Source organism: Musca domestica, unplaced genomic scaffold, assembly GCF_030504385.1.
Source record: "Musca domestica strain aabys unplaced genomic scaffold, Musca_domestica.polishedcontigs.V.1.1 3, whole genome shotgun sequence".
Classification (NCBI taxonomy): Eukaryota; Metazoa; Arthropoda; class Insecta; order Diptera; family Muscidae; genus Musca; species Musca domestica.
In genome coordinates this window covers 26,575,913-26,648,001 of record NW_026712299.1, presented here as the reverse complement: position 1 = coordinate 26,648,001, position 72,089 = coordinate 26,575,913, and the positions used below count along the sequence as shown (strand labels likewise).

At 35.3% G+C, this 72,089-nt stretch overlaps 1 long non-coding RNA gene across 1 annotated transcript; it reads left to right on the top strand.

Moving 5' to 3' along the window:
• The first annotated feature begins 31,049 nt into the window (after window positions 1-31,049).
• Window positions 31,050-45,969, top strand: LOC109613453 (uncharacterized). The gene is made up of 2 exons (XR_009342552.1): window positions 31,050-31,385; window positions 45,826-45,969. It is a non-coding gene; the product is annotated as an uncharacterized LOC109613453 (long non-coding RNA).
• The last annotated feature ends 26,120 nt before the right edge of the window (window positions 45,970-72,089 follow it).

Genomic DNA, 72,089 nt, shown 5'->3' with positions numbered 1-72,089 from the left:
TTTTTTAAAGATATTTTTCAAGGACTATCAGAGCTATAAACTTGGATTTTTTAAAGATATTTTTCAAGGACTATCAGAGCTATAAACGTGGATTTTTTAAAGATATTTTTTCAAGGCCTATCAGAGCTATAAACGTGGATTTTTTAAAGATATTTTTTCAAGGACTTTCAGAGCTATAAACGTGGATTTTTTAAAGATATTTTTTCAAGGACTATCAGAGCTATAAACCTGTATTTTTTAAAGATATTTTTTCAAGGTCTATCAGAGCTATAATCGTGCATTTTTTAAAGATACTTTTTCAAGGACTATTAGAGCTATAAAGTGTATTTTTTAAAGATATTTTTTCAAGGACTATCAGATCTATAAACGTGGATTTTTTAAAGATATTTTTTCAAGGACTATCAGAGCTATAAACGTGGATTTTTTAAAGATATTTTTTCAAAAACTATCAGAGCTATAAACGTGTATTTTTTAAAGATTTTTTTTCAAAAACTATCAGAGCTATAAACGTGGATTTTTTAAAGATATTTTTTCAAAAACTATCAGAGCTATAAACGTGTATTTTTTAAAGATATTTTTTCAAAAACTATCAGAGCTATAAACGTGGATTTTTTAAAGATATTTTTTCAAGGACTATCAGAGCTATAAACTTGGATTTTTTAAAGATATTTTTCAAGGACTATCAGAGCTATAAACGTGGATTTTTTAAAGATATTTTTTCAAGGACTATCAGAGCTATAAACGTGGATTTTTTAAAGATATTTTTTCAAGGACTATCCGAGCTATAAACGTGGATTTTTTAAAGATATTTTTTCAAGGACTATCAGAGCTATAAACGTTGATTTTTTCAATATATTTTTTCAAGGACTATCAGAGCTATAAACGTGGATTTTTTCAATATATTCTTTCAAGGACTATCCGAGCTATAAACGTGGATATTTTAAAGATATATTTTCATTTTTTTTTTTTTTTCAAGGATTATCAGAGGTATAAACGTGGATATTTTAAAGATATTTTTTCATTTTTTTTTCAAGGATTATCAGAGGTATAAACGTGGATTTTTCAAATATATTTTTTTAAGGGTCTTCTGCAATATGGCGTTTACGGCACACTGCTGTTCCGCAGGGGCTTTCGGCTTGCTGCTCCACACGAGCTTTGGCTCGTTGTACCGTATCATAACTCCAAAAATTGATAGTGAATTAGAGGTAGCAATAAATCGTAGGGCTAGCTAGAATAGTTTCCTAGCCATTGTGGACGTCTCAAATAGCTAAACCCGATCATACATCCCGTCGTATACCGACACCGAACGAGCCCCACACACAATGAGCACAATGAGTTGCCAAACCCGAATAAATCTAGATCCACTATAGAAGACCTGACATCTTCCCCCCTTGACATCTTCCCCCAGTAGCTCTACATTGAACTGCCGTCCAGTATCAGGTATAACACGAGTCCCAACCCATCTCCAAAGGCTTGACATCAAGATCTCTACCATCTACATTGTAAACCCCGATTATCCACCACTCGTTAAATTCCGCAGATCTCTCGCATCAATCAATACATGGCGACCAACAAAAAATTAAAATCATTCCTGATCTTTCCTCACTTGTCAACATCTGACGGTCACCCGCGAATCGGCGACTCTTCACACTTCACATGAACCACCCAAGTATCAATCGTCAAAAATTAGCCATCGCTAGAGCATAGTTCCCGATTGCCCAAGATTTGTTCACCCTCTTTCCTACCAGACTTCGTAAACGACGAATTCCCGATCATCAATTGAACAACTCTATACAACATATTTTTCTTATCGTATTTAAAGACTAGTAGATTGTAATTTAGTATTTAAATATGAATATGGGTCCTTACGGAGACAATAAAACCACATGGCATATAAACGAATCTTCAATTATACACTTTTGAAGACATTTTTGATGAAATAAATATTTAAGGAAATTAGAGCAGTCCATCATTTAACACTCCCAAATGCAACATATTCTAGAACAAATCTAAAAATAAATACGATTTTTATTACCCTGAATTAAAGTTTCAGTTGCGTTGACATAGACATATTTATCCCCAACATCCCCTATTTCTTCACCCACTACCTACGAAACTTACTCCAATGGCTACATCCAAATAAAATGTTTTTATTCAAAATGCTTAATTTTGTGATCATCCGAAACTGTGGTTGTGTGTGTGAGTGCTTATGTGTTTGGAAAAAACAATTTTGGAAAATATTTACAACTTCAAAGACATCATCCAAAAAATAGTGTTGTATGTTTGGGAAATTTATTAAATAATTTCTACGAAAAAAAATTGGTCGGAATTTTTGTATTGGCCGAATTTTAAAATAATTTATATTTCTCACTAAGAGATTTTAATATTTTGTTAGGCTTTACTCCTTTTAAGGCTATTATTAAATTTGGGTCTTTTTTTTGGATTTTAACATTTTGGTCGGAAATGGAAATATGCGTGTAAGTTTTTAACGGCAACACCGTATTTATTTTCCTCCTGATGCATCGGCATTTGTTCTGTGACAAGTGATTTCGTTGATGTCGATAAAGACACCTAAGTTCGTGTACCGGAAAAAGGGTATCGACGGCGACAAATGCCACCAAATTATTGAACATATGGAGATGGAGATGGAGACGGGGAGACAATACAATAACAAATGTGATAATCATTGGGGTAACATTTGTCAAATGCATTTGCGATGAATGAAAGAGAGAATGGAATGGAAATACATTTGTTATTTGGAGGTATTATTCATAGAAACATTTTTGTTACTATGAGAAGATCGAGTTACATCAGCATCTCAATAATGAAGATGGAAATGGTAGAATAATGTAAGAGTAAATATTGATTAACTTAGCCAAACTTAATAGAAATTGTCAAATACTGTCGTAATAAATGACTGTGGTGATAAACTTTTTTTATTTTTAAGGAAAGGTAATAACATGTTCATTATTTTATTAAAGTGACCGGAAGTAAGACGACATGTGGTATGTCAAGTTTAGAGATTCTACGAAACCCCTAAGTCAAAACAAATTCAGCGGCACAAAATGAAGTCGAAGTCGAAACAATATTTTCGATAAGGAAATGCCTTCATAGCTTAATAGCTTCTTTAGAAAAGCTATGTGTTATACAAGGATAAGACAAGACAAAATTGTTATTTTTTATACCCTCCACCATTTCATGGAATATATATTAGTTTGAAACTCCTCGAAATATTCATAATAGACCCTGTCTGTTATAATCACGCTTTCTTTCGAACGAATTGAGATAGAAGGCAAAAATTTTGCATATATGCATAGTTTACCAGTTGGCAGGTTAAGTTCGTAAATGGGCCACGTTTTTGTATAGTACCCATATAACAGTATCTCCCGATATTCGGTATTTTCATAATTTTATTTTATTTACCGGAATTATTTCAAATTTAAAGTTCGTGACGGGTACTACAGCATATAACAAAAATTTGTGTATGCAGGTCCACGTATTCGTATAGCCTCGGTACTTTCCGATGGTCGGTATTTTGATGATTTCAGCAACATTATTCACCGGAATCGTTTAAAATTTGGAAGACCCTAATGGGTACTATAACTTATGGTAAAAAAATTCGTATGTAGGTTTACGTTTTCGTATATCCCCCATATAACGATTTTCATTAAGTGGTAGTTTTCGATTTTTTACCCTCCACCATACGAAGTATGGAGGGTATATTAACTTTGTCATTCCGTTTGTAACTCATCGAAATAATAATTTTAGACCAAAAAAAGTATATATATTCCTGATCAGAGTAAAATCCTAAGACGCATTAGCCCTGTCCGTTGGTTTGTTGAAATCACGCTACAGTCAAAACGAATTAAGATATGAAGCTAAAATTTTGCACAGATCTATATTTTATCTGCAGGCAGGTCAAGTTCGAAGATGGGCTATATCGGTTCACGATATCGTATAGCCCCCATATAACGGTACCCCCAGATATTCGGTATGTTAATGATTTTAGCCACATTTTTCAATGGAATTGTCTGAAATTGCACACAAGGAGTTCTTTGCGAGTATTTTAAGACCTGACAGAGAATTGTCTATATAGATCCACTATATCGTATAACCCCCATACAACGGTACCCTCCGATATTCGGTATTTTTATAATTTTAGCCACATTTTTCAACGGAATTCTCTGAAAATTCACACAAGGAGTTCTTTGTGAGTACTTTATCCCCTGGAAGAGAATTGTCTATATAGGTCCACGATATCGTATAGCCCCCATGTAACGGTACCCCCCCCCCCCATATTCGGTATTTTGATGATATTAGCCACATGTTTAAATGGAATTGTCTGAAATTCTACAGAAGGAGTTCTTTGTGAGTGCTTTTCCCCCTGAAAGAGAATTGTCTATATAAGTCCACAAAATCGTATATCCCCCAATATATCGGCACCTTCCTATATTCGGTATTTTTAAGATTTTAACTGATTTTTTTAACTGAATGGATTATATTTGCTTAAAAATTTCCTAATTCGATCGAAATGGTGGATGGTAGCCAAAGTTCGTCCCGGCCGATCTTACTACTATTTTACTTTTTTTTTATTTTTTTTTATTTTTCAAGTTCCTTCCAAATGTTGGAGGATGTTAAAAGTTCGCCCCGTCCGAACTTAGCTGTTTTTTTACTTGTTACGCGTTGTTCACAATTTTTGGTCTGTATATTCTTCAAAAATATTTCTAAAATTTACTAACCAAGATTTGTGGACAGAAAATATTCGAAAAATTCTTAAAAATCCACAATTTCATTGCATGAAGTCGTTAACAATTGTTTGGGAAAACTCCACAATTTATATGGCCTAGAAGTCCTTTAAAAATATCACATATAAAAGAAAGTCGTAATTGTTACACTATTTATATTTCCAAAACAGCCGATATGGCTGAAAATTTAGTGAGAAGTTATCTTTGAACCAGATGACGGACATATTTTTTATTCCATAAGTGTACTAAAAGTACTAACATATACTAAATATTTAATGTATTGTATAGGTTAAACGGATAAGGGTGGAAATCTGAAATTTGGGATGTAGATCGCTGATGGGGTTTAAGATAGATGCACTATATTTTTTTATTGAAATTTGAAAAAATACCAAAAAGGCACTATATTTGGTACCATTTGGTGTTATATGCGAGGTAAAATGTAGACATTAGTTATAAGAAATAAGTTGGGCAACTAGGGTTGGTATAAGGAGGCGCTTTTTGAAATGTGTACTAAATGTAAAAACTGTACTAAATGGTACTAAATTTAGTACAATTAGAAATTTGGTGAACGGATGGAACTACAAAACTTCCAAGTTTAAAGTTAGAGTCATTCTCATTACATAGGTTTGAGATTTGAAGATGGTTTTGGTGGTGGTTGATATATGGAGATGAATTTTTAAAAATGTACAAAAAAGTACGAGATGTTATAAATAGTATTAAATTTAGTATAAATGGAAGGGGTAGAGTTGGAAATCGGAAATTTGGAATGAGGATCTTTGGAATGGTGTAGCAAAAGTACTAGAATTTATTAAATTTGCATAAATATAGGGTTAAGAAAAATGCCACCAAAAGCCAGTTAAGTAAGTAGGGTTTATGTAAGGAGGTGGGTTTTGAAATATGTATTTAGTGTACCGAAATGGCCAACATTATTGAAAATATGTACAGTAAGTGTACGAAAAGTACTTAATTCTCGTGGAATTGGAATAAAAGTAGAAGTGGTATTATGAATTTTGGTCTTAGGAAAATGGTGAATGCAATGCCTTTAGATAAGGAGTCAAATTTTCAAATTCCTAGAGAGTGTAGGAAAAGAACTAAAACTTTAAATATTGGCTATGTAGCATTTAGAGATGGCGAATTTAGAAGTCATTAATATAACATCGACGAAAGGTACTAAATTTGAATCAACTGCATTAGGATTACGGTGAGTGTGTAGCTTTTATATAAAGTTTGCGAAAAGTACCAAATGGTACTAAAATAGGTACGTAGAGCAGAAAAATAGCTAAAATTTTTCAATATTGAAAAATCCAACATTCAAATTTTAAAAAGCCAAGATTTAAAAAAACAAGATTTATTTATATCGCAGAATTTTACAAAAACTATTTAAAAAATTCGAAGCCCTCCAAAAATGTGTTTAAAATATTTGAGATTATTTACATAATCTTCTACTCCCAGCCAGAAAGTCCATAAAAAATTGTTCAAAAAACACAAATCTGAAGGAGAAGATTGTTAAAAATTCAGTCGAAGATTTCTAAAAATTCAGCGGGGGATATAATTATATCCCATCATCGTTCGTTATCTAATTTCGGTAAAAAAAGAATCGGGACCTAAGCGTGATACAAATATTTCTATGAGCAATTGTTCGATATATTGTAAACACCGTTTCAATTCATTTATGAGTTTTTATACCCTCCACCATACATAGTATGGAGGGTATATTAAGTTCGTCATTCCGTTTGTAACTCATCGAAATAATCATTTTAGACCCAACAAAGTATATATATTCTTGATCAGCGTAAAATTCTAAGACGATTTAGCCCTGTCCGTCTGTCTGTCCGTCTGTTGTAATAACGCTACAGTCTAAACGAATTAAGATAGGAAGCTAAAATTTTGCACAGATCTCTCTTTTGTCTGCAGGCAGGTCAAGTTCGAAAATGGGCTATATAGGTCCACGATATCGTATAGCCCCCATATAACGGTACCCTCCGACATTCGGTATTTTGAAGATGTTAGCCACATTTTTCAATGGAATTGTCTGAAAATTCACACAAGTAGTTCCTTGTGAATACTATACCCCCTGAGAGAGAATTGTCTATATAGGTCCACGATATCGTATATCCCCCATATAACGATACCCTCCGATATTCGGTATTTTGATGATTTTACCTTCATTTTTCAACGGAATTGTCTGAAAATCCACACAAGGAGTTCCTTGTGGGTACTTAATATCTCGGCAGAGAATTATCTACATAGGTCCATGATACCGTACAGCCCCCATATAACGGTACCCTCGATATTCGGTATTTTGATGATGTTAGCCACATTTTTCAACGGAAATTGTACACAAGGGGTTTTTTGTGAGCACTTTACCCCCTGAAAGGGAATTGTCTATATAGGTCCGCAATATCGTATATCCCCCATATAACGGTAACCCCCGATATTCAGTAGTTTGATAATTTTAGCCACTTTTTCCAATGGAATTATCTGAAAATCCACACAAGGAGTTCCCTGTGAGTACTTTATACACAGACATAGATTTGTCTTAATAGGTCCACAATATCATATATACCCCCATATATCGGCACCTTCCTATATTAGATATTGTAAAGATTAAAAAAAAAATTAATGGATTTTATTTTTTTGAACATTTTCTAATTCTTTCCAAATGGTGGAGGGTATTCAAAGTTCGGCCCGGCCGAACTTACTGCTTTTTTACTTGTTAAATTTTGGTTGCTTATTTGGGAGGTATGAATAAAGAGTTAACCGAGATTTTTCATCTTCACCCAAAATATAACATTGGCAAAAATAATCAAAATCAAATCGATTTCGTATTAATGTGGTACTACGAAATGTGGGCCAATATTTAACTTTTTCGGTCCTGGCTCAAGCCTGACATGAGTTTTCACTATATCTGGTAGCCTCCTCGTTTCATATGTGATATAATTATTATTATTATTTTTTTTATAAAAATGTTAATCTTTTTCAAATCTGTTGTGTTTTGTTAAAGCGCCGAACACTCAATATTTAAGGAGTTATGGCCATTTTAAAGTTTTCATTAATTCACTGTGTAAAGGTTGTAAGTCGTCTGCAACGACTTATTCAAACCCCTTCATTACAACATCCGTACCTTGCTATCAACAAAATGACACGTGACATGTCTACCGCACGCTACGAAGAAATTCCGGAAATAGACAAAAGTGATTGAAAACACTAATACCCCATAATATCAAAATTAAGTGATGAAATGTGTTGAAATTATCCCAACAATGATTTCTGAGTACACCGAAATAAAAATGGGAGATTCAATAAAATGACGCCATTAAAGTGAAAATTCTGAAAAGAAGAAAAAGAAATTGTGGGTGGTGCTTGTGATTGCTGCATGAAAATCAACTTGAATACAAAACACTTGGGGGAGACTGTTTAAAAATCAAAAACAAAAAACATGGAGAGAGAATGTACAACTGCTATCAATATAAATGCAATAAGTCTCTGAGCAATGTTTATATGAAATGATCTCCTAAATTGTGGACAGTGCACCTAAGAAAAAATATATGCATCAACATATTTTTAGATAGACATTAAATAAGAACAACAAATAAAACTTATTATATAATACGGAAAATTCTCAACTTTGCGAAATGTAACAGTACAGCTATGCTAGTCAATTGGTAGTCGTTCGCTCATCCGTAGATCAAAGATATCCTGTCGAGTGCATCAATAGCTCACAATTAACTTTGCAATAGCTCATTGATCGTTCATCGATATTTCAGCGAGAGCTTGCCATCCGACAACAAGTCAATAGTTTATTAATATGTCATCGGGAGCTCGATTATATTGAGTCGATAGGTCGATCACCTATACAAAGGCTCTAAAGACCTCCTTAAGGAAGTTATAAAGACTCTTTGAATACGTCTATAATTTCTAGCGTATTTCCATTCCTAACGTTCATACAGACCCTTTCAAGACCTCATAAAGACCTCTCTAAAAGCGTTTATAAAGATCTTTAAGGGATCTTAAAGTCCTCTTTTAAAGATCTCAAAAATACCACTTTAAGGCCTCTAGACCCCATTTTTAAACGCATATAAATATGTTTATAGATGACCCTTCAAGGGCGTCTATAACGACGCCTTTTTGGGACGTCTAAAAATATTCCTTTAAAGGCCTTTCTAGACACATTTAAGGGCGCTTAAAATACCTGTTTACCATGTGTGAAGACATCTTGAAAGGCTTTAAAGAACCCTTAAGAACAACTTTATAGAACCCTTTAAGGTGGCCTATAGGGACCCCTTAAGGGACGACTTTAAAGGGCGCTTTACGGATGGTAAAAAAAGGCTACCTTGAAGACGTATCAAAATATCACCCTTGGAAACTTTAAAATCCTTCCTTCCTTCCCTCTATAGCAAAGAAATGGGACATTCTGCTATTCTGTACAAGAGGGATGGGACCTTCTGTTATTCTATAGCAGAGAGATGGAACTTTCTGCTGTTCGATGGCAGAGAGATGGAACTTTCTGCTATTCGATAGCAGAGAGATGGGACCTTCTGCTATTCGATAGCATATAGATGGGACCTTCTGCTGTTCGATAGCATATAGATGGGACCCTCTGCTATTCTATAGCAGAGGGATGGGACCCTCTGCTATTCTATAGCAGAGGGATGGGACCTTCTGCTATTCTATAGCAGAGGGATGGGACCTTCTGCTATTCTATATCTTTTCTTTTAAAGATCGCTTGTCGGAAGCTGATCGATATAAAATCTATAGCCAGCTGATAACATGTCGTAGAAATAACTTGCAGACTTGTTATTACCTCGTTAGCTCGTCGATGATTCACAAATTGTCTGTCGATAGTGAAACCATAGGTTGCCGATTACTCTTTAATTCATTGACTTTTGACATTGACTCTTTAGTTCATTGACAGTTCGCCTTCAGCTTGCCATAGCTCGTCGGTAACTAGTTACCGAAATAGCAATGTCGTAGTAAGTTAAAGGCTCATCGATGGCTAGTCTATATCTCATTAATTTCTAGCCGGTAGCTAATCAATAGCTTGTCGTTAACAGGTCTATAACTCATAGACACATCGTCGGTATCATGCCGATAGCTGGTGTATCGCCAATATATTGTCGTAGCTCTATAGCTTGTCAATAATCCATCAATAGCTGGCCGAAAATATATCGCTAGCTTGCCTAAAACTCGTGGATATCGAGACATCGATGGCTCGTCTGTATCTATATTGGTGTCTCTGTAGCTTAACAATAGCTAGTCGGTAGCAGGTTTATAACTCATCGAACGCTCGTCGATGTCATGTCGATCACTGATCTGTAGTTAATAATTCATCGCAAAACTCGTAGATGGCTCGTCTGTACCTATTCGATGTCTTGCCGGTTCCTTATCAATAGTTCGTCGGTACCAGGTCCATATTTGACCAAGAGACCGTCGATATCATATCTATAGCCATTGGAAAGGTAGTCGACAGCAAGTGATTATTTCCTCGTTGATAGCACATCAGTAACAAACTATATACCGTCAATAGCACTTCGATATCTTATCGACAGATCAGTAGATAATTAAGTGAAGTATGTAGATACTTCGTCGTTATTTTCGATAAATTGCACATTAAAAAAAAACTATAATTAAATAAAAACTGTTGTTAATTATTCTCATTACTTATTAAAAATAAAACGAAAATTTATTTAACATTTTTAAATAACATTGACTAGTTCCGCAACTAGTAATCAGCCGACATACGACACTTTCCACATACAATCAGCTATTGGCCAAATGTGTGAGTACTTATGGCTGGCATTTCAATCTCTTATAGACCGAACTAAGTCGATGTGATTCTCTATTCAATTTGTTTTATTAGTGAGAGAAAAAAAAACAAATACCATGATCAATGGTCTCCACTGACCGATGGTCTACTCCCCCTTTGGTAGACTCTCATTACACAATGATTTGCCATCAATTAAAAAATGCTCCATCATCTGCGTTATATTTATCAAAATGCTATCAAAGAGAGAGATCTACATTATGATCTACGGTGACGGTGATGATGATGAACATGATGATTATCATTGATCAACATTATGATAGCCAACTTTTCTTGAGGATCACTTTTGTCCAAATGGTCAATATTATTTGTTGATTATTGCGTGCGTGTTCTATAAATACGATCAACATCCAAATAAACATTCATACACATACATACACATACATATATACAAATTGTATTTTGGATATAAAACAAAGAAACTAAAAACAACTAAAAAATAGTATTTTTTATTGTTTTTTTATTTGATTTGATCACAATACAGGTTTTGTTCGAATTATTGACTGGCCCACCTCTCTGGCACATGAGGTTGCTTGTCGCACCGAATACATAAAATCATACATATGTAGTTATACATACATATGTAGTTATGCTCTCGATATTGGTAACATTAATATGATATTGTTTTCAATACAACTTGGCTCAAAATTTCGATATATTTGATAATTATTGTCCGAATCTAAATTTGGCTGACAACATCGATGCTCGTGTAGCAGATAGTCACTCGCAACAACAATTTAATAACAAATAAAACACACAGCATGGTTAATTATAAAATAATTTTATATGAATTTTGATTTGGTATTGTATTGCTTCGGATTTCATTTTCAAGTTTTATTGGATGTAGGCTTAGATATCCATTTAGGTGTAATAAATCTAGTCAGCGAATTAGGCTTATAAAAATAATATTTATTATTGACTAAAAGAACATCATCTAAAATATTTACTGCCATAGTTTTTTTTTTTAATTAAAGCGTATAGAGAACTGGTTTATTTTTACACCCTCCACTATTCTATGGAGGGAATATTAGCTTTGTCAGTCCGTTTGTATTCCGAAATATTCATAATAGACCCTAAAAAGTATATAAATTTTAGATCAGCGTAAAATTCTTAGACGATCTAGCGATGTGGTAATCACGCTATTTTTCGAACGAATGGAGATAGAAGGCTAAAATTATGCATATATGCATAGTTTACAAGTAGGCAGGTTAAGTTCGTAAATGGGCCATGTTTCGCATAGCCCCCATATAACGAGACCTTCCGATTAGCGACATTATTTACCGAAATTATTTCAATTTTCATATTTAAAGTTCGTAATAGATACTACAGCCTATGACCAAGATTTTTGTATGCAGGTCCACGTCTTCGTATAGCCTCCCGATATTCGATATTTTAATGATTTTAGCGACATTATTCACTGAAAGTGTTTCAAATTTCGCATTTGAAGTTCGTACGTACAGCCTAAGACAAAAAATTTCGTAAGCAGGTCCACGTCTTCGTATAGTCCCATATAACGATTTTCATTCAAGTTGTAGTTTTCGGATTTTTTATACCCTACACCACAAGGTGGTCAGGGTATTATGTCTTTGTGCATTTGTTTGTAACAGGCAAAAGGAAACGAAATAGACCCATAGTTCCTTTTGATGATCTGCATAGAATCACATTTTGAGTCGATTTATGCATGTCCGTCCGTCCGTCTGTCCATGTATTTTTGTAAACAAAGTACAGTTCGCATTTATTGTCCTATCCGGATGAAATTTTGCACAAATCATTTGTTTGACCCAAGGACGAACTCTATTGAAATTGGAGATAATCGGTCAAAATTTAGATATAGCTCCCACATATATCTTCGTCCGATTTGCCTTTTATTGTGTAATATCAGTCCGAATAGTATAGAATCTTGCAAGTACGATCAGATTGGACCTGAAAATAAGTATGCCAAATTTGATCAAAATCGGTTCAGATATAGCTATAGCTCCCATATATATTGTTCATCCGATTTGTTATTTTTGTCCTCCGCAGCCGTAATATGCACTCAATAACAACAATATTTGGGGAAATATATCAAATGCAGCTCAGAAATACCTTTGCTAAATTTTATCGAGATCGGTTCAGATTTGGATATAGCTCCCATATATAACTTCTCCGATTTACCTTTTATTGTGCTCCAAACGTCCAATATTTGCCCAAATGGGATGGAATTTGGCACATACGACAGAATTGAGTCTAGAAGGTAGTATGCCAAATTTGGTGAAGATCGGTTCAGATATAGCTATAGCTTCCATATATATTGTTCATCCGATTTGTTGTATTTGTTACCCACAGCCGTAATATGCACTCCGTAACAACGATATTCAGGGAAATATATCAAATACAGCTCAGAAATATCTTTACCAAATTTTATCGAGATCAGTTCCGATTTGGATATAGCTCCCATATATATTTTTATCTGATTTCAAATTAATTGTGCACCAAATGGGCAATACAAGTCCGAATTTAAAAGATACAAATGCTTCGGCATATTTAGTCCTTTGAATTTTAAATTATAATTATAATCATAGCGTGTATGATTGTATTCTCCCATAAAAAACTTTTAATTGTAATGTGGAGCTCAACTAAATTAGCAAAGTGGTGTAGTGGTGTATCATAAAATCGGCCCCGCCCGACTTTAGGACTTTCTTTACTGGTTTAATATTTTATATTTTTCCTAATTCATAGCTCGCTAATTTTTAAAATTTCTAAGAATTTTTTTAGAATATTTAAGCTGATCAGACTGAATCGGCTTTAATATCGGTTCGAATTGTATGTAATATATTGGTAAATAAGGCCTTTCTTTACCAACCTTCCATGTATGACTGCAATTATAAGTTTAATTGTTTTAATGATTTATGTCTCTTCTTCTGGCACGTGCACTCACTATAATATCATATGCGTCATTTTAAGAAAAAAATACACTCCAAGAAAATAAAAATATCCATATCCATATCGCATAAATAATTTCAAAATTTTGCACGGGAATTAAAAATAAAAAGAATTTTATATTTTTTATTTATTATTGGCGTTTGTTGTTTAGTTGACCATCATTATTTCTTTTTCATTGATCTTTCGAATTTTGTTGCTGTGTTAATTTGGTACATTCGGGAATAAAATTAGAAAAACAAATACGAAAATCCAACTAAATTTTTTGAACGCAGTATTTTTTAATTTATGTTTTTTTTTATTTTTTGTTGGACACCAACAAACAATCAACAATATTATTAAATAAAATTGAAATGCCCGCATTGTATGTGGGTGTTTCAAGAATATTTTTTTAAGTAAATTTTATTTTAATGTTCATCGCTCCCTCCCTCCGCGCAACAATCGACGCCGTTCGATTGTTGCCATGATGTGTTGTTGTCTTCTTCTTAAAAATACGACAAAAAAGAAACATTAAATTATATTTTGTTGTTGTTGTGATTATATTCTGTGTACAAGCATACGTGAGATTTGTTTGTCGTATTGTATTTAAATAGATATTCCAATATAATAAATAGAAATTATTGTTGTTGCTCTTCTTGTCTTGGGTGTGTGTGTGTGTATGTGTTTTAATAATTCTATTTTCTTTTCAAATTAAATAATAATGATGTCAACTGAAATACATTTTTCTTATTTTTTCTCATTTTTATAACCTTGTTATTGTTTTTGGTTGCTGTTATTATCAAAGTTTTATTGTGAATTAATTTTGGCATTGCTGAAGGAGGGGGCAGGAGATGAAAAAACATGCGCGTATAATGGATTTGAAATAGATTGAATATTGGACACACTTTTCCTAAAGTGATACCAGCATAGAAAAATGCGCGACCAAGTAATTGATAGTGTGCAACATACGTGGAAAAAATTTCGAATCCCAACTATTTTTCAAAACTTCAGCAGTACACAGATACACAAAATGGACCCCAGAAAATATCCCTTACGACGATATATCACAGAGAAGTCTTCTTTAAGTCCACAAATAAGTTTATGTTGAGCAAGACTTGCCTATTCAATATTTCCCTGCAAAAAAGGTCTTAACTTCATTCTACGGCTGAAATCACTGTATTTTAGTATTTTCATGCTTATACCAGTAAAGAAAGCCTTAAAGTCGGGCGGGGCCGACTTTATGATGCCCTACACCACTTTACATGTTTAGTAGAGCTTCACATGACAAATAAAAGTTTTTATGGGGAATTTGTGGGAATTAAATCATGCCAACTATGATTATAGTTATAATTTAAAGTCCAAAGGACTTAATTTGTCGTGGCATTTGTACCTTTTAAATTCGGGCTTGTATTACCCTTTTGGTGCACAATTAACTTGAAATCGGGTAAAGATCTATGTGGGAGCTATATCCAAATCTGAACCGATCTCGATAATATTTCGCAAAGGTATTTCTGCGCTGCATTTGATACATTTCCCCGAATATTATTATATTGCATATTGCGGCTGAGCAGAACAAATTCAACAAATCGGATGAACAATATGTATGGGAGCTATAGCTATATCTGAGCCCATTTTCACCAAATTTGACATACTAGTTTCTAGACTCAATTTGGTTGTAAGTGCCAAATTCAGTCCTATTGGGGCCAATATTACACGTTTGGTGCAGAATAAAAGGCAAATCGGACGAAGGTAATGAAATATATATTTCATCCGACTGTTATTTATATATATATATATATATATATATATATATATATATATAAATTAAAAAAAATTATTCGTGATAGAATTCAAGTGGCTATTGTTGGTTACCGTGATACTATTAGCGTAGACCGACGTCAAGAAAGCGGACGGAAGAAAACAGCAACATCAGCAGAAATGGTTCGAAAAGTAAAGAAGGGACTTGATCGAAACCCGCGTCGCAGTGGCCGAAAAATGGCTCGTGAGCTGAACATATCGCATTATTCCATTCGGCAAAAATTGAAAAATGAGCTCGGGGTAAAGCCATTTTAATTCAAAAAAATGCAAGTAACATTGGCTGTTTGAAGGCCATTATTCGTGCCAAAGGTGACCAATTCGAACAAATCTAAACTTATTCTAAAATTTGATGCTATTTCCGGAATTTTTTGCTTTCGTTCAATAAAATTTAAATAAAAAATGTAAAAATTATGGCGTTTGACTTTGTTGCGGTTTTTTTATCTCACCCTGTATATATTTTATCCGATTTGGGGTTATAAGTCCCTCACTTGCGTAATAAGCACTCCACAACAGTAATCTTTGGTACCAGATATCTTATGGACACCAAAAATACCTCTGCCAATTTTAAACGAGATCGGTTCAAATTTTTATATTGCTTCGATGTACATGTTCATCTGACTTTACGGTTATTGCTTACCATATTTTTTAGCCAAATTGAATACAGGGTTGCCCATATTCGACGGACCCATGTTTTTTTTTTTTTTTTTTAAATCAAAGAAAAAAATAAAAATTTGGCGGTCGGCAATGTTAATCATTTGTTCCAAGTAGATTTGTTTACATCAATTTTTGAATATGATATCTCTCAAATGGCCCCCTCTGGCGTTGATGACGTATTGTGCTCTTTTTGCTGAATTTTCCATCGTTTTTGCCAACATTTCGGCCGGAATAGCGGCCATTTCTTCACGAATGTTGTCCTTGAGCTCTTCTACGGTCCTTGGCTTGTTAACGTAAACCTTTGACTTCAAATATCCCCACAAGAAGAAGTCAGGTGGCGCCAAATCGGGCGAACGCGGTGGCCAGTCCAAATCACCACTTTTCGACATCAAACAGTCCGGAAACAAATTCTTCAGAAAATCGATTGTTATGCGACTTGTGTGCGGTGGAACGCCGTCTTGTTGAAACCAGAACTGCCTCATACGCTTTCGACGAATAATTGGCATCACAAAATTGGTCATCATATCGCGATAACGCTCCTGATTGATGGTAACAGCATGGCCATTTTCATTTTGGAAGATAAACGGCCCAATGACCGTTTTCGCACTAACACCGCACCAAACTGTGACTTTTTCGTCATGAAGAGGCATTCAATGTGAAATGGGCTTCATCGGACATGATAATTTTGTTCCAAAATTGCTCGTCATCTTCGGCCATTTCGATGACTCTTTGGGCCCATTCCAATCGACGAGGCTTATCCGCAGGCAACATTCTTTGCGTCAATTGAATTTTGTACGGGAACAAATGCAAATCAATGCGAATAATCCGTTGTAAAGTGGACCGAGCCATGCCCAATTGCTGAGAACGGCGTTTTTGGGATATTCTTGGGGACCTCTCAACACTGGCTCGTACGGCAGCGATATTCTCGGCCGATCGCCTTGGTCGACTTTTATATTGCTTCTTCGGATTAGAAAGAGCCTTACCAGTCGAAAATTTCGTATAAACGCTTAATGGTGTTCTTAGAAGGCGCACTTCTCACATTTTTTTAATGTTTTAAAAGCACGTTGAGTTTTCACAATTGACTTCTTCTGTTCAATGTAAATTTCAACTATTTCAGAGCGCTCGCGTGGCTTGTATTGGTTCATGGAAAAAATCAGCTTGGACTGACGCTTCAAACGCGGTATGTTATTAAGCGATGTGACATCTCTGTCAAAAGTAATGGCGTTGCCAGATGGGTCCGTCGAATATGGGCAACCCTGTAGATTTTTTCATATTCCACCGAATTTGGTGAAACTCGGTCCGCTATATCTTTTGCTCAAATAAATATTTTTTTTAATAATCGTCATCGACGTCATACCATGCACTATACAGCTTTGTTATTTGGTTCATAGTTGGTATGAGCTACTTCACATACATTTCCCATATAATCTTTTATGTTACGGGAGCTCTACAAATACGCATAGTGGTGTAGTGTATTATATAGTCACCCCAGCCGACTTTTGGTCTTTCCTTAGTGGTTTTTATTTAAAAATCCAATTTTCCCATATATATCAGAGGCGGCCCTGCTCCAAAATAAATGTATGTTTACCTTGCTGTTGTAGGTTATAATACAGGCGACTTCGACCTACTTGAACTATTCCCTCTGGTTTTAATATAGTGGAAGAATTTCAACATCATAATTTGCAAACACTATTCACCAATAAAAAATGACAATTAAAACAAAAAAATCTTAAATTCAAATCGAAATGAATGCTGTATCATCATCATCACCACACGACACCTTTGTGAAATAAATTGTTCGGGTGTATGTGTCAGTACGTAAAAGAGCTCGAAACTCACATCAACACCATCTCTAGTCATCGCCAATTGATGTGCTTTGATACCGGCCATGATACGCACATCGGTTGATAAAAATTATGTTTTTTTTTTTTTTTTTGGATTTGTCAAAAACAACAACAATAGAATACTACACCTATGATGTTATATTCATTCGTTTGAATCTATCTAAATACTCGCATGATTTCATTTGAAATCTAAAACGAAATAATTTTGAGATTTGAAATTCAGAAAAAAAAAATTAAATCAAACTACTCTCCAAATATCATAAACAAGTCAGAGAAGAATAAAGACAGCCGATATGATCATCACCGCTGTGCATCAGAAAAAGGGGGAGGGTGTAGGGGGGCAAACATCTCTGTGGATGCAACAGAAATTGGTGTTTAAAATAAAAATAGTAAAAATGTCGCGCCACAAAAGTCTTAAACTCACATACCTCCACCTCCTCCTGCGGCTGCTGCCATCAATGGAGACCCATTATGATGTTTCCAATTGTGTTGTTGTTAGTTTCAATCTGATGGTATTATAAATTAAATACAACAAAAACAATAGCCAGGCGTTTTAATGAAAATTGTAGGTATTGATTGTACTAGAGACACTGTCGTCTTCAAAGGTTGATTTGTCTCTCCCACTCCCCATTCTCCTGGTCTCTTTGTTGGTAATTAGAAAGACACGAACAAATTTTCATGGCGTTTTATTATCATCGATTCGTATGGCTGCTATATAGGTGTCTGTCTGCCTGTCTTCGTTTAGTACACCCATACATGCAGAGCATCATCATCATCATCATCCTCTTCAACGCCACATAAAATGGAGCCACCACCATTGATGCGTAAGTGATCTTGGATGCTTTGCCTCCAACCAAACGCAGCGACACACGCACACACACACACAGCCGCCCCTCCATACAACACTTCGTAGCCCATAAAGTATTCAATATTTTTGGTCTGGCATTCGGTTTTTGGTAACAAAACATTAGCTCGTCCCTAGCTTCGTGCCGTTTTTATGAATAGCATCAGTACTTGTTGTCTTTGTTGTTGTTTCTGTTCTGTATTTTCGATATTTCTATTTTAAAAGTTTTTCAAGTTTAAGTTTTCTTGTTAATTGAACATTAACTTGGAGACATTCATTCCCGGTGTTGTTGTTGTTGTGTCTTTCAACAGCAAATTTATGACATTTTTTGTTTACTTGAACATTGAAAGCATGTGGCAGCGAATACAAATGTCATTTGGGATATGTACCTATTGGATAAGGGAAGCTCATGCGTCTTAAGGAGAATTTCGAAAAGTCCATTGCATGTAGTAGGTATAAATGTATGAGGCCTTATAAAACCGAAATAGCTGAAAAATATTGTTTACTCTAAGATTCTAAAATTTCAAATTGCAGTCAATTCAGATGGAAAACAAACTGCTGTGCAATAAAAAATATAATTCGAAAAAAATTAAGTAGATTACGTGAATTGACCTCCTAGAAAATCGCAAAGTAACCTAAAATGGGTGAGTCTTCAGGAAATTCTTACTAAAAAGGTACAAAAAGTACTAAACTGTACTAAAAATTTAATACTTTGTTGTGGACAAACGGAATGAGTTACAATTCCAAAAACTTGGAACGAAAATCACTGATGGAGTGAAGATAAATTCAAACTGAATGTATACAAAAAGTTCAAAAATGGTACTAAACTTCTGAAATGGTACCATTTAATATAATGTGAACAGGTAGAGCTTAAAATTGAGATTTGGCATGAGAATCGAGGTTGGAAAAGTGACGACCACCTCAAGCAAGCGCTTCGCTGGGAATGGGCCAAAATACCGCAGAGCGACATTCGAGCTGAATGTGACGGTTTAATTGGCCATTTTGAGGCCATAATTCGTGCCAAAGGTGACCAATTCGAACAAATCTAAACTTGTTCTAAAATTTGATGCTATTTCCGACATTTTTTGCTTTCATTCAATAAAATTTATAAAATATATATAAAAATTATGGCGTTTGACTTTATTGCAGTTTTTTTTATCTCACCCTGTACTTTGTGGGGTCTAAAATGTATATTTTGAGGTGTTACAAACGGAATGACATACATACTATGGGGGGAGGATGTAAAAATGTTCCATTATATTAAGACTATGCCTAAATGTAGCGGGAACTTGCTGGTATTATATAAAAATACTTTGGAAAAATTATATGTTAAACGCTATTGAGGGTATATATCATTGATACGACCAAAACGTGCCTTTGATACGACCAAAACGTGTCAAAAAACAGTTTTAGACCCTACGTCGCTTTTACGAAATCCGTTTCGGGGCATTTGTAGTCGATTTAAGGCTGGCCATCCGTCGTGCACACGAAAACTCTCGAAGTGCTCCGACATTGCCAAAAATGGGCGCATCCCAATATTTTTACCGAACTTAGATCGAGACAAGTAAAAAAGTTGTAATACCCTCCACCACATGGTACAAATTTGGCAATTTCCAAAAAAAAAAAAATAAAATCCGTGAAAAATTCTATTAAAATCTTAAAAATACCGAATGCCTATACGACGACGTGGAACTGCATAGGCAACTTTTGTCATAAGTTATTACAATATTAAAATGCGAAACTTGAAGAAAAATCTGTTTATGATGTAGCTTAAATCATCAAAATACCGAATATAGGGGGTACCGTTATATGCGGAAGACGTGGACCTGCACAGACAATTTTCGGGCATGGGCTGAAATATCCGTTACGAACTTCACAAGCGAAATTTGAAACCATCCCTGTAAACAATGTCGCTAAAATCGTCAAAAACCCGAATATCGAATTTCAAATACCAAATTTGGAACGATTCCGTTAAATAATGTCGCTAAAATCATTAAAATACCGAATATCGGGGGTACCGTTATATGGCGGCTATATGAAGACGTGGACCTACATGGCTCATTTTTTGACTTATGATGTAGCATCCATTACGAACTTCAAATACCAAATTTGAAACGATTCCGGTAAATAATGTCGCTAAAATCATCAAAATACCGAATATAGGGAGGTTCCGTTATATCGGAGCTGTGCGAAGACCTGGACCAGCATAGACAATTTTCTGTTTCAGGCTGTAACATCTGTTACGAACTTCAAATACGCCATATCAAACAACTTCGGTGAGTATTGTACCTAAAATCGTCAAAATACCGAATATAGGGAGGTGCTGGTATATGGGGCCTATACGAAGACCTGGACCTGCATAGACAATTTTCTGTCACAGACTGTAGTTCCCATTACGAACTCTAAATGCGTAATTTGAAAAAATTCCGGTTAATAATGATGCTAAAATCACCAAAATACCGAATATAGGGAGGTACCGTTATATGGGGGCTAAAATATAACTTGGACCTACATGGCCCATTTACGAACTTAACCTGCCTACTGACAAAATATACATGTGTGCAAAATTTTAGCCTTCTATTTCTAAATGCTAAATCGTCTTAGAATTTTACGCTGATCAAGAATATATATACTTTGTTGGGTCTGACATGAGTATTTCGAGGAGTTACAAACGGAATGACAAAATTAATATACCCTCCATGGTATGGTGGAGGGTATAAAAATAATTTACCTTACATAACAACAAAGGGTAATCCAATCATTTAAAAACATTGCAAATCTTAATATATTTATCATTGCTAGGTTAGGTGCGAAAAGGGACAATATCGGTCCACTCTAGAAGTACCTTCCCCAATAAGGGTAGAAATTTACAATAAATATAGACCTCATTTGAGTTCAAATTTTACACATCGCTATATTTTTTTTATTTACAAAGGATCTGGTGTTGAGATGGTAGATTTCGGCCTACCCCTTCAGGATCTCCCCCATAAAGGGCCACAATGTTAAATATTTATATCCCCCATAACTTGCGAAACAACTCAGATATTCTATTCAAATTTGGTATATCTAAATATTTCTCTTAAAAAATTTTGATTTGAATATGAAATGTATCAAGCCATTCCCTCTGGTTACTCCCCCACAATATATTAAAAATTTGACACATATTTATATCAGTATTAGATTAAGTGGAATACTTCAATCCACTATATCTGGTGCCTCTCACACATTTCAAAATGTTACCAAAAATTATCATATATCTCATATAAAATGATGGAAGTAGTCGATAGAGCCGAAATCTGGCACGTCGGGTCAGATGTAAAATTGACAATGTTGTCCTACTCCATCGGAACCTGCCCCATAAACAGTATACAATTTTAATACAAATTAGCAAAATATATTAAAATAAACGGACATTTGCTGACAAAAGCGATTGATACTTTTTATTTATTAATTTTTTTTTGTAGTGTGTTGAAATATTTTCTTTCTATATAATATAAATAAAGATTAATGCTTCTGTAACAGCAATATAAGAAGATGTTGATTTCTTCCAAAAAATTCCAGAAGTTTGGGTAAGTTTTATTGACGTAAATAAATAGATTGTGGACAGATGTTCTACATATTCTTTCCCGATTCGAATTAATACGATTACATCATTCTGAATGTAGTCACAACTACCATGCTTCGCCTAGGACTCCGAGGACTGTTTTAATATTGTAATGTTTGACAACATCGTTGACTGCATCAGTCAGAATGCTATTCAGACCTGCCGGCTTCTTAATCTCTCTTATATCGTTGAATTTTGCAATCTACATCGTGAAGTTCCTTCCTGACATGTCTGGGTAAGAGAGTACACCACTATCCAATATGTAATGATTTTAAGGGCTCTAACTCTGGTTTCATGAGTAAGCATCCTATATTCGCCCATTGGTCTATTGATGTTCGAACATAATATTTTGGCGTGCATGAGCGAATTCGGCTTAGAAACAAGTACGAAAAATTGGGGGAATATTGGTTCAGATGTAGCCATATGTGTTTCATCCGACTTGATATTTAAGTGTTTGAAAGCGGTATATGGATAACAACGATGTTTGGATATCAGCCCAAAAATACATTTGTCAAATTGGATCAAAATCCGTTCAGATTTACATATAGGTCCCATATATACAGGGTGAGATGAACCCATTGAACCCATGAACCGCAACCCATTTCGGACTGCTGTTTCCAGTTATAGTTCATTATATTGTTTACAAACGTAAAAAGGCATTTTGGTGAGAATTTTTCCAGAAAAAAAGTTATTTGTGATGGAATTCAAGCGTGATAGTGTGATTTCTTTATATTTGTCTGGAAAACCACAAGTGGCTATCTTTAGAGCACTCCAGCATTTAAATGTGAATAAATCTTCATGCGTCTCGTACCATCTCTCGTTACCGTGATACTGGTAGCGTAGCCCGACGTTAAAGAAGTGGACGGAAAAAACAGCAGCATCAGCAGAAATGGTTCGAAAAGTAAAGCAGCGGCTTAATCTAAACCCGCGTCACAGTGGCCGTATTGAAAAATGAGCTCGGGGTAAAGCCATTGAAATTCCAAAAAGTACAAGAACTTACACCGCAACGCTACAGAAAGAAAATATACTCAAAAGAGATAAAGAGTTGCTTCGCTTGGCCGAAAGTGGTGAACTGCCATGAGAAAATATTCGTTGTTCAGCAGTTTGTAAACAAACAAAATGATCGTGTTTACTAGCCAAAGAGGTCAGCTGAAAATGTGCACCTTCGGTTGGCCACCAGAACTCAAGAGGCGGTCATGGTGATTCTGTCGCTCTCCGCTCGTGTTAATCGACCGTGGCATCAGAATAAATACCGAATATTATCGCGAAAATATTCTGAAGGGTGTATTAAGGGCTTGGGCACGCAAACATTTTGGCCGCAGACCTTGGACATTCCAACAGGACTCAGCATCATCGCACTCAGCATGCGCCACCCAAGAATGGTTACAAAATGAGGTTCCTCGCTTCATCTCCAGCGACAATGGCCACCAAAATCTCCGGATACCAATCCGTTGGAATATTGTGTCTGGAGTGTTTTGGAAAGCAATGTTGGCACTTAAAAATACCAAAGTGACGATTAATTCAAGAAAGAAATACCGCAGAGCAACATTCGGGCAGCGTGTGACGGTTTCATTGGCCTTTTGAATGCCATAATTCGCGCCAAAGGTGACCAATTCAAAAAAATCTAAACTTATTCTAAAATTTGATGCTATTTTCGACATTTTTTGCTTTCATTCAATAAAATTTAAAAAAAAATGTAAAATTACTGCGTTTGACTTTGGAGAAAACCAAATTCGGCAGTTCACCACTTTCGACCAAGCAAAGCAACTCTTTAGCTCTTTGAGTTTATTTCCTTTCTGTTGCGTTGCGGTGTAAGTTGTTGCACTTTTTGGAATTTTAATGGCTTTACCCCTAGCTCATTTTTTAATGTTTGCCAAATGGACTTGGTTTCGATCAAGTCTCTTCTTTACTTTTCGAACCTTTTCTGTTGATGTTGTTGTTTTCTTCCCTCCACTTCCTTGACGTCGGGCTACGCTACCAGTATCACGGTAACGAGGGATGGTACGAGACGCATAAAGATTTATTCACATTTAAATGCTGGGTTGCTCTAGAGCAGGGCAAGGCAGAGAGCCTCAAAAATTTTTTGTGATTGTATGTGTTTTAAAATAACAAAATATTGCAAGTGTTTATTTGACTCTCTTTACAGAGTGAGAAATAATTTATTATCTTTAAATTATCAATTTAAAATTTTCTGTTTTCAAAATAACTTCGTTGGTAAAAAATTAATATTTTACAAACAATTCGGAGATATATTTGTAGAATTGTTTCAATTATGATTCATTTTAAAATTAAAAAATATATAATTTGACATTTTCAGAAATTTTATATAATTTTTATGTTATTTTTGTTGAATAATTTCGGACATAACATGCTAACCATCTATGTTGCCCCTTTAAAAATCCAATTCCGATTTCTACAGGCTGGCATACGCAAATAGTCGTAGAATTTTATGCTGATTAGAAACTCATATCCTGCGTTGGGTCCTAAAATATTATGTCTATTAATTACAAACAGAATGACAAACATCACATCCTGTTATTTTCCCTAATATTGACTAAGAACGTACATATAATTTCAGAGAAATCAAGGGATATGAAAATGTCCATTAATTTGGAAGGACAATAAATTTGTCTAACAATATGAAATAAATTCCTATTCCTGAATTCGTATGTAAATTTCGTCAAATAAAATACAATTAAAAAAAGAAAAATCTTAAAATTTATAATTTTTACAAATTTGGAAATATTTGTTCCGAATATGTAGTAAGATATATTTGTGCTCCAATATTTCTTACGGTGTATTCATAAAAATATCCGACAGCACCTTCCTCAACGACTGCTCGAACAAAACTAAATATTCTCCCAAAACAATTTTGACAGAAAATTCAAAACAATTTATTTTTTACAATTGTGTTGGTGAACACACAGATATCCCAAGGGATACTCTTTGCCTAGCCTTGCTCTAGAGATAGCCACTTGCGGTTTTCCAGCCAAATATAAAAAAATCACTCTATCAAACTTGAATTCCATCACGAAAAATTCTTTCTGGAAAATTCTGACCACAATGCCTTTGTACGCTTGTAAACAATATAGTAAACAATATAGTAATGTTAACAGCTGTCGGACGAGTGGCTTAGAAATGACTGGTTGCAGTTTTGTCATCTCACCCTGCACCTATACTATTGTGTAAAAATGCCTACTAATGGGACACGTCGACTTTAAGTTAATACAAAATAGCACAGATAGTGATTTGGCCTCGTAATACCTAGGGACCTATATCAAAAAACTCTTATACACATACAAATTGGCAAATAAATAGATATCTATTTTCACCATATATATTTTTAAATTTGATATTATGAAAAATATTTATAAACACTAAACTAACTTAATCTACGGCGGATGTCAAGTCCTATATTGACGCTATATTTTATGATTTTAATAAAAACATCAAATACTTATTCCCAATAAAACATATTTTAAAATTCCCAAAAATATACATATAATTCCATATAGATATATCCTAATTCGCTATTTTCAATGATATCCTTCACTATCATCAAACTGCAATAAAAAAACAAAAACAACATCTCTGTGCTATGCGACAAAACAACCACATGTTCGTTTCAAACTCACCCACATTTATTATTTAGTCGTTGTTTAACATATTTTTGGCAGACATTTTTCTAAATAAAAACAAAAATAAGAAAAACATTCGCAACTACAAGAATGCATCAAACCAAAAAATGCACCAGCACAACAAACAGAGAAAACGCAAATCAAAGAGACAACAACATCAACTCGATTATTGTTAACATCATTAGTATGACAATCATCTTTATGTTTAAGCTTCATAATGAAGAATACTGGCGAACCCAACAAATAAACTTAAGAGAGTGAAATTGGTATGGTTGTTAAGAGAAACATTGAGCTGAGAGTTGTAACGGTGTTGGAGGTCGTAGGTTGTATTATTGTTGTGTGAAATGGTTTGATTGTTCGGTCGTTGTTGGGTTGTAAGAAAAAAAAACAACACAGCCTTTTGAAGAGAGTCAATTTCATAGTAATCAATAAGAGGATAATCACACCAAAAATATTGCAATTTTTTTGCTGTTGGCAAAGCTCACGAGTAAGCCGTTAGAACTATGAATAGGGTTGCCATCGCCATTTGAAAGGAATACGAATTAAACTTGGGGGTCTTCATAATTTAGAATGCCTTTTTGGTGGCTTATTTCTTATAGGGATGAAACAACATATTTTGAATGTATCTCATTCTACACTATGCTTTTTAAACGAGAAAAAAATTTGTTTGAAAGAAAACTTATTGTAAGTGATAGAAGGCAGATTATATATACATTTGGACAAATAAAAGTAAGCATGGTTTCTTGCAAGAAACTTTTTAAAAATTAAGAAAATGAGAAAGTTTTTCTGGTTTTAAATTAGGTTCTTTATTCACTTTTTAAAAACCTAAAACATAAAACCAAAATTCATTTTTATATAAAAAATTATGTTTGGTAAAGTCAATTAACCCGATTTTGGCTTGGACAAAACAAAAGCAACTCTGTTGTACATTCATATAACCGCTGCAATTTCAGTTGTTTTTACTGTGATATTTATCGCTTTTTGCTTCCTTCGACAATTTCGCTTGTCATAAATCCATTTTGAGAAGTTTTTTACAACAGTATGTGTTTTTCTTTTCGTTTTTTAAGTACTGCCCAAAAAAAATTTAAAATTGGCTAAAAACCATAATTATTTCTGTATACTAAGTCGGTTTTTTGAAACTGGATCAGTAGTAACAGTCTATAACGGATGAAGGCCGTGAAAAACTTCAGCCCGTACTGATCCACAAATTGTGAGAGAAATAAAAAACAACTATTTAATAGTTCAACTGGATTGGTGAGAGAGCAATCATTGGATATAAGCTCGAGATCAGTGCGAAGACGAGTAGTGGTAGCAGATCTGCATGCTCGTAAGACATCAAAAAACCATTTATATCTGAAAAAATCAAAAAGGCTTTCGGAAACGATAATATTAAGAGGAATCAAGCTCAATGGAAAAAACATTATTTCTGGGATGAGTCTACGTTTAATATTAAAGGCTCAGACGTGAAAAATTTTACGGTGAGAAGACCAAAAAATGAAGGACTCAAGCCACAGTGTTGCAAAGGTACAGTGAAGCTTGAGGGAGGGTCAAAAATGGCGTGGCGCTGTTTTTCTTTCTTTGGGCTTGGGCCTATCCATAAAATAAAGGAAGTTGTGGATCGGTTTGTTTACAAAGATGTGTTGGACATCACGTTGTTCCCTTACGCTGAGTAAAATATTCGGCTGATTTGGGTGTTTCAGCATGACAATGATCCCAAACTTGTATCAAAACTTGTCAAATATTGGTTGCGGGAGTCAAAAATTCATGTTTTGTTATGGCCGGCACAATCACCTGACCTAAACTCCTTAGAAAACCTTTGGAGTATCGTAGATAGGAAGATCAAGAGAGATTCGGAAATAAATAAGCACAACATTTTCTAAAGAATTCGGGGTGCCTGGGAAAGCACACCCAAGGATCAAATTGAGCGTGTTATAGATTCAATGCCTCGTAGGTGTGCAGCTGCTATCAAAAGTAATGGATGCTATCGACTACTAGCCAAAATTTAATTATTTTAAAATAAAAAATCAAAAGTTGCTTTAGTTTTGACCAAGCAAAAATTGGGTCATTTTAGTTTTCCACACATTATTTTTCGTTCAAAATTATTTTTGTATTTTTATTTTTAGTTTCTTAAAAGTGAATTAAACCCCTCATTTAGAACTGGAAAAATAATTACGATTTGTTTATTTTTGTAAAAGTTACAGGACATTTATTGTCTTTGCGATTTAAGTTGCTTTAGTTTTAGCCACCAGTGTATATCGGAGCTATAGCTAAATCATCAAATTTCACATACTTGCTTCTAGGCGAAAATGCATCCTATTACACGTTCGCTGAACAATATACTTGAAATCGAACGAACATATATATGGGAGCTATATCCAAATCTGAACCGATTTCGTCAAAATTAGTCAGATGTATTTCTCGGCTGTACAGCTAGAATTCGACGTACTCAGTCAAGTTTTTCACCACACAGGTATTTATATGAAAGCGGCCTGGCGGATTTGAGTAACACGAACGTACAAAAAATTTTATTATGCTAGAGAAGTTGAATATTTGTGTATGCTACGTTGAATTTTAGGTAACGCTGTTAAGTGAAACACTGATTATAATTATTTTTTCATTCATGAGTGGCAATCAAAATTACATCAAACTTATATATTTTTTTGTATTTTATATTCGAATGTCATAATTTATAAATGCTCTCATTTGTTAGTTAGTAAATTTTATCCGTGTTCTTGGAAATTTCTTCGGCGTTCCTTGGCATTTAAGAGCAGTTCCATATGTTAGCCCTTCATCTTCAGGAAACATTCTCAGTTCTGTTAGCTCTTGAATAGTCTTCAAATTATGTTTAATTTTAGTCAGTCTTTGAGGATAATAACCCCAAAATAACGAACGAACGATATTGCCAAAATTTTCACAATACCTGCAGTATTGATTCTGTACTTAAACGACAGTGAATTTAATATCAATTCGACAAAAAATGCGGAATGACAATCTCCTATCTCCCCCAGTATTATAGCAAAACAAACCGCGATATTGTCGATCTCCATCAGCACAGCTCAAAACCGTGTGCTAGCACATGATTTGTAAAAAACTTATAAATTTAACTGGTAAGCGACCTTCCGAAAAATGATATTTTGAAACAAAATTCCACCATTCCATAATCAAGACTTACATGACTTATGGGGCTAATATTTAAATTTCATATTGTTTGTTTACTTTTATACCCTCTAAAAGATGTGAGAGTGACTTAATATTTGATCGGAAATAAATCGTAATCTCTTGCCAGCTGTACATTCATATTTAAGGAAGAACTACAAAATTTAAATTGGGCTGGGCCGAACTCTGAATGCCCTCCACCATTTGAAACGATTTTGGCAATTCTCAAAAACAATAAAATCCGTTAAAAATTCTGTTAAATTCTTAAAAATGCCGAATGTGGCTGTTCTATTAAGGTCTATACGACGACATGGACATGGTAATATTTGTCATAAGCCATTACAAAATTCAAATACGAAACTTAAAAAAAATCGGTAACAATGTAGCTAAATTTATCAAAATATCAAAGCTAAAATTATCAAAGACTATCGGCAGGTACCGTTATATGGGGGCTATACGAATACTTGGACCTGCACAGACAATTTTCTGTCATAGGCTGTAGTATCCATTACGAACTTCAAATAGCATATTTGAAACACTTCCGGTAAATAATGTCGCTAAAATCATAAAAATACCGAATAAAGGGAGGTGCTGTTATATGTGGGCTATATGAAGGCGTGGACCTACATTGGAAATTTTCCGTCATAGGTTGTTACGAACTTTTAATACGAAACTTGAAACAATTCCAGTAAAAAATGTCGCTAAAATAATCAAAATACCGCAAAATCGGGAATTACCTTTATATCGTGGACCGATATAGCTCATCCTCGAACTTGACCTGCCTACAGACAAAATACTGATCTGTGCAAAATTATAGCTCATTATCTTAATTCTTTTTGACTCTAGCGTGATTACAACAGACGAACGGACAGGTCTAAATCGTCGTAGAATTTTACACTGATTAAGAATATATAGCCTTTTTTAGGTCTAAAATTATTATTTTGATGAGTTACAAACGTATGTGAGGGGTATAAAAATTATATATGCATTAATGTTATAGAGGAACCTCTTAAAAGATTGTATCTTCATTTTGGCAACCCTGTCAACCATGTGTGTTTTGTTTGTCCAGCATGAATGAATGAATGAATGTTGTATGGAATGAACGAGGAATAAAATGCCGACTGAACTTTCTAGTATGACGACGATGACAACAAACTAGTATTGTTATGTTTGTGCAAAAACAACAAAAACAACACAACCTTTATACGACAGAAGTAAACACATAAAAAAAGAATTGGTTAGATGTCGCGGGGAGCTGCTATACATTCTAGTTGGAAATGTGTCCTGCGATGAGCAGCGAGTGTCTGTTTGTGGAGGATGACTGGTATGACGACTAAATCGAGGTACGAGTAGTTTAGTTGAGAACTCTTATAATTTTGCAGTTTAGTTTGGCAATAGACGTGCTATCATATCGCCGGCCGTGGAGTTCGAGTGGATTGAACGAGAAGTTCAAACAAAAACACAAGTGCGATGACGAAAAGTGATTTTTATTTTGTTGCTGAAAGTGGTTACGGGTTGAGGATAGTGGGGTTGGGTGGTCACGGCTGATGATGTATGATGGTTCAGTGGGGAGTTGTTTTGATTTAGAAGTGTGTCTGTGTGTGTTTATCATCATCATCGTTATTGTGCCTATCATCGTTTTGTTGTAATGATGTTTTATTACTCACTACTCGACTCCCTCTCTGGTTTGATGTGTTGTAGTTATGGAAGTTTTTTGTTGTTGTTGTTGTTGCTACTCAAAATAAATGTGTTTTTGTCCTGTCTACCGGTGTTGTTGTTACTGCTCTATAACTTTTTTTGTTATTGTCGGTTTTAGTTTGTTCGGCCCCACCGGTCGCTCGGTCGTTCGGTTGGGCCATGTGTTGGTGATATGTATGATGTGTGGTTTTAGTTGCGACGAGTGCGAGTACAACCTCCAGTATTGCCGTTCTTTGTTGTGTTGTTTTTCTGCTTTTTTGGGTTCTGTGTGCCATCATCGTCGTCTTTCATACGATTTTGAGCGTGCTTTTGTGCGGTGTGGAGCTTCTTGAGCTTAGTGCATGGCTGTCGACTACTAACACTACTACCACCAAACACCAGCACCACCACTATTAACTACTACGATGATGACGACAACGTCGTTGCCGTTGTCGTCGTCGTCGCCAACACAACAAACAAGCAGAAGCAGCAGCAACAACAGCAAAAGCAATAGCAACAACGAAGAAGGAAGACAACACAGTGCAAAACACACAGAAAACGGCAATAACAAATCGGTTGTTCGGACTTACGTTGCTTTTTTGCGGTGTGCTGTGCTGTGCTTGTTACGCCGTAATAACAAATAATCAAAATCAGTACGCTTTCAGCAATCAGGCGGGTAACAAGTACGGTTTGTTTTTGGTATTTTTCCCCGTTTTGAATAAAAAAATGCAATTGTAACGTTCGCAATGAAGTCTCTCATTATTCGGCGATACGCGAATTATGTTTAGAATGACAAAAAAAATACTTACGTTTGGATTCAAACATCCGACCAACCAAACTGTGTGAATGCAATTAATCAATTAATTAAATAAATAATAATAACAACAACAAATCAACAAAAAAAAAACATCGAAATCAAAATAAACCAAACAGTGATTTCTTAAATTAAGTGCTTAACTATTTTCGCCGTTAGTGTATGTGTGCGTGTGTGTGCCTCGCTCTGTCCATGTGTTCTTTTGCCTGTGAATGTGGAGGTTAATTAGTGCAATTTCGGCATAAGGCAAGACAATGCGCTTCAGCGGTTTAAATTTAATCATGAATAATTGATAATAATTATGTTAATTAATTGCAACATTAATGAAGCCAAAACAGTTTTGCGGAAGAAAATCTTCAGGAATTCTCAAATATGGAATTTTTTGGTCAAACAAAAAAAGTTTGGGGTATTTGAAGCAGTTTTTTTTAGTTTATTTACAAATAAAAAATCAAACTTAAATAAAAAACAATAATAATCTGTGCCCAATCATAATTGAAGAGTGGTATTTTGTTTGATTTCAGTGTTAAACACAATTTATGAATGCCTTGTGTAAAATATTAAAATCTCATGAAAATATATTCAAACTTTTTCGTAACCTCTATCATAAAACATAAAAACTATAACCGAATGACATAAAAGACAAATAAATGTAAATATTTAAAATGCACCAATTTTCGAAGGACGGATTTCAAAGATGAAATTTTGACAATAACTTCAAAACTAGTTATTTGCGGCCGGGACCTATCGGCAATGTAATTTAGAAGCCAAATAGCAAAAAATTAAATATTCCATGAGATATATATAAAAATATCAGAAAATTATAATTTTAGAGGGTACCCTGGTCTAGGGCTTCCCTGCGTACGTTCCTGGGATCTAAGCCTTTTTAAACATTTAAATATTGCCTCGAGCTATATTTGTTCCATTTGTCCTGAATCGCATATTTTTTTGGAAAAAAATCTATGCTACATATAATGTTTCCAAGTCTCGAAAAATACGTCATAAATAGTTTGTATTTAAACCGGTTAATGCGTATCGCTTTACTGACTTAGAAACCCCTTTTATACCCTTCACCATAGTATGGAGGGTATATTAAGTTTGTCATTCCGTTTGTAACACCTCAAAGTATACATTTTAGACCCCACAAAGTATATATATTTTTGATCAGCATAAAATTCTATGTCGACTTAGCGATGTCCGTCCGACTGTGGAAATCACTCTAGCTTCCGAACGAAATGAAGTAGGTTGATACAATTTTACTCAAATGTATATTATGTCTATAGGACTTTTGATATTGAAAATGGGCCATGTAGGTTCACGTTTTGGTATAGCCCCCATATAACGGCACCTTCCGATATTCGGCATTTTGATGATTTTAGCTACATTATTCACCGTTTTGTTTTTAGGTTCTTCATTTGAATATTGTAATGGTATTTGACAAAAGTTGCATATGCAGGCCCACGTCGTCATATAGACCCTAATATAACGACTGCATTCGGTATTTGTAAGATTTTAACAGAATTTTTAACGTTTCAAATGGTGTAGGGCGGAACTTACAGCTTACTCTATAAAATTACTATATTCATTTAAATAAAGGACCAAATATCAGCGGGTTTCGTTATATGGGGGCTATATCGATAATTTGTCCTGTATATACAGATAATTATGTGGTCTATTTTCTGTAAACTTGAAATAGTAAACTCAGGCTATTCCATAATACTAAATATCGGGACATCTCGTCGGTTCCGATGAATAATGCCACGAATATCATCAAAATACCAAATAAAGGCAGGTGCCGTTATGTGTGGGCTATACGAAGAACTGGGCCTACATAGACAATTTTCCGTCATAGGTTGTAGTACCTAATACAAGCTGCAAATACGAAATTTCATACAATTCCGGTTAATAATATCGCTTAAATGATCAAAATACCGATTTTCGGGAGATATCGTTATATTGGGGGCTATACGTAGACGTGAGTCAATTTTTTGTCATAGGCTGTAGTACCCAATAGGAACTTTAAATACGAAATTTGAATCAATTCCGGTAAAAATTTCGCTAAAATCATCTAAATAGCGAATATGGGGCCTATACAAACACGTGGTGTAGTATCCACTACGAACTACAAATAGGAAATTTGAAACAATTCCGGTGAATAATGTTCCTAAAATTATCAAAATACTGAATATCGGGGATACTGTTGGGACCTATATAGACAATAGTCTACTAGGGGGTAAAGTACTCAGAAGGAACTCGTTGCCTGGATTTTCAGGCAATTCCATTGACTAATTTGGGTGCAATCATCTAAATACCGAATATCGTGGATACCGTTATAAGGCTGCATTATCATATCGTGGACCGATATATCCCATCTTCGAACTTGACCTGCCTGCAGACAATAGACTGATATCTGTGCAAAATTTTAGCTTCCTATGTTAATTCGTTTTGACTCTAGCGTAATTAAAACAGACTGGCAGATGGACGGACGGACGGACAGGGCTAAATTGGAATTTTACTCTGTTCAAGAATATATATACTTTGTTGGGTCTAAAATTATGTTTTTAATAAATTACAAACGGAATGATGAACTTAACCCTTTTACCCTAAATACATAATTCCTATGTGCATAACATGGGAACATTTTTGATTAAATTTAGTAAAACGTCGTTAAGTTCGACCGAACCTTTAAAAGTATCGGGATTCAATATTCGAACGACTTCCATTTAAATGGGAAGTTCAAGTGAAATCAGTTAAAATTTTCAAAAAATCATGACATGAAAAAACTTGAACCTACACAGGCTTAATTCTTCCACAAGGGTTGGTGTCTGTTACGAGTTTCAGTTTCAAGTTGTCCCTTGTGGCTAAAATCATTTAAAACCTAATTTCGGAATGTAATGTCACATAGGGGCTATAAGAAAACGTGAACCCGCAATGATTTGCCAGTGGACATAGAACTCCTCGCAATATCTTAATACCGAAATTTAAACCATTACATTGGAAAATGTCGTTTAAATATGGTAGATCGGGAGGTACACTTATATATAAATACTTGGAACTATGAAATAAGCTTTTTCAACACCAATTTTCGAAGACTGTAACTATTACGCCAAATTACTACATCTGTTTTCAACAGACAGACGGATCCAATTAAATCGCGAATATATTTACATTATGGGGCCTCCTCCTTCTTTTCTGTGCTGGTTTGTACCTTCCAGCACTGCAGAAGTTTTGGTAAATTACTGGCCTGTTCCAGAATAATAAATGACCGAACAAAGGAAAAATCAGTTGTAGTAGTAACATTTTAACATACTTACAGGTTCTGCAATATATCAATATTTTGATCAAACAAACGATGTATACCTTCTAATTATCTAAAAAAAATTGTCCCAATGTTTTTTTTTTTTAATAAAAAGTTGCAATTCCGGAGATGTCGATTTGAAAATAGAAAATGCCGGTCGACATCTGGTACCTTCTTCTCAAAAATTAAAAACTAAAAAACAAAATATTATGTATCTCGTTTAAGCGATGGGACAATCCGATATTTTCCAAACTTGACAGGACGGGCTAATACGATAATAGCGATATCTAAGGAATGATAGATTTTAGTATGAAAAAAATATATATTTTTTGTAGAGAATCTTATGGCCTAAAAATATTTTCGAGAAAATTAAAAAAAGACATTTCATCCGCTTTTAGCATTTCATTTTCAACGCTAAATTCTTGCTCTAGACAAAAAATTTTGCTTTACACGTATTTGTTTGTTATTTAATTTTAAGTATCTATTTCGGCTGGACTATTGCCCAATTACGTAATTCATTTTAACCTTCCATCATATAATAATTGGCGTTATATTGACAATTTAAAAAAAAAAATCTAAAGTAAATCTAAGTCGTTTTGAAATTTACTTATCGAAATACATACTGATATATAGTGGGAACGATTTATAAGGGTTATACAAGAAAATGGGCCTATATTGAATTGTTTAAAACTTGTATGTATCTAGGTTAGGAACTTCACAATCGAAATAGCTTCCGGTGGGAGAGGATCTAAAGCTAATGAACTTCAGCCGAAATGCCGACGGTAATCGGAAGAAATTCAATCATTGTTATGAAATGTTATCTGGCACACCTTACCGTCGCTTGTTATTAAAAACTATCAACGTTCTTGTTCTACAATAATGCTGGAGAATTTAAGTGCGGTACCTACCTTCTAAGTAAGCATCCACAGTTTGTAATCATATAAGGTTATTATCACATCAACATGAGCCGTCGGTAGATAAATATTAAGCAGCAGCTCTGAGTAATACAGGTAAACCGAATTTTCTGTACCAGCTACCCGATAATCGATTACTTAATGGTTACAGCACGTTATAATGGATTTAAAAACCCAGTACCTTTAAATATTTCTTCATAAAAAAGTTAGCCCGGAAATGTGAACAGTGAGCATTTAAATGGATTTATCTGGAGCTCAGTAGCCTGTAATATCTACCGATCCCTCTAGCATGGAATAATTACCAAATTTTTCTGGCAGTAAAATGCCTGTATCGGTTGATGTTTCTACATAGCCTCCACCCAATATTTGGCATTTCTAAGAATTTATTCGAATTTTTAAATGAAATTGTTGCAATGGGTTGGTAATAATAGCCAACATGTAACAACATTTTTAACATAAGGGGTAATATTTTATGAAAAAATAAGAAAGATAAAAAGAACATAAAATTCAGACAAAAGCATGAAATTCAAATAAAAATAATTTATAGTACAGTCCATATGATTTAAAGTTCGAAGATTATGATAGCTTAAATCAATAGGCTATAGGATAAGGATAATACTACATCCTATTGGCTTAACTTCATGCTAATAAATATCATGATTTCATACCGGCGACGTGAATGATCTCTTGACTTTTTAAGCTTTTTATAGACTACACCTAAACCCTACGAAATTCAAATATCAAATTTGAAACAATTCCGGTGAATAATGTCGCTAAAATCATCAAAATATCGAATATCGGGAGGTACCGTTATATGAGGGCTATACAATAACGTGGACCCGCACGGACAATTATCTGCAATATCCTGTAGTTCCCATTTCGAAATACCAAATTTGAAACAATTCCGGTGAATAATTTCGCTTAAATCACCAAAATACCGAAAAAGGGAGCTACAATTATACCAAAACGTAAACGTACAAAACGTAGACGTACATGACCCATTTTTAATACCAAAGGTCCTGCAGACATAATATACGTTTGAGAAAAAATTTATCAACCTACTTCGTTTCTTTCATAAGCTAGAGTGATTTCCACAGTCGGACGGACATCGAATTTTTTGCTTTTTAAGAATATCTATACTTTGTGGGGTATGAAATGTGTTTTTCGAGGTGTTACAAACGAAATGATAAATTTAATATACCCTCCATACTATGATGGAGGGTATAAAAAAATACATCAAATTTGGTGGAAATCGGTTCAGATATAGCTTTAGCTCCCCTAAGTTTTAAGTCCCTGATATTCGTAATATGCACTACATAAGAAAAATACCCTTCCCAAATTTTATTAAAATCGGCTATGATTTGGATATAGCTCCCATATATGAAGGGTTCACAGCTATACCGAACTATGTCATAAAAACATAATTCGAAGATATTTAGAGGTAAAGTAAATGCACTGCCATTAATTTCTAGAAGGAATATTTCAGTCTACTAAAAGAAAATGTAAAAGTCTATATTCAAAATTAACTAATGATATAAATTTAAAAACAAAAATATATAAATATATTACTTAAAAAATATTTAAAAACAAAAAAATCTACTTTGGTTCATTATTATTCTGAATAAAATTTGAATGTTTCATAGCTAAAGCGAACCAAGTCAACAATATATAATAAAGTGTTCGCTATATGACTAAATATAGTTGATGTTCCGCTTGTAATAAGCAACTGATGTTGATAGCTTTGGAAAAGGCAATGCTTTTTTAAGGTCGAAAGTACAGATATAGTGTTCATCAGATGGTACTTCTGTATTCAGTGAGTCTCGAGCTAGCTGTGCTGCTTTTAAATGAAGTTCCTGTTGCCAAATTAAATTTGTATTTTCTTCTCCATCGAATTTTATTCTCATGTCAAGTCCATCACAAATTCGACAGGTATCCTTATTCGGAGACTTAAAATGTAAATAGAATTTCGTGCTGAATACTTTATAATAAAAATACATTTTGTTTTGCATAATCTGCAAGTTTCCAAAATGACTTCTCTGTCAGATTCATTCACCTGGCTGTTACATTTTATTTTGCATCCACAATCATAATTTGTGTATGCTTTTCCACTGTTGCAGCGAAGCTTACGCACATTGTGCTTCCACTTTGCCGGAATTATTCACCTTTTCAAAACGATTATACTTTTAAAAATTATAAAAATAGCGAATATGGGGAGTTACCGTAATATGGGGTCTATACGAAAACGTGGACCTGCACAGGCAAGTTTTGTCATAGTCCATTACAACATTTAAATGGGAAACTGGAAACATCCGGTAAATAATATCGCAAAAACATCAAATTTCTGAATACGAAATACGAAAGTCACCAAAATACCGATCATTTTCAATACCAAACGCCCTGTAGACCAAACACACATCTGAGTAAAATTTTATCAACCTACCTCAATTGGCTCGGAAGCTAGAGTGATTTCCACCGATTGATGGACATCGCAAAACCGACATTGAATTTTATGCTGATCAAGAATATATATACTTTGTAGAGTCTAAAATATATATTTCATGGTGTTACAAACGGAATGACAAACTCAATATGCCCTCCATACTATACCCTCCACGTACTATGGCTGAGGGTATACATACCTTTTAACTAGTTTTTATACCCTACACCACAAGGGTATTATGTCTTTGTGCATTTGCTTCTAACAGGTAAAAGGAAACGAGATAGACCCATAGTTCCTTTTGATGATCTGCATAGAATCACATTCTGAGTCGATTTATGCATGTCCGTCCGTCCGTCTGTCCATGTATTTTTGTAAACAAAGTACAGTTCGCATTTATTGCCCTATCCAGATGAAATTTTGCACAAATCATTTGTTTGGCCCAAGGACGAATCCTATTGAAATCGGTCAACATTCAGATATTGCTGCCATATATTTCTTCGTCCGATTTGCTTTTTATTGTGCACCAAACGTGTAATATCAGCCCGAATAGTATGGAATTTTGCACGTACGATTAGATTGGACCTGAAAATAAGTATGCCAAATTTGATCGAAATCGGTTCAGATATAGCTATAGCTCCCATATATATTGTTCATCCGATTTGTTATTTTTGTTCTCCGCAGACGTAATATGCATTCTGTAACAACAATGTTTGGGGAAATATATCAAATACAGCTCAGAAATACATTTGCTAAATTTTATCGACATCGGTTCAGATTTGGATATAGGACCCATATATAACTTCGTCCGATTTATCTTTTATTTTGCACCAAACGTCAAATATTTGCCCAAATTAGATGAAATTTGGCACTTTCGACCGAATTAAGTCTAAAAGCTGGTGTGTCAATTTGGTGAAGATCGGTTCAGATATTGCTATAGCTCCCATATATATTTTTAATCCGGTTTGTTATTTTTGTCCTCCGCAGCCGTAATATGCACTCTGTAACAACAATATTTGGGGAAATATATCAAATACAGCTCAGAAATATATTATTATATATGGATATAGCTCCCATATATACTTTTATCCGATTTCAAATTAATTGTGCAAATGGGCAATACAAGTCCGAATTTAAAAGATGCAAATGCTTCGGAATATTTAGTCCTTTGAACCTTAAATTTTAATTATAATCATAGCGTGTATGATTGGATTCTCCCATAATAAGTTTTAATTGTTATGCCGAGCTCTACTAAATTAGCAAAGTGGTGTAGGGTATCACAAAGTCGGCTCCGCCCGACTTTAAGACTTTCTTTACTGGTTTTTTTAATATTGCTGAAAAATGAACGGCAATATGCACTTGCTCACTAATAGTACTGATTCAAAGTGAAACACATTGACTTGGTTCATTTTTGCTTTGAATAAAAACGAAAAGGACAGTCGTTGACTTAGGTTTTTTACCGTTATCTTTGGAACGAAACACTTTTTGACATTGTGCTTTGCAGAGTAAATAGATTTGCCACATGCGGGGACATTGGCACTAGTTTCGGCATTTTTTATTTTTCATGACTTGGTTCGGTATAGCAGTGAGCCCTCCATATATCCTTAATCCGATTTAAGGTTTATTGTCCAAATAATGACTAATATCAGCCCAAATGCAGTGAATTTCGGGACGTACCTTTCCATTTGGTGGAATTGGGCGCGGATACATATTTTTTTAACAAAATCCTTCTCGAAGTGATATCATGCACTCTATAGCAATGTTCTTTGGTACAAAGGATAAAAATATCTCCGTCAAATCTAGTGAGAAACGATTCAGAATTGGATATGCCACCCATATATTAGTTCCCTCTGAAATCAAATTATAACTGCTCTAAAGCCAAATATTGATAGATGGCATGATCTACTTCAAATAAATTCTTTTGTTACCGGAGCCCCGCCCGACTTATGACTTTTCTTTACTGGTTTTTAAACATCTGTGTTTTATTTCAAACTTGACAATTGAGTTCTAATTGGAGCATGCTTTATATGACACATTTTCAATATCAAAAGTTCTGAGAGCCTAAGAAGGTAGATCTAAGTAAAATTTTAAAAGACAGACAGACCGACGGACATCACTAAATCGACAAAGATTTTTGTACTGCACATGAATATATACCTTTCTGAGGTTTAAAATGTATATTTCGAGGTGTTACAAACGGAATGAGAAACTTACCCTCTTACTATGGTAGAGGGTATAAAAATAATAAAATGCAACACAGATTTGTTTATGATTTGAAAGAGAAAAGAGAAGTCGGGCTGGTGAACGAGCCCTCGTTGTTGAGTTGAACCCAGTATCATAGAACGCACTAACAATTTATATTATGTCAAGCGAGTTTCTCAGTAGTTTTGGAATATATTAATTTTTTATAACTGCCGTAATACAGGTTATATGATTTGGTGAGTGAAAATGAAGCTTTGAATACAACTTCCAATATTTCATCGTCTTAATAAATTTCGGAAATTCCCTGTAAAAAAGATGTGTGTGTGTGCGATTATTAGTCATTTAATTTTCTTTTATTGCGTCTTTCCTTTTTGTGACATATCGTCATCGCTGTTGTCTTCGGCGTCGCCAGCGTTGTCTTACATTATTTTGAACTTGAGAAAATTACGAACGATTTTCTTGTGTTTTTATTTGTTTTTTTTTGTTTGTCTACTATGATAAACTCATTATCAATTTTTCCGTTTAAACTGAGATTAATACAAATGAAGACGACGAAGGAGAAGAAGAACAACAGCACAAACAAGCACACGCTCGGCTGGCTAGCAGCTTAGCAAAGAACTTGAGAAAAAAAGCAACGAAATTATGAAAATCAAAACAAATTGCAAACACAGATACAACAGTTATACCTACCTACCTACGTTACGTATGTACGTTGCTCCTCATGTTTAGATGCATGCACGAAAAAAGAAAAAACACAAATCCTAGTGGCAAAGAAAAAGTGCAGTTGTGGAAAAATGAACAGAAAAACACAGAGCACAACAAAACGGGAAAAGGCAAAACATTTGCAAACACACACACGTGCAGACATACATATATATGTTTTGATGCACTCGAGGGGCGCAAGAGAATCTAGCGCACAGCCAGAAAAACGATGAACGAAACACATGCCGGCACTTGACTCATATTATAACGTAACAAAACACAACACAACAGTAACAACAACAACAATAGTAACGGCAAATGTGCAAAAAACATTTTAACGTAATCATCGTCATCAACAATGACAAACATCATCATCATCATCACCGTCGTCATCGTCATTGCCATTCATACAAAAAGGACAGACAACCGAACATACACCGACGGGGTAACCCCCATGTAACACACATACCCAACCTAACACACACACACACACACGCCGACTCTCCCCAAGCGAAAGAGAGTGTCACATTTCGCCAAGAACAAGAAGAAAGAACGAAAAGAAAAAACAACAAAACGCAACTCATTCATAGTTTTTTTCTTCGACAACTTTTTTACTACGGCAGTCACTCCAACCACCATCACCACGCCACCACACTATTCGCAAAAACACACTCACACAAAGACACAATCGCCAAAAAACGAAAAATAAACAGCAAACGACCAGGGATGTCAACTCGCTTTTTGGCAATTTTTAACGCTGAAAGTGTTATGAAAACAATATTTTTACAAAATAGTTTGAAACTCGGTGCAAATACTCCCGAGGCACAATTTCGAAATAAGAAACGGATTGTCCATTTCGCTGGCAAGTAACACCAGCGAAGTCCAAAGCTGGAATGCAGGTTAAATTGCAAAGTGAGATACAGAGTGCATGATATCACTTCGAGAAGGATTATAATAAAAAAATGCACAATAAACCTGAAATCGGATTAAGGATATATATATATATATATATATATATATATATATATATATATATATATATATATATATATATATATGGGAGCTATATCCAGTCCTTATACGATCTCTTTAAAATTTACCAATAGTATTTCCGATCTCTATAGGGACTTAAACACCAAAACGGATAAAACATACATATGGGAGCTATAGCTATATCTGAACCGATTTTCACCAAACATGATGTACTTGCTTCTAGACTGAACTAAGGTCATTTGGATTGATATTGGCTATTTGGTGCACAATTAACCGGAAATCCGTTGAATATATTTATAAAAGCTATATCCAAATCTGAACCGATCTTGAAACAATTTGGCAGTTTTATTTCTGGGCTGTAATTGATATCTGGTAGCAAATATCTTTCTTGTGGAGTGCATATTACGAATGTGAGGGACTTAAACACCAAATCGGATGAAACATATATATGGGAGCTATAGCTATATCTGAACCGATTTTCAACAAATTTGATGTACTTCCTTCTAGACTGAGTATGGTCCGATGTGCCAAAATTCAGGTCGTTTGGGTTCGGAAAGTGAGTCTATGGAGATCCTCAAAAGTAACTATGGGTCTATCTCGCTTCCTTCTCCATATTACAAACAAATGCACAAAGACATAATACCCTTACCACTATGTGGTGTAGGTTATACAAACATAAAATAAGGCAGGACGAACTTTTAATACCCTCTACCATTTTTCAAAAAACTATAAAGTGGATGAGGTCCTTATATGGGGACCATACCAAATCGGGTATCTATATAGACAATTTTAGACTTCAAGGTTTTTATCTACCAAATCTTCTTAAATACCAACTTGAAATAATTTCGTGGGTAAATTTTTCGAATGATGTCACTGAGTCTCAAACTGTTAATATTTTCACACTAGGAAGAATACAATGGAAGGTGGAGCCTCACATCCTTCCTTTTAGATGAGGAGAACCGCGGAAAAAAACAAGGACATTACGGAATTGTCAATTTGGTTTTAGTATCTCCCTGACCCACGCCTAAAAGGTGTTTAGTAGCTTTGTTGTCAAAGGCTTCGACAGGAATTACGGAACTATTGTATCTCTCCAGAAACTCCAGAGATTTTGACTCCGTTTTAGCCCATGAATATTCATATGAATTCCAGCCGAACCTGTAAAATGATAGCGACCATTCTTGTGGATTGCTTTTTCAGAAAAAAATTTGGGTGACCAACTCTCTATTCGCCGCCCAATGTTAGCTGCTTTTACTCAAGGTTCCCTCTTTGGTCCGATGTTATATAACAAATTTTCTTGTAATATTCCGGTTCCTCACATTGACGTTCAACTATGCCGATGATGTCCAATATAGGTAGCCTATCGAGAACCTCGAAAAATTGCATCGGTTTTTTGTTATATGGCTCCTTAAGTTGGAAAACGTTGAGCAATGACTTTTCTAGATCGATGGTTTTTTGTCTACCTTGATTTCAGCCAATTCTGAACTTAGGTAGAGAGGGAATACCTGTCACGGGTAATGTGTAATAGCTTAGGGTAGTATTTTTGGAATGGATCGACCATATTCGTCATATAGATTTCGTTTTGTCCAGGTCCAGAAGATTGTATTTGGGATGCAGTGGAATCTTGAGGATAAGGTTTAGTCTTTACCAAAATGTTAGGCTCTTAATTTAGCCGTAGGTGATCAGATCTATACTCGTCTATGAAAGAAAATATACTCTCCTCTTGTTTGATCCTCCGTTTCAAAGACTTCTTTTTAAACTCGCTCGAGAGCTGCCGCTCCACTTTTAACGAGTCTCACTCTTACTCGAATTCGAGCCAGATTTTCGGAAGTCTGCTGCAAACTTCACATGAAAGGTGACGTCGATACCAAGTTTTTTATACCCTCAGTCATATGGCTACAGAGGATATATACCATTTGATACGGCCAAAACGCGCCTTATCGAAATAACGGTTTTAGACCCTATGTCTTATTGGACCAAAACCGTTTCAGGACATTTGGAGTTTATCTAGGGGTGTTCGTCCGTCTGTTTGTCTGGCTGGTGCGCACGATAACTTTCGAAGGGAGTATTCGATGCAGTCCAAACTTGGTATATCGTAATATTATAATCAAACTCAGATCGAGTTCGAAGTTCAGTCCACTCCTTCTGGTGCCTCCCCCATAAAGGTCGAAATTTTCAAAGAAAATATTTTACTGCATAGAAAGTAAAAAAGGATCACCCTATTTTGCTCAACATGTGCAATACTCATGAAGCTCATAAAATGCGAAATCAACATCCGTTTCCATTCAGACTTTTCACATCCCACAAAGGGTCAAAGTTTTGAATAATCAAAAACTATTAAAAAATCCGAAATAAGCATCCGGTTATCTTCATATTTTACTCATCCCATTATTTCTAATAACACAAGATCTGCAATGAAGATGGGACATATCGGCCCACTCCTTCTGGTACCTCCCCCACAAAAGGTCAAAATTTTCAATATCCATGAAGCTCGTAAAACGCAAAATTAATATCAGATTCTATTCAGACTTGGTACATCTCAATATTTCCATCCACACAAGATCTGTTATAAAGATGGTAAAGATCGGACTATTTCGTCTTGTGCCTCCCCCACATAGGTCAGAGAATCTGTTGTGAAGATGATATATATCTGTTATCTTACCCACAAAGGGTCACCATTTTCAATACATTTTTCTGTCATAACTTTCGCTGAATGGAATGGGAACATTGAGATATTTCACGCTATCTGTAACACAACGACTCGCAGCGAGTGGTTGTTGATTTATCGTTAATATTCGACGCGTAAAAAGCTCAACGCGCTCGTTCTGTTTAGCCCTTAATATATTACCTAATCCACGATTAAATGTCTGGTCGGAATATTTGCATCGTTTTTCATAGTTCTATTCAGTGGCATCACTGTTTTCGGCAGAGACGATGCAAGAGAGCACAATTTCATATTTGTAACAAACCCCCGAAATAAAAAAGCGCTGCAAAAAAAAAAGACGTAACAACAAAAACATACAAACGCACACACACACACACATGTGCACATGCACGCCGCTTCCACGAAATGCAATAGCAAAATCAAAGTCAGTGCAAATCTGGAGGAAAGCAAACAAAAAACGTGGAATTAATAAACGGAAGTTGTGCATTTTATTAATCAAAGCTGTGACAACAACAACAATAACAATAAAAAAAATAATAACAATAAACACAACAAACGAGAAACTGCAAAGTGACGTTGCTTTTCGAATAAAAAAAATTAAAAAAAAAATAAAAATAAAAAATCAACGGCAATGCCAACACAAAAAAATGCAAAAATTTAATGAATGAATATTTAACTTCCCTACCTTCTACTATATACTGCATTGCAAAAACGTGAAAAAATACAACAAAATGTTGAAAAAAATTGAAAACAAAATAAAAATACAAAAATTTAACCGCATTCCGTGCATCGATTAAACAAAACGAGCCAAGCCGCGCCACCTCCAACAGCCACACGAATAACAGGTTTTCGAAAAAAAACAAAATCAAAACAAACCCAAATGTTTAAAGAAGTTATTGACCGTTATAATTTTGAAAACAGACAGAAAGTTTAATCCCCACTGAAAAATAAGAAATAAATAAAAAATGTGTCAAATAAATTTAATAAACAGCTGGATCTTTTTTTTTTTTTTTTTTTGAGAATAATTATCCCAGTTTTAAGTTAATTTTTTAATTTTTGATTTTTAATATATTGTTTTAAATCTTCTAATATTTATTTTTACAGCCCTTGAAATTGAAGTGAAAACCAAAAATAATTTTTATTGGAAAAGACCGTACCTAACATCAATCACAAGCGGAAAATCATTAAACAATCCATAGTTTAAAACAACTTTAAAAGAAGGAAAACAAATCAACATTTTTATGTGCAGGAAAACAAAAATATTCAAAAATTGAAAACAAGATATTCTCAAATCATTTGACATTGTGTGCAATCGGAATCAAAACAAATTTAATGGAAAAAAACATAAACAAATTAAAAATAAACTAAAACATCACCAAAATAAGCAACTATTTTATGGCCCCGTGTGAAGCAAAACACAAAAATAAATAGAGAAACTATTCAAATTAATTTTAAAACATAGCAGTGTTCCAAACAGATCAGAAAAATAATAAAATAAATACTGAAAAAAAGAAACACTAACAAAAACTTCAAAAATATTTTAAAGGTAAGTTTTTTGTTTGGAAATATTAGATTTAAAAACGTTTTGTAGCTAATTTTTAAAAATGTGAACTGACTGGATTTCTTTCCCGTCGTGAAAGATTTAAAAAGGGTGTTTTTTAAGCCCGATAGAACTTGAAATTGTAAAAAATAACACAAAAAAATATATTTTAATCAATTTTTTTTGTATTCGAAAGATCAATACGGGACATTAACATTTGAAAATGATTTCGGGCATATGGGCACCGCGGCTGTTCTTGACGAAGTGTATTTTGGACGTCCAATTTTTGGCCACTTTTTCGAGCACTGCTGGCCGTATGTCGCGAATAACACGAACAATGTTGGCCTCCAAGGCGTCAATTGTTGCTGGTTTATCAGCATAAACCAGTGACTTAACGTAGCCCAACAGGAAATAATCGAGAGGTGTCAAATCGCACGACCTTGGAGGCCAATTGACAGGTCTACTTCTCAAATCAACTTATCGCCAAATTTTGATTTCAATAAGTCGATGGTTGCGTTCGCCGTATGGCACATAGCGCCATCCTATTGAAACCACATCTCCTCCGGATCAATGTCATACATATTTTTAAACAAACGATCTCCAATGACCGTAACTCCGGCCTCTTTTTTGAAGAAATAAAGTCCGATAATGCCACCAGCGTGAAAAGCGCATCATACTCTGCATTTTTCTAGATGTAATGGAGTCTGTAGGGTCTCTTGTGGATTGGTCTTACTCCATATGCGGCAATTTTGCTTATTAACAAACCTGTTAAGCCAAAAATGCGCCTCATCGCTGAACAGAATTTTGCGATAAAACAACGAGTCAATTGCCAACTGCTCTAGAGCCTGATTTTCAAAGTAAATTTGGATAATTTCGTAGCGTTGTTCAAGCGTGAGTCTATTCATGATGATTTGTCAGAGTATACTGAAACAAATAAAAAAATCATCAAAATTTAAGTTTTTGTGTTACTTTTAACAATTTAAAGTTCTATCTAGCTTAAATAAACACCCTTTATTACGAGTGTATTCTCTGATTTAAGGCATCCTTAAGGGTATCAATTAATTGGCATCGTCTAATTTTAAACCCTATTTCTTTACAATTTGCTGTTGATACATACTTCCCAATTACTGGTTTCCCAAAGGCCAGGTGTAACTCCGTCTAAAACAAAGTTTGCCTTCTTTTCGAGGAAATGTGAATTCCCTGAATTTTTAACACCAGTGCTACGTGAAGTCACGTTAGATTTTTCCTCAGAAGCCCTATATTTCGGTACTGTTAACATCTAAACTGGAAGAGGAATATGCGATGCTCTCAGTAGATGTACAAGACCACTTGAATGAGACGTCAAGCAGCCCTGCAATGTTCTCCATTCAATATTAGAATAGATAAGAACAATTGTGTGGCTGCGACTAGGTTAAGTTAGATTAGTTTCAGTAGTACGTAAGGAACAAGTATTTTAAATAAAATCAGAATTGAAGCAATAGCCAAACCATTCGGTTGGTTTTCTTTTCTCATTACATTTGGTCCTTCGAGCCGGATTGAGAATTGAAACTACACCCAAACGAATAGAGTTGACAATCGAAGAGGGAGATTTGACTCTATTCTTATCATTAAAAACATAGATCCTCCGAGCAGGATCCAGAAAAGAATTGAAATAGCACACAAACGAAGCGGTCGTGTTTCTTTTCTCACTAAATATTGCTCCAGTCGAGCCGAAAACGGAATAGAGTTGACAATCGAAGAGGGAGATGGGACTCTATTCTTATCATTAAAAACATTGATCCTTCGAGCAGGATCCAAAATAGAAATGAATCTACAGCCAAAACATTCGGTTGGTTTTCTTTTCTCATTCACGTACAAAAGCATTTTGTGAGAATTTTTCAAAAAAAATAGTTATTCATGATTGAATTCAAGCGTGATAGTGAGATTTCTTTATATTTGGCTGGAAAACCACAAGTGGTTATCGTTAGAGCACTCCAACATTTAATGTGAATAAATATTTTGTGTCTCGTAATATCGCTCGTTACCGTGTTACTGGTAACGTAGCCCGACGTCAAGGAAGTGGACGGAAGAAAACAGCAACATCAGCAGAAATGGTTCGAAAAGTAAAGAAGCAACTTGATCGAAACCCGCGTCGCAGTGGCCGAAAAATGGCTCGAGAGCTGAACATATCGCAATATTCCATTCTGCAAATATTGAAAAATGAGCTCGGGGTAAAGCCATTGAAATTCCAAAAAGTGCAAGAACTTACACCGCAACAGAAAGAAAATATACTCAAAAGTGCTAAAGAGTCACTTCGATTGGCTGAAAGTGGTGAACTGCAGAATTTGGTTTTCTCCGATGAGAAAACATTCGTTGTCCAGCAGTTTATAAACAAACAAAATGATCGAGTTTACTTGCCAAAGAGGTCAGCTGAAAATGTGCACCTTCGGTTGGCCACCAGAACTCAAGCGCCTGCCATGGTGATGGTGTGGGCCGTCATAACAGCCGATGGTCGCTCTCCGCTCGTATTAATCGATCGTGGCATCATCATAAATGCCGAATATTATCAAGAAAATATTTTGGAGGGTGTATTAAAGCCTTGGGCACGCAAACATTTAGGCCGCAGGACTTGGACAGTCCAACAGGACTCAGCATCATCGTACTCAGCATGCGCCTCCCAAGAATGATTACAAAATGAGGTTTCTCGCTTCATTTCCAGAGCTCAATGACCACCAAAATCTCCCGATAGCAATCCGTTGGTCTGTTGTGTCTGGAGTATTTTAGAAAAAAATACCAAAGTGTCGATCACCTCAAGCAAGCGCTTCGCCGGGAATGGGCCAAAATACCGCAGAGCAACATTCGGCCAGCGTGTGACGGTTTCATTGGCCGTTTGAAGGTCATAATTCGTGGCAAAGGGCCCAATTCGAACAAATCTAAACGTATTCTAAAATATGATGCTATTTCCGACATTTTGTTATTTCATTCAATAAAATTGAAAAAGAAAACCTAAAAATTAAGGCGTTTGACTTTGTTTCAGTTTTTTTTTATCTCACCCTGTAGTCTTTTTTCGGTTCTTCTCAGTTATGTAGCTTCAGCTTCAAGAGAGTTCGGACCTCCAAAGATTGTCAAATATCATTAAAGTAGATCGTGTAGCGCTGTTACTTACGGGGGCCTGAAGCAATTTTAAAACCCCTAAAGCTTTAGTGAATTCGACTGAAATAACAGGCATATGCTATACCTTTTTAATAAAGTAGGTTACAGGTAGAAGAGGTACTTTAAAATTTATTTGATTATTTATGAGAAGGGCTGGTATTTTGTACTCAGCAAATTTGTTAATGCGGAAGAAGCAATTCAAGTGATTCTGGACTATATCGCAGTAAAAAATAGCATTATCAAATAATGGGTTGAGTAAGTACATTTTGGCATCAGTAATTACCCTATAGAAAACGTCGGTGGTAAATAGTTACTTACTACCGTTAACGTTATTTATAACAAGTAAGCAAAGGCTACAGTCGAGTGTGGCCGACCGTTGAATACCCTACAACACTATAATAAATGATACAGTTTATATAGACAAGATACTCGAAAGAATTCCACAAGATATTGTGACAAATAATAAAAGAAAACCATCAGGTTTCGTTCTCTAATTTTCGAATAATAGAAACTTGAACTAATGTGAGCAATCATTTCCATAGATGTTGCACGTAAATGGTCTTCCTAGATCTGGGACCAATATTTCCCAAAGACCTATAATCTCTCTGAAGTGGCAAAATATTAACATTTATTATTGGTTTTTGAGTGAAACGCATCTATATGAGATACAGACATTTGACAATATTCTTCAACGAAATAGTCAGAAGTGCGTCTTTCCTGTATTTATGAATTCTCCAAAAAGTCACTGGAATGGACATTTTCGTATTTTGTCTACAAAAGTTGGCAAACTACTTCACACATTGAATATTTTTGGATGGCCATCCAAAACTGCTTGGCCTTTTGCAATGCCCGTAACCCCCATTTAAAATGTGCGTGAGGTTCGGGCAATAATTACGACCTGCTGATAATTTTGCAGTTTTTTTGGTCCATTTCAACCCCTAAATATATGGCGATCATCTCCAAGAAGAGTAGGCTTCTATTCTGACCCTCATCTGATCCCCATGCAAAATTTCGTAAGGATCGGGCCATAAATGCGATCTGTATATGATATCCTGATATCCTAACTACTTAGTTTTGTTAGCTGTAGAAATATTACCAAATGTTTAATTCAAAATGAAAATATGCCAAAAATGTGACAAAATTGAAAAAATATGAGAAAATTTTACAAAATCAATATTTTCATCTTTAGAGAGATATTTTTATGCGATTTTTTTAGACGTTTTTTCTTTCCTACCAAGAGGCCATTCTGAATTAATGAGAACTGTCGAAATCAGTTCAGCCGTTCTCGACATATAAGAGATCTTTCAAGCATACCTTCTTTGATAGACATATATATCGCACGTATTTTGCTATATATATCCGTTTTGTTGGATGTTAACATCAATGTAAAGATCAGGAGTAACCTTGTCATGGCTTTGTGATTTCGCCGGGATTTAAAATATTCGCAGTTTAGTGAAAAATTTTGAATTTTTCAACACAAAAGATATGGTCTATTTTACCCGCTAAATATTATCCGATGATCACCCAATTTGGTAGGCTTCTTCCCAGCCCTAAACTCTAGCTACATGCGAAGTTCCGCGTCGATTGGTCTATAATTGCGACCTGTATAGCTACTGCAAAATCCGACATTTTTTCAGTATTACTAAATATTATGCGATCATCTCCAAAAGAAATAGGGTTCTATTCTGACCCTAGCCCCACCTCCATTCTAAATTTCGTGAAGATCGGGCCATAATTGTGACCTGTAGAGTGATTACAAATTAACATGGACAGACGGACGGACGGACATACATAGCTAGATCGACTCAACTCGGCGAGATAGGAAGATCCATATATACTTTCCTATGTGGGAAATCAATATTTCGAGGTGTTACATAATTTTTGGCCCAATCAAACTTATAATACCCCCAACACATAGTGTTGTAGGGTATAAAAATGAATTGTCACTATAGTTTTTTTTCTCCATGACCGAATTTGGCAAGTAGGACTTGTCTGTTCTCAAAGGTTCTCAAAGTTTTATCCACTGGTTCATCAAAGGTTGATGTTACATCTGTTATATACAGATTTATTAAAAAAAAAAAACAGTTAGCAAAGGTCAAAAGTCGGGCGGAGCCGAATATATGATACCTTAAACCACCATGCGTATGTAGTAGAGCTCCGGTAACAAAAAAAGTATAAATTGCGAATTTATGTGAAGTAGATCATACCAACTATGAACCATATTTGAATGTGTATTATGGCTTTGGAGTAGTCACAGTTTGGGAACTATATCCAACTCTGATTCGATTTTGACCAAATTTAACGGAAGCTTTTGTAACCCAAGCCCTTACCCTGGTATCAAATAACATTGCTGTATAGTGCATGATATGACTTCAATGAGAATTACACTAACAGATATACCAGACCGAGTTTCACCGAATGTATGGTGAGTATGCGTATTTAAATCGTAAAATCCGATGAACCGATCTCGATAAAGTTTGGCAGAGGTATATCAAATATCATTGTTGAGGAGTGCATATTACGCATATGAGGGACTTTAAATTCAGTCCATTTAGGCTGGTATTAGCTACTTGGGAGCAATATCCTTGTCTGATCCGATCCATAAGTTATCTAGTACCAAATACAATTCTTGTGGAGTGATATATGGGAGCTATAGGTATATCTGAACCCATTTACACAAAATTTGAAGTACTAGTTTCTAGGAGGAATTCAGGCGAAATTCCAAAAATTCAGTGCATTTGGATTGATATCGGAAAAAATATATCTCGATCTAAATTGATCTCGATGAAATTTGGCAGAGGTATTTTCGAGCTGTATCTGATGTCCGGTATCAAATATCATTGTTGCGAGAGTGCAAATTACGCATATGAGGGATTTTAACACCAAAACGAATGAAGCTACATCTGAACTGATGTTGACCAACATTTGAAGTACTTGATTCTGGGCAGAATTCCGTCGGAAATGCCAAAATTCAGTCCATTTGGGCTGATATTAGCCATTTGGTGCACAATAAACCTGAAATCGGATAAAGATAAAGATATAAGGGATAAGAAATAAGGGATAAAGAGATAAGGGAGCTATATCCAAATCTGAACCGATCTTGATAAAATTTTATGCACTTATTTCTGAGACGTATCTGATATCTGGTATCAAAGATCATTGTTGTGGAGTGCATATTACGCATGTGAGGGACCTAAAACCACAAATCGGATGAACAATATATATGGGAGCTATACCTATATCTTAACCGATTTTCACCAAATTTGACATACTTGTTTCTAGGCTCAAATTCGTGTGTTTCAAATTCCATCCCATATGGGCTAATATTACACGTTTGGTGCACAATAAAAGGCATATCGGACGAAGATATATATGGGAGCTATATCCAAATCTGAACCGATGTCGATAAAATTTGGCAAGGATATTTCTGGGCAGTATTTCATATGTTTCCCCAAATTTCGTTGTTACAGAGTGCATATTACGGCAGTGGAGGCCAAAAAAGACAAATCGGATGAACAATATATATGAGAGCTATAGCTATATCTGAACCGATTTCGATCATCGTAACCGATTATTTTAAGGCCTAATTTAATCGTATGTGCAAAATTCCAAACTATTTGGGCTGCTATTACACGTTAGGTGCAAATCGGATGAAGATATATATTGGAGCTATATCTAAATTTTTAGCGATTATCTCCGATTTCAATGGCGTTCGTCCTTGGGTCAAACACATAAATTGTGTAAAATTTCATCTGGATCGGGCAATAAATACGACCTGTATTTTGTTTACAAAAATACATGGACAGACAGAAGGACGGACGACGGACATGCAAAAATCGACTCAGAATGTGGTTCTATGCAGATCATCAAAAAGAACTATGGGCCTATCTCGTTTCCTTTTGCAAACAAACAAATACATAATATCCTGACCACCTTGTGGTGTAGGGTATAAAAAGTGCAAATACGAGATTTTAATCATTCCTGATGGAACATGTCGTTAAAATCATCAAAATACCGAATATAGGGAGGTACCGTTATATGGGTGCTATACCAAAACGTGGACCCACGTGACCCATTTTCAATACCAAAAGTCCTTCGGACATAGTACACATTTGAGTAAAATTTAATCAACCTACTTCATTTCGTTCGGAAGCTAGAGTGATTTCCACAGACGGACAGACAGACAGACGGATAGACGGACAGACGGACGGACATTGATAAATCAACATAGAATTTTATGCTAACCAAGAATATATGTAATTTGTGGAGTTTAAAATGTATAATTCAAGGTGTTACAAACGTAATGACAAACTTAATATGCCCTCCGTACTATGGTGGAGGGTATAAAATACCGATAATAGATTTAAAACAATTAACACTTTTCGTACTAATTACAGTGAATGGCTTTAAGAAAAAATATCCAGCTTCAAGAAACAAATCCACAACTAACATTAACTGTAGTTAAACATCATTATTTCACCAACGGATGGCTGGCAATTTTGTTCGCAACAACTAGCTAGGCTATAAGCAGAAGAATTGTTGAAAAATTTACATTTAAAAAAAATACGGTCATTGAACGATTATTATTAACGTTATTATTTTGTATTAGTAACCAACTTAAGAAAAACGAAAACAACTGCCAAAAGTTAATAACAATAAATTGCTCCAAGTAAAATACGCAAAACCTGATTCAATGCCTAAAAGAAGATGTTAATAACATAACTTAGTAGAATATTTTTAACACGACCCTACTGACTTCTTTGTGAAGTTGTTCATTTGCGGATTACAGCTTTGCTTGATGATTCCATGTGTCAAAAAATATATACCGTTAGAAAAAGAGAGATAATGAATAGACAAGTGTAAAAGAGCCATATTCGGAGACAACCAGATTACAGAAATTCATGGTAGGACAAAAACTAAAAGAGTGATCGACAAGAGTAGAATCGGTTCATTTTTGAATGAACTTTGCTCTCACTCCTAAAATTGAGTTTAGCTTGTTTGTTTTTTTCTACTCCCGGGAGTGCTCTCGTTCGACCCCGAATTAACTTGAATTACTCTTTGCTTGAATTAAAGTGAGATTTTTGAGGTACTGGCTGAAATTCATAGTGTGGTAGGGCATCATATTGTTTGTCCTTTTTATACCCTACACCACACAGTGGTAAGGGTATTAGTCTTTGTTAATCTGCCTGTAACACTTTCTGAGTCCATTTATAAATGTCAGTCCGTACGTCCGTCTGTCCGTGTATTTTTGTGAACAAAAAATATTATCCGATTGAGATGAAATTATCCAAATATAGTTTCTTTGGCCCAAGGACGAAACCTATATGTGAGAATCGGTTCAAATTTAGATATAGCTCCCATATATATCTTCAACCGATTTCGACCAAATAGCCAATATCAGTCCAAATGAACTGAATTTTGAAACATCCAACGGAATTCAGTACATCAAATTTGGAGAAATTCGGTTCAGATATAGCTTAGCTTCATCCGATTTGGGGTTTTAATTCCCTCATATGCGTAGTATGCACTCCGCACGTATGTTATTTGGTACCATATATCAGATACAGCCCAGAAATACCTCTATCAAATTTTATCGAGATTTTGATCTGATATACAGGGTGAGATGAACAAACTGCAACCAATGCAATGAGCTCGGGGTTAATAAGCCATTGAAATTCCAAAAAGTGCAAGAACTTACACCGCTACAGAAGAAAAATAGACCCAAAAGAGCTAAAGAGTTGCTACGCTTGGCCGAAAGTGGTGAACTGCCGAATTCGGTTTTCTCCGAGGAGAAAACAATCGTTTTGCAGCAGTTTATAAACAATGATTGTGTTTACTTGCCAAAGAGGTCAGCTGAAAATGTGCACCTTCGGTTGGCCACCAGAACTCTAGCGCCGGCCATGGTAATGGTGTGGGCCGCCATAACAGCGGATGGTCGCTCTCCGCTCGTATTAATCGACCGTGGCATCAGAATAAATGCCGAATATTATTGCGAAAATATTCTGGAGGGTGTATCCTTGGACATTCCAACAGGACTCAGCACGCGCCAACCAAGAATGGTTACAAAATGAGGTTCCTCGCTTCATTTCCAGCGCACAATGTCCAACAAATACCGAATACCATATCTTTGGACTATTGTGTCTGGAGTATTTTGGGAAGCAAGGTTGGCACTAAAAAGTACCAAAGATTTGATCACTTCAAGCAAGCGCTTCGCCGGGAATGGGCCAACATAACGCAGAGCAACATTCGGGTCACGTATGACGGTTTCATTGGCCGTTTGAAGGCCAAATGTGAACAATTCGAACAAATCTAAACATATTCTAAAATTTGATGCTATTTCCGACATTTTTTGCTTTCATTCAATAAAATTTAAAAACAAAATATAACAATTACTGCGTTTGATCTTGTTGCAGTTTTTTATCTCACCCTGTATATTCTTGATCAGCATATAATTTTAAGACGATTTAGCTCTGTCCGTCCGCGTGTTGTAATCATGCTAAAGTCAAAACGAATAAAGATAGGAAGCTAAAATTTTGCACCGATCTGTCTGCAGACAGGCCAAGTTCGAAGATGGGCTATATCGGTTCACGATATCGTATAGCCTCCATATAACGGTACCCCCGATATTCGGTATATGCATTATAGATTTTTCAATGGAATTGTCTGAAATTCTACACACGGAATTCTTCGTGACTACTTTACCCCCTAAAAAAGAATTGCCTATATAGGTCCACGTTATTGTATACCTCCATACGGTTGTGCCCTGCGATATTGGGTATTTTGATGATTTTAGCCACAGTTTCAATGGAATTGGATATTCACACAAGGAGTTCCTTTACCTCCTGAAAGAGAGTTTCCTATATAGGTCCACGATATCGTTAATCCTCCATATAACTGTACCTCCCGACATTCGGTATTTTAATGATTTCAGTCACATTTTTCAATGGCATTGTCTGAAATTCTACACAAGTAGTTCTTTAAGAGTACTTTACCTCCTGAAAGAGAATTGACTATATAGGTCGATATCGTATAACCCCCACACAATGGTGCCCCCAATTTTTCGGTATTTTGATGATTTTAGGCACATTTTTCAGTGAATTTTTCAGAAAATCCATAGGTCTACGTCTCTATAGGTCTACGTTTTATTATAGCGCCTATATAACGCTACCCCGAGATATTCTATATTTCCAGGATTTTCGCGATATTATTCACCGGAATTGCGTTAAATTTCGTATTTGAAGTTCGTAATGGGTACTACAACCTATGACGGAGAATTGTCTATGCAGGTCCACGTCTTAGTATAGCCCCCATACAACTGTACTTTCCGTTATTCGGTATTTTGATGATATTTGCGACATTATTCACCGGAACTTTTTCAAATTTCGAACATGAAGTTCGGAATCGTTACAAAAGCCAATCACAAAAATTACTTATCCAGCACCACGTCTTCGTATAGCCCACATATAAAGGTTTTCATTTGAGCGGACTTTTTTCACGTTTTTTTTTTTTTTGTAATTTTTTCAAGTTCTTTCTGAATGGTGGAGGGTATAAAACTTAGCTGTCCCCATACAACTATACTTCCCGTTATTCGGTATTTTGATGATATTTGCGACATTATTCACCGGAACTTTTTTCAAATTTCGAACATGAAGTTCGGAATTGTTACTACAGCCAACCACAAAAATTACTTATCCAGCACCACGTCTTCGTATAGCCCACATATAAAGGTTTTCATTTGAGCGGTCTTTTTCGACGGTTTTTTTTTTTGTTTTGTAATTTTTTCAAGTTCTTTCCGAATGGTGGAGGGTATAAATCTTAGCTGCTTTTTTACTTGTTTTTTATTTAATTATTTAAAATCGAGATTAACTTTAGGCGACTTTGGTTTGAAAAGTCAACATTAAAAAAAATCGATTTTTAGTTATTTGAACAAATTCGAAAAATCGAAAAGTAAGTTTTTTTGATAAAAATAAAAATCCTAAAGTTTAAATTTCGTCTTTTGTTTTCGACTACTTATTCCCTGAGAGGACATCAAAGACCTCTCAGCAGTGGGGTTTCTTTCTATTAACTAATTAATATTGATACTCTTTTTACTGGAAGTCACTATCGTTTTCACTATCACGAAGGTCACAATTACTCATTATTTTTGAATTGTTTCAAGGTTATTAGGCCACATCCTTAGGCTAAATTACAACACCAGGCCACACACTTAATATGGTCGTGTAAGTACATGTAATGTACATAAATTATATTTTTAAATTTTTTAAAACAACCTTCACCGCAATGTTTCAACACTTGACCACGTTTGAGAAAAGCAAAAAAAAAAATAATAAATGAATGTTCACTTGAAAGTATCGAATATAATCACACAGAACAGAAGATGACTTGGAAAAAAAGAAGAGGCACAAGCGAGTTAGTGTTAAAAACCCAAATAAATGACAAAATCAATATTTTACAATGAAGAGAGAAAAAACAGTAAAAAAAAGTAGCTAAACCAAATGACCGGCCGACCAACCGACGGCTGTCTAACAAGCCTAAATGGTTAAACAAATGACGCGAGCCACCCAAAGTAATGATTTGAGTTGTTTTTTTTTTTTCTCATTTTGCCTTTAAGCCTACAAGAAAAACTCCCCTCGTTGGAAATCATTTACCAAAATAAAAAAAAAAAAATCAAAAGAGATTGCTGTACACCACAAAAAGAAGCATTAACAAATTTGGCCTAAACAATTTTTGTGCTCTTTTTTTTTTTTTGTTGCTAATTACCTTAATTTTTTTTTCGTGGAACAAAAACTTAAATATAATTACCCCTTTTTTGCATCGCATCAGGCAGAATACGAAAAGAAATGGGCAGAAAAAAAAACCAAATCATAAAGCAGAACCAAAAAAAACGAATCATAACTAATGTAAATTTAAGAAAAGTCCATCTCCAATAAAAAAACCGAGAGGAAACCACATTGCTGCGAAAGGAGCAAATAAATGCCGCAAAGAAAATATCGTAAGAAATCTCCCTTTTTAATATTAGGAAAAAAATTATGGCATTGAAAATTTAACTCAAACATTACCCAGACAGAACAAAAAAATGTTTCACACCCTTATTTAAGTAACCTCTTCGCGTGTGGCTTCATCAACGATGATTAGTGAGCACAGATTTTCAGAAAAATCTGAAATGCTTTGTTTTTTTCCTCATCACTCATTGCAGCGATGTTTAGACAACTTATGGCATGTAATTAGTTAGTTAAGGTTCTGAAGGAAATTCCTCCAACATAAGTTGGAGACCACATAAAGTAAATATTGTCTTGATCAGCTTAAAATTAATTAAATTGCTTTTGGACTGAATTCGGTCGGATATGCCAAAATTCTGGTCATTTGGTGCACAATTAACTTGAAATCGGTTGAAGATATATATAGGAGCTATGTCCAAATCTGAACCGATCTTAATAATATTTGGCAGAGGTATTTCTGGGATGTGTGATATCTGCTACCAAATATAATTTTTGTGGGATGCTTATTACGAATGTGATATATATGATGAAATATATACATGGGAGCTATAGTTATATCTCAACCGATTTTCGCCAAAATTTGAAGTACTGCCTTCTAGGCTAAATTCCGTCGGAAGCGCCAAAATTCAGGTCATTTGGACTGAGATTAGCCATTTAGTGCACATTTAACCCGAAATCGGTTGAAGATATATATGGGAGCTATATCTAAATTTGAACCGATTCTCACTAATTTCAAAAGGGTTCGTCCTTGGGCGAAACAAATGTTGTTTGGAAAATGTGAACCCCATTGGAAAGTTTATTTTTGATCAGCGTAAAATTCTAAGTCGATTTAGCCTTGTCCGTCCGTCCGTCTGCTGTAATCACGCTATAGTCAAAACGAATTAAGGTAGGAAGCTACAATTTTGAAGGCAGTTCGAAGATCCGCTATATCGGTCCACGATCTCGTATAGCTTCCATAAACGGTACCCCCCGAAATTCGTTATTTTGATGATGGTACCCACATTTTTCACTGGATTTATCTGAAAATCCACACAAGAAGTTCCTTATGTGGACTTTATCCTCTGGAAAATAAATGCATGTCCGTCCGTCCGTCTGTCCATGTATTTTTGTAAGCAAAGTACAGGTCGCATTTATTGCCCGATCGCAGGTCATTTGTTTGGCCCTAGGACGAACCCTATTGAAATTGGAGATAATCGGACAAAATTTTGATATAGCTCCCATATATATCTTCGTCCGATTTTCCTTTTATTGTGCACCAAACGTGTAATATCAGCCCGAATTGTATGGAATTTTACATATACACCCAAATTAGGCCTCAAAATAAGTATGCCAAATTTGATCGAAATCGATTCAGATATAGCTATAGCTCCCATATATATTGCTCATCCGATTTGTTATTTTTGTCCTCCGCAGGCAAAATATGCACTCTGCATCAACAATATTTGGGGAAATATATCAAATACAGCTCAGAAATATCCTTACCAAATTTTATCGAGATCGGTTCAAATTTGGATATAGCTCCCATATATAACTTCGTCCGATTTACCTTTTATTGTGCACCAAACGTATAATATTTGCCCAAATGGGATGAAATTTAGAACTTACGACCGAATTGAGTCTAGAAGGTAGTATGTCAAATTTGGTGAATATCGGTTCAGATATAGCTATTATAGCTCCCATATATATTGTTCATCCGGTTTGTTATATTTGTTACCCACAACCGTAATATGCACTCCGTAACAACGATATTTAGGGAAATATATCAAATACAGCTCAGAAATATCTTTGCCAAATTTTATCGAGATCGGTTCCGATTTGGATATAGCTCCCATATATATTTTTATCCGATTTCAAATTATTTGTGCACCAAATGGGCAACGCAAGTCCGAATTTAAAAGATACAAATGCTTCGGCATATTTAGTCCTTTGAACTTTAAATTATAATTATAATCATAGCGTATATGATTGAATTCTCTCATAAAAACTTTTAATTGTTATGTGGAGCTCTACTAAATTAGCAAAGTGGTGTAGGGCATCATAAAGTCGGCCCGCCCAACTTTAAGACTTTCTTTACTGGTTTTTCATTGGAATTGTCTGAAATTTTACGCAAGGAGGTTTTTGAGAGTACTTTACCCCCTGAAATAGAATTGTCTATATAGGTCCACAATATCGTATATCCTCCATGTATCCAACTTTCCAATATTCGACATTTTTAAAATTTTAACAGAATTTTTAATGGATTTTATTTTTTTGAAAATTTCCTAATTCGTTCCATATGTTGAAGGGTATTCAAAGTTCGGCATGGCCGAAATTACTGCTTTTTTCCTTTTTTTTTTTGAGATTTTTTATTATTCTTTTTACCTTTCAACGCTTCGTATAGGGGTATTATATACAGGTCGCAATTATCGTCCGATCGTCACGAAATTTTGCATGAGGGTAGGGTCAGAGTCAAAATAAAAGATAGATTATATAGTCTATGTCAGTTTATTAAAATATATTTGGCTTAGCTTATGGATATTAAAAATGTTGACCCTTTATGGAGGAAATACCGTAGATGAGAACCAATATTATCCACATTTAGATATACCAAGTTTACATAGGACCGCTAACTTGTTTCGCAAGTTTTGAGTTAATATAAGTATTCGAAATTGTGACCCTTTGTGGAGTATGTACCAGAAGGGTTAGGGTTGTGTTGATAAAAATATTGCAACGTTTGAACTTTATGTACATTTTGGTTATTCAAAATGTTGACCTAATTCTAGCGGCCTTAATTCTACCATCTTTACATCAGATTTTACGTAAATAAAAATTTCGCGTTATATGAGTTTCTTGGTTATTTCAAATTTTGACACCTTGTGGGGGAGGTACCAGAGGGAGTGGTCGGATACATCCCATCTTCACAACAGATCTAGTGATGGTAGAAATTTTGGGATGTATCAAATTTGAAGAGAATCGAATGTTTATATCGCATTTATGAGAATTATAGTTATTCAAAAATTTTCCCATTTATTGGGGAAGGTACTGAAAGGAGTGGTCCAACAATGTCCATCTTCACAGCTGATTTTATGCTGATAAAAATAGTGCAAAGTGCGAAATATGAAGACCATGGGGCTCTTATTTCACATTTTATGGGAGCTATAATTTTTCAAAGTGTTGACCGTCTGTGGGGGAAGTACTCCATGGAATGGGTCAATAGTGTCCATTTTCGCACCCGATTTAGCACATATACAAATATTAGCATTTGCAAAGTTTGGACAAATTCGGATGAAGCTGCATATTTTCTTTGAAAATTTTTACTTCTTGGGGGAGTTACTAGAAGGAGTGGATCGATATTGCCCATTTCCGAACTCGATCTAAGTTTGACAATAATATTAGGATGTACCAAGTTTGGTTTAAATCGGATACTCCCTTCGTTAGTTTGCGTGAGCACCAGCCAAACGTACAGCCGGATACCCTTAGGTCGACTCCAAATGTCCTGAAATGGATTTGTTTCAGAGACCTAGGCTCTAAACCCGTTATTTCAATGAAGCAAGTTTTTGCCGAATCAAATGATATATACCCTCTGTAGCTATATGGCTTGGATCCTTAAAGGCATAGAGGTGAAAAATTTTTCTCATACTAATCCAATCAGAGCTTTTTATTTTTGATTTGGGGATTTGTTCTGCAAGTGCACGAAAAGTACTTAATAGTACCATATTTGGTACAATTTGGCATTGGGAGAACAGATAGTGCTTGAAATCTAAAATTTGGTACTATATATAATTGTACGAGTAGTACTGAACGGTACTATATTTGGTATTGGGTAAAGGGAAATGAAATTTATCTGTGTTTGAGACTTGACGTTGGGTTGGAAATGCTTCCTTTATTTATTCGATAATTATGTAATGGAATTCTCTGTACTGTAAGCTGTACTAAATTTGGTATTGGGTAGAGTAATAGAGCTGGAACTCTGAAGTTTGATAGGGTAACACTGTTGGTGTCTGTGGTAAAGATCTGGAGGTGGTATTGGAAAAAGGTACTATAATTGTTCGAAAACTATTAACTAATACTAAATTAGCTACTGGGTAAAGGGATGGAGATGGAATCTTTAAATTTGATATTGAAGCCACTGTGGTCTGGAGTTAGAAATTTGTGCTATAATTGTTCGAAAACAAGTTAAAAAGTATCAGTCGGTATTGCCGACAGATATATACCCTCAGCCTATGTTAGATTAAATAATCGAAATATATTTGACTAGTGTTAAAATTATTCAAACGTTTGACCCTCTATGGAGCCGGTTCCGAAGGAATGAGCCAATATTGTCTATTTTGTATCAGACCCAAAAATATGATATAAATATTCCAACATTCCTGGTATGAATTATATTGACTCACTCCTTCACTTTTTATGAGATATGTAATAATTTTTAGAAAATATTAAAATGTGCGTGATGTACCATATAGAGTCTACCGAAATATTCCATTTTTATACTTCATCTGATACAAATAAAAAATATTGAGCGAAATATTGGGCTAAATTACAAGAAAGGATATTTATGTCCAATTTTATGCGAAATCATAAATTCCGATAAATGTCATATTCATATCAGGTTTCTTATTGAGAGAAATATTTGAGAATAGAAAGTAGTAAAGAATTGCTAAAGTGTTTCGAAAGTTATGACAGATAAAATTATTGAAAATTGTGACCCTTTGTGGGTTAGGTACCAGAATGGGTTCGCAGATATATATCAACTTCATGACAGCTCTTGTGTTAGCAAAAATATTTTTATGTGTGAAATTTGAAGAGGGTTGGATGCTTATTTCGCTTTATTTGAGCGTTTTGTTTTTCAAAATCTTGAACCCTAAGTATGGGGGAAGTACCAGAAGAAAGGTTCGATCTATACCACCTTTACCTTATGTTGATAGAAATATTGAGATGTGCCAAGTCTAAATGGAATCGGCTTTTTTTTTGAGCTTCATGGGTATTCAAAATTTCGACCTTTTGTGGGGGAGGTACCAAAAGTAGTAGACCGATGTATTTCTTCTTAACACCAGATCTTGGGTTAATAAAAATATTGGGATATGTGAAATTTGAAGACAATCGGACTCTTACATCACATTTTATAAGAGGTGTAATTAGAAGGAAGGAGTGGGCCGATATTGCCCGTCTCCGAACTCGATCTAAGTTTGGCAAAAATATTACGATGTACCAAGTTTGGATCAAATCGGATACTCCCTTCGAGAGTTATCGTGCGCACCAGCCAGACAGACAGACAGACGGACGGACGGACATCGGTAAATCGACTCCAAATGTTCTGAAACGGATTTGGTCCTAAGAGACCTAGGGTCTAAAACCATTAAATGATATATACCCTCTGTAGCCATATGGCTGAGGGAATAAATACGAAGTGGTAGTAAATTTGGGATTGGGTGAAGAAATTGTGCTGAAATCCTAAAATTTGATATTGAGGTCCCTGTTGATGGCTGTGTAGATACGTACTACAATTGTTCGAAAAGTACTAAATGGTACTAATTTTGAATCATTGTTTGTATCTAGTATGGAGAGATGTAGATTGTTGTTGTAGGATATACATACTAAATCTATGTGTATCTATGGGATAGAGCCAACATTCTGAAATTTGATATGATGATATTATACAGGGTTGCCCATATTCGACGGACCCATCTGGCAACGCCATAACTTTTGACAGAGATGTCACATCGCTTAATGACATACCGCGTTTCAAGCGTCAGTCCAAGCAGATTTTTACCATGAACCAATACACGCCACGCAAGCGCTCTGAAATTTACATTCAACAGAAGAAGTCAATTGTGAAAACTCAACGTGTTTTTAAAACATTAAAAAAAGTAAGAAGTGCGCCTTCTGAGAACACCCTTAAGCGTTTATACAAAAAATTTCGACTGGTAAGGCTCTTTCTAATCCGGCCGAGAATATCGCTGCCGTACGAGCCAGTGTTGAGAGGTCCCCAAGAACATCCCCAAAACGCCGTTCTCAGCAGTTGGGCATGGCTCGGTCCAGTTTACAAGGGATTATTCGCATTGATTTGCATTTGTTCCCGTACAAAATTCAATTGACGCAAAGAATGTTGCCTGCGGACAAGCCGTTTTTCTTTGATTTAAAAAAAAAAACATGGGTCCGTCGAATACGGGCAACCCTGTACTAGTCGTTATTTTAAATTATAGTGACCTCTATACCTTAGCTTCATAATATTTTACAGCGATGTTAAGAAGTTTTGGCAAAAATAGCATCTAATCTCCTTTCAGACTTGGTTCTTTTTAAAATAAGTTTCGACTGACAGGGCATATCTTTTTAGTGTCTGAGCAGAGGTCCCTTTTTCGTGTGACAAAATTCTGTCCTCAAATGTTTACTTCTATAACATTATGATCCCTTTTTCAATTATGTGTTATGTTGAGCTTGGAATTTTATTTGTATTTGCATTACAAGTGACAGAGTTTCTTGTATTCCACTTTATTACTGTTACCACTTTTTGCCCAAGATTCACATTTGTCATAAGTACGAATTTCAGTAATTCCCTTCCTCTCCATCCTTTATTTCCAGCCATAAAATAACATTTGAATAGCAATTGTTCAAAAAACTGATTGTATTAATGACCCAATTTTTTGCGTTAAAAAAAAAAAAAAACAAAACAACGAAAGCCCTTTTATCCCTTTTCACTTTTGATTGTTGTGGAATTATTATTGTTACGCCGTTAATGTTCAGTGATTTTAATTTTTTTTTTTGTTTTATTCCTCGAAAAAAATGAATAAAAATTGTGGGCTGAAAACAAGACAGGAGCTACAACAACCATTTAAATGTCTTCTTTTTGTAGATAAATAAGCATGCTTAATTATCCCTTCTACCACCCAGCACACACCCCTCCCTAAGGCTGTAATGACCACACAAATGATTTGAATTAGAAATTCTATAGAAAAATTATGAACTCTTCCCAGACCATTTGGGCTTCGTTTTTTTTCTCTATTTGAAAGATGGAAAAAAGTCCAACAATTATTTTCGTCATTTTGTTTTTCTTTTTTTTTTTTTTTTGCTTCTATTTTATTTACACTTTTCTACATTTTGAAGTGAAATTGTACGAAAAAAAATAGCGTTGCCGCAACAAAACCACGTTTTCATTATTAAGTACTTAATGTTTAATAGTTGAAAAAGGGAGCTAATGCAGAACAAGAGGGGAGGAAAATGTGTAGAAAAAAGGACAACCATTCTTTAATACTCTTTCAAAAATTTTCACATTGAAAAATGTGTGTGCGAGCTCAAGGCCAAAGGTATTGTTCTTACCGTCAGTTACAAAATCTGATTGAACGGGGATGCTGCACAAGAAATTCGAAATTAAGAAAAATTAGAAATATGCAAAATTATTAAAAAGGTAATCAAGCCATCAAGCCGGAATGGAAAAAGATGTTTTCTTTTTCATTTTTGATCAGAGACACCAAAAGTCCAAACGAACGATGGAACCTTATAATGACAACATAAGGCTTTTAAACTCGAAATTAATAAATTATTTGTAACTCCCTTAATATTTGGAATGACAAAGCCAGAGAAAGCCCGGGGTCTCGTGCCCCCTCCGAAGATATCTTTAGGGCCAACCGCCAAAACAAAGATTTTTAAGCCAAATGAAAATCTCCGTTTTTGGCGGTTGGACCACCTCCGAAATGGTTTGGAAAAGGCATTTCTGGCTACATCGGTGGTATGTGGTGTATTTTCATTCCGTTTGTAATACATCGAAATATACTAAAACAAGTTAAAAAGTATCAGTCGCCAGATATATACCCTCAGCCTATGTTCGATTATCTAAATATATTTTGACTAGTGTTAAGATTACTCAAACGTTTGACCCTCTATGGAGCAGATCCCGAAGGAATGGGCCAATATTGTCTATTTCCTATCGGACCCAAAAATATGATATAAATATTTCGCCAGATGTGCCAAGTCTAAATGGAATCGGATGTTAATTTGGCGTGTTATGAGCTTCATGGGTACTCAACATTTCAATATTTTGTGGGGGAGGTACCAGAAGGAGTGGACCGATGTATTCCCCCTTCACGCCAGACCTTGGGTTAATATAAATATTGGGATGTGTGAAATTTTAAGACAATCGGACTTTTACATCGCATTTAATGAGATTGTAATTATTCAAAATTTTGACCATTTTTGGGGGAGGTACTTGATGGAGTGGACCGACAATATCCATTTTCACACCTGACCTAGCACTAACGCAAATATTAGGATTTGCAAAGTTGGAGCAAATTCGGATAATCATTTCTCTTTCTGTGCAAAAAATATATATTTTGAAAATTTCGACCTTTTATGGGGGAGGTACCAGAAGGAGTGGACCGATATTGCCCATCTCCGAACTCGATCTAAGTTTGACAAAAATATTATGATGTAGCCAATTTGGGGCAAATCGGATACTCCCTTCGAGAGTTATCGTGCGCACCAGCCAGACAGACAGACAGACGGACGGACGGACATCGCTAAATCGACTCCAAATTTTCTGAAACGGATTTGGTCCAAAGAGACCTAGGGTCTAAAACCGTTATTTCGACTAGGCACGTTTTGGCCGTATCAAATGATATATACCCTCTGTAGCCATATGGCTGAGGGTATAAAAACTGCAACAAACTTCAGACTGCTATCATTTCTAAGCCACTCGTCCTGTTAAAATTATTCCAGCGATAGCTCATCATATTGTTTACAAGCGTACACAAGCATTTTGGAATTATCCAAAAAAAAAGTTATTCGTGATGGAATTCGAGCGTGATAGTGTGACTTCTTTTTATTTGACTGGAAAACCACAACCGTTAGCGCACTCCAGCATTTAAATGTGAATAAATCTTTTGTGTCGCGTACCATCACTCGTTACAGTGATACTGGTAGCGTAGCCCGACGTCAAGGAAGTGGACGATAGAAAACAGCGACATCAGCAGAAATTGTTCGAAAAGTAAAGAAGCGACTTGATGGAAACCCGTGTCGTAGTGGCCGACAATGACTAGTGAGCTGAACATATAACATTGTTCCATTCGACAAATATTAAAAAATGAGCTTGGGGTAAAGCCATTTAAATTCCAAAAAGTGCAAGAACTTACACCGCAACATAAAGAAAATAAACTCAAAAGAGCTAAAGAGTTGCTTTTCTCCGATGAGAATTTGGTTCTCCGCGATGAGAAAACATTCGTTGTCCAGCATTTTGTAAACAATCAAAATGATCGTGTTTACTTGCCAAAGAGGTCAGCTGAAAATGTGCACCTTCGGTTGGCCAGCAGAAGTCAAGCGCCGGTCATGGTGTGGGCCGCCATAACAGCAGATGGTCGCTCTCCGCTCGTATTAATCGACCGTGGAATCAGAATAAATGCCGAATATTATCGCGAAAATATTCTTGAGGGTGTATTAAAGCCTTGGGCACGCAAAAATTTTGGTCGCAGACCTTGAACATTTTAACAGGACTCAGCACGCGTCATCCAAAAATGGTTACAAAATGAGGTTCCTAGCTTCATTTCCAGTGCACAATGGCCACCAAAGTCTCGGGATACCAATCTATTGTGTCCGGAGTATTTTGAAAACAAGGTTGGCACTAAAAAATACCAAAGTGTCGATCACATCAAGCAAGCGCTTCGCCGGGAATGGGCCAAAATACCGCAGCGCAACATTCGGACAGCGTGTGACGATTTCATTGGCCGTTTGAAGGCCATAATTCGTGCCTGAGGTGACCAATTCGAAAAAATATAAACTTATTCTAAAATGTGATGCTGTTTCCGACATTTTTTGCTTTCATTCAAAAAAGTTTAAAAAGAAAAATGTAAAATTAAGGCATTTGACTTTGTCGCAGTTTTTTTTATCTCACCCTGCATCTAAATATTTCCCTCAAGCAGAAACCTGAGATGAATATGGAATTTATGATTCCGCATAAAATTGCATATAAATATTCTATTTTCTTGTAATTTTGGCCATACGAACATTTTTATCTACAGGGTTGCCCATATTCGACGGACCCATCTGGCAACGCCATAACTTTTGACAGAGATGTCACAGCGCTTAATGACATACCGCGTTTGAAGCGCCAGTTCAAGCAGATTTTTACCATGAACCATGAACGCCACGCGAGCGCTCTGAAATAGTTGAAATTTACAAGATGTCAACTGTGAAAACTCAACTTGATTTTAAAACATTAAAAAATGTGAGAAGAGCGCCTTCTAAGAACACCATTAAGCGTTTATACGAAAAATTTTCGACTGGTAAGGCTCTTTAATCCGAAGAGGCCATATAAAAGTCGACCAAGGCGATGGGCCGAGAATATCGCTGCCGTACGAGCCAGTGTTGAGAGGTCCCCAAGAACATCCCAAAAACGCCGTTCTCAGCAGTTGGGCATGGCTCGGTCCACTTTACAACGGATTATTCGCATTGATTTGCATTTGTTCCCGTACAAAATTCAATTGACGCAAAGAATGTTGCCTACGGACAAGCCTAGTCGATTGGAATGGGCCCAAAAAAAACATGGGTCCGTCGAATATGGGCAACCCTGTACTGTATTTTCTAAAAATTATCCCATATCTTATATAAAGTGAAGTAAGTAGTCGATATAATCCAAACGTCACAATATTTATATCATATTTATTTAGGTCTGATACAAAATGGACAATATTGGAGTAGGTCTGATCTTACTCTATAGAAGGTCAGAAATTTGAGTAATCATAACAGAAGTCAAAATATATTTAATTAACGGAAAATTGTCTGTCCTCTGTCGGCAAAATCGACTGATACTTCTTAAGTTTTTTTTTTTGCATTTTGGCCATCTTTCCATTACATTTTGCTTAATTTAGGTATTTTTAGTTCTTATTATGAAGAAATTATATTTACAAAAAATTAAAGATGTAGGTCCACCTTTGGCACAGCCCTTAAATAAATTTATCCCCTGATTTTAGCTATTGCGAGGCTTTTGGTCATATATTCAAATTGATTTGATTGAAAATTAGTATTTTAGTTTCTTTGTGGGTAGAAGATGTTTAATAAAATATACTTACTACAGTTGAAAAAATTAAAACAATTTTGTTCGTTTAGGAAAAATTGGAAAATTGCACCAGATTAGTGTAACAATTATAATTTATGTCCATTTCAAATATTTTCTGACACTTGTAGTTGTAGTGTTTTTTTCTCCCCTTGTCTTCATTCTCTTCCCAGGAATGCTTATGTGTCATATTTGGTCCTTTTTTTGCCACTCACTGACTATGATGATGCATTCATACATTGCAAATAAATTATTTTGTTTATACAAACCTTAATGGCGCCGTTTGGCCAATGAAGTTTTTTTTTTCCTTTTTGGTGAATCTTAACCCATTAACAACTGGAATCTATTTTGAGAGGCAAATAATAAATATAAATTTGGTATAAGAATTAAGCTTTCTTCCAGGGAATATCTTTACCACTTTCGGTTAGTCTTTTTGTAAATTAAACATCTTAGTTTCCGCTGAAAATATATAGTAATTATCTAATAAACCAAAAATATATAATAATGCTTTGTGCCAATTGTTGGTAACTCTTTATTTGCTGAGAGTCCAATTAGTTTGGAATTTCCCTTCCCCAGGAAGGGATTTCCCTGATTTGCTTAAGTTTTTAAATACCAAGTAAGCAACTTTTATAAAATTCGCAGTTAATCTTAAAATGTAAGAGCTAAACCCGAAACAATCCCCTTCTTATGCCCTTAAAGGGTTAAGACTATGTATTACCAAATGACAAAATATTGCATTCGTTGGGTATTCTTGTTGATGTTATTGCTGTTGCTTCTTTCGTTAGCCAATTAATTTATCGTCGGACACATCCTTTTTATATACTAATGCCTAACTACTGTGCATTTCATCTCCTTATATCATCGTTCTCATCGTCGACATCAGCATTAGCACCAACGCTGGTGTTCTTAGCCCACATAGACTGTCATTGCCAAAACCACCATTGTCGGCAATAGCTGACATTGAAGAGAAATATTTGGAATTATTATGGCGTTTGCCTCTTCTTAAAGAGCGTTACGGTAGACAAAGCTTCCGATTTTTGGTATATCCCAATATTTCTACGATTACAAGCTCTGGTGTAAAGATAGGATATAGAAGAACACTCATTTTGCTACCTCCTCCAAAAAGGGTCAACATTTTGAATATTTATAATCCTTATAAAACGCGCATAGATTTATCAATTTTCTTCAATCTGACGTACTCAACCTGCCCATTACTTTGTTATCTAATAATAAGTAGTTTGGTGTTGTAATCTCTGTTAGAATAACTCAATATTGTGGCTGACGAGTAGGACATTATTTTTGACCTCCTGGTAATACAGAAATCACTAGTAACCTCGGTAAATATTTGAGGGTCAATGAGTCACCAACAATTAACAAACTAACTTTTGGAGTACCAGTCCGTTATATTACATGGAAAACCAGTAAGGAATAGTCAAGAGTCGGTCGGGCCGACTATATGATACCCTACTCCACTATGCGTATTTAGTAGAGGTCTCGTAGCAAAAAAAAATTATATATTGGGAACTTATGTGAAATATGTAGATATACAGGGCTGCCCATATTCGACGGACCCATCTGGCAACGCCATAACTTTTGACAGAGATGTCACATCGCTTAATGACATACCACGTTTGAAGCGTCAGTCCAAGCAGATTTTTACCATGAACCAATACATGCTACGCGAGCGCTCTGAAATAGTCAATTGTGTCAATTGAAGTCAATTGTGAAAACTCAACGTGCTTTTAAAACATTAAAAAATGTGAGAAGTGCGCCTTCTAAGAACACCATTAAGCATTTATACGAAAAATATTCGACTGGTAAGGCTCTTTCTAATCCGAAGAGGCCATATAAAAGTCGACCAAGGCGATCGGCCGAGAATATCGCTGCCGTACGAGCCAGTTAAAGATTTATATCAGATCTGAACCGATCTTAACGAAATTTGAAACACTTATTTTAGAGCTGTATCTGATATCTGGTCATTGTTCTGGTGTTCATATTGCGCTTATGAGAGACTTTAACACCAAATCGTATGAAACATATATATGGGAGCTATAGATATATCTGAACCGATTTTCACCAAATTTGATGTACTTGCTTCTAGACTGAATTTGGTTGGATGTGTCAAATCGTAAAATCGGTTCAAGATATATATGGGAGCTATATCCAAATCTGAACTGACCTAGACACAATTTAGCAGATATATTTCTAGGCTGTATCTGATATCTGGTACCAAATACCATTGTTGTCGAATGCATGTTGCGAATGTGTTGGACTTGCTTCTAGACTGAATTCAGTCGGATGTGCGAATTTTGGTCATTCGGACTGATATTAGCCATTTGGTAAGTAAGCAAAGGCTACAGTCGAGCGGGGCCGACCGTTGAATACCCTACAACACTATAATAAAAGATAGAGTTTATATAGGCTAGATACTCGAAAGAATTCCACAAGATACTGTGACAAATAATAAAAGAAAACCATCAGGTTTCGTTCTCTAATTTTCGAATAATAGCAACCTTAACTAATTTGCTCATTTCCAATTTATTGGTAGATATTGCACTTAAATGGTCTTCCTAGATCTGGAACTAATATTTCCCAAAGACCTATAATCTCTCGGAAGTGGCAAAAGATTAACATTTATTATTGGTTTTTGACTGAAACGCATCTATATGAGATACAGTCA